This window comes from Castanea sativa, chromosome 7 (genome assembly GCF_040712315.1).
Source record: "Castanea sativa cultivar Marrone di Chiusa Pesio chromosome 7, ASM4071231v1".
Classification (NCBI taxonomy): Eukaryota; Viridiplantae; Streptophyta; class Magnoliopsida; order Fagales; family Fagaceae; genus Castanea; species Castanea sativa.
This window is the reverse complement of record NC_134019.1, coordinates 41,674,824-41,746,912: the sequence shown is the minus strand read 5'-3', so window position 1 is coordinate 41,746,912 and position 72,089 is coordinate 41,674,824. Positions and strand designations below refer to the sequence as shown.

At 35.1% G+C, this 72,089-nt stretch overlaps 5 protein-coding genes across 7 annotated transcripts in view; 2 read left to right on the top strand and 3 right to left on the bottom strand.

Moving 5' to 3' along the window:
- Positions 1-25,145: 25,145 nt before the first annotated feature.
- On the bottom strand, positions 25,146-29,550 carry LOC142643790 (rac-like GTP-binding protein 5). Its single transcript, XM_075818505.1, has 7 exons — positions 29,199-29,550; positions 27,881-27,968; positions 27,683-27,792; positions 27,522-27,585; positions 26,012-26,076; positions 25,745-25,810; positions 25,146-25,652 (listed from the first exon to the last, which is right to left on the bottom strand). The coding sequence occupies exons 1-7, from the start codon at positions 29,295-29,297 to the stop codon at positions 25,548-25,550; spliced, it is 597 nt and encodes a 198-aa protein (XP_075674620.1). The 5' UTR covers positions 29,298-29,550; the 3' UTR covers positions 25,146-25,547.
- Positions 29,551-37,243: 7,693 nt separating this feature from the next.
- On the bottom strand, positions 37,244-42,221 carry LOC142643667 (uncharacterized). Its single transcript, XM_075818369.1, has 11 exons — positions 42,011-42,221; positions 41,309-41,489; positions 40,761-40,835; positions 40,368-40,605; positions 40,161-40,285; positions 38,677-38,710; positions 38,543-38,589; positions 38,290-38,430; positions 38,127-38,191; positions 37,972-38,041; positions 37,244-37,874 (listed from the first exon to the last, which is right to left on the bottom strand). Exons 1-11 carry the CDS (start codon positions 42,111-42,113, stop codon positions 37,712-37,714), a joined length of 1,242 nt encoding a protein of 413 aa, XP_075674484.1. The 5' UTR covers positions 42,114-42,221; the 3' UTR covers positions 37,244-37,711.
- Positions 42,222-44,107: 1,886 nt separating this feature from the next.
- Positions 44,108-45,748, top strand: LOC142642751 (uncharacterized). Its single transcript, XM_075817167.1, has 4 exons — positions 44,108-44,319; positions 44,532-44,588; positions 45,220-45,343; positions 45,471-45,748. Exons 3-4 carry the CDS (start codon positions 45,266-45,268, stop codon positions 45,555-45,557), a joined length of 165 nt encoding a protein of 54 aa, XP_075673282.1. The 5' UTR covers positions 44,108-44,319; positions 44,532-44,588; positions 45,220-45,265; the 3' UTR covers positions 45,558-45,748.
- Positions 45,749-55,763: 10,015 nt separating this feature from the next.
- LOC142644477 (beta-galactosidase 13-like) lies at positions 55,764-60,771 on the top strand. Its single transcript, XM_075819081.1, has 19 exons — positions 55,764-55,943; positions 56,037-56,132; positions 56,222-56,334; positions 56,448-56,514; positions 56,601-56,693; positions 56,995-57,138; positions 57,306-57,400; positions 57,596-57,701; positions 58,001-58,085; positions 58,169-58,287; positions 58,377-58,544; positions 58,710-58,888; positions 59,028-59,137; positions 59,228-59,337; positions 59,416-59,523; positions 59,639-59,743; positions 59,891-60,036; positions 60,130-60,475; positions 60,588-60,771. Exons 1-19 carry the CDS (start codon positions 55,764-55,766, stop codon positions 60,717-60,719), a joined length of 2,502 nt encoding a protein of 833 aa, XP_075675196.1. The 3' UTR covers positions 60,720-60,771.
- Positions 60,772-67,235: 6,464 nt separating this feature from the next.
- LOC142643333 (E3 ubiquitin-protein ligase UPL3) overlaps positions 67,236-72,089 on the bottom strand; it is an 11,708-nt gene continuing 6,854 nt past the window's right edge. Inside the window, exons 10-18 of one of the 3 annotated variants that reach the window (XR_012845844.1) lie at positions 70,721-72,089; positions 70,381-70,605; positions 70,175-70,279; positions 68,651-68,731; positions 68,481-68,549; positions 68,260-68,388; positions 68,007-68,129; positions 67,656-67,852; positions 67,236-67,433 (exon numbers count right to left, since the gene is read on the bottom strand). The exon at positions 70,721-72,089 is cut by the window's right edge and continues 191 nt beyond it. Coding sequence is in view for 1 of the 3 variants with exons in the window: in XM_075817898.1 (XP_075674013.1) it covers positions 67,787-67,852; positions 68,007-68,129; positions 68,260-68,388; positions 68,481-68,549; positions 68,651-68,731; positions 70,175-70,279; positions 70,381-70,605; positions 70,721-72,089 (2,167 nt within the window). In the remaining 2 variants the exon portion in view is untranslated. Of the gene's footprint in view, positions 67,853-68,006; positions 68,130-68,259; positions 68,389-68,480; positions 68,550-68,650; positions 68,732-70,174; positions 70,280-70,380; positions 70,606-70,720 lie in introns of all 3 variants that reach the window. The other 2 variants (XR_012845843.1, XM_075817898.1) reach the window with 2 other exon arrangements.

Here is a 72,089-nt window from a genome sequence, read left to right as displayed (position 1 = left end):
CAGTTCCTTGTGTGTATCATTGTGACCTCGTTTTTGCTATCTAACATCATTAGAACCTAGATTTCAAGTCCACTCTCTACAAATTTTATTGTAAAAAGGTCTTTCAAGCCCATCCCCTTCTGACTGTGGGTTCGGGCTCAAATTGTGTCCTTACAATTGACGCTGTCTGTGGGGAATTTGTGATTCTAGGAGGTTTAGCATTATGGTAGGCTCAGTTCCACATTGTGCAGAGTTTGTGGGGTCCCAGCGTGAGGACCACTCCTTACATCATGAGGAGGATAGGGACCGAGAGGGTAGTGTGCATACAACGCACACTAGTAGGAGTTGTTCACGAAGTGAAAGTAGACTTCCCCATGAGGAAAATGCTAAGACCATGCAGAAGGAAATTGACCACCTAAAGAAGAAGTTACGCCGCAAAAGGCGAACACGAACTCCTTCCTTTTTCGATCCTTCTTCTGAAGGCTCTGGGGATGACAGTTACAGACCTAAGTCAAGAACTCCACCGGATGAGTCTTTCTGCTATACGGAGGACAATCTGCATGAACGAGAGGGTAAAAATTCTCTTTCAAGTTGCTTGGGAAATGATGCTATGGTTAAGGAATTACATCAAATCTCCAACTCACCCTTCACACGCAAGGTGGAAGAAGGGAAGCTTCCTCGGCGCTTCACACAGCCAGCTTTCACCATTTGCAATGGTCGAATAGATCCTGTGGAGCACGTGAGTCATTTCAATCAGAAGATGGTGGTGCATTCTAAGAATGAAACTTTGGTTTGATGGCTTGAAGGCAAGTTCTATAAACTCTTTCAAGGAACTTACTAGGGCATTTGGTTCTCATTTCATCACATGCAGTAAAGTTCCTCGGCCCTTGGATTTCTTATTATCCATGGCCATGAAAGAAGAAGAAACCCTGAAAACATACTCAGACAGATACTGAGAGATGTTCAATGAGATTGATGGGGACTTTGATGACGTGGCGATAAGAACCTTCAAGGTCAACCTACTTGCAAAGCACGACTTGAGGAAATCTTTGACCAAAAAGCTTGTAAGGAGTGTACGTCGGCTCATGGATTATATTGATAAGTATAAAAGGGTTGAAGAAAATCAACAGCAAGGGAAGGGGAAGGCGAAGGTTATCCCTCAGGAGATGAGGGATTTCAGGTCGGACAGATACAACAATAATAGGCCCCAAAGAGATTTTAATGGGCAAACTAGCCCTACCACCCCTCAAGGGGTTAATACTGTCTTTAGGGAACTAGTGCATCAGCTGTTGGAGAAAATCAAGAGTGAACCCATGAGGCACAATCAAAACCTTCATTGCCACTATCACCAAGAGAGGGGTCATACCACTGAAGATTGTCGAACTCTGTGGAACCATTTAGAGCAGTTGGTTAAGGAGGAAAGGTTAAAGCAATTCTTGTATCGACCTAATGGGCAGGAAAATCACTCAGGGGCAGTGAACCAGGGCAACATTTCATCAAAGCCTCCTTTGGGTACGATCAATGTTATTTTTGCTGCACCTGGAAGAACTAGCTCTCATCCTTCCAAGGTGATGTCTGTAGCTCGGACCCTGGCCGAGGATTCTAGGGATGAGCTGAAAAGGATTAAAGGGAATATCTTACCAATTTTAGGTTTCTCAGAAGAGGACAAGATTGGGACTATCCAACCACATAATGATACTTTGGTGGTTACGCTGAGGATAGGGGGCTACAATGTGAGGAGGGTAATGGTTGATCAGGGTAGTGGTGCAGATATCATGTACCCTGACTTGTTCAAAGGGCTAAACTTAAATCTTGAGGATCTTACGGCTTATGATTCGCCCTTAATAAGCTTTGAGGGGAAGGCTGTAGTACCAAAGGGGCAAATTAGGTTGCCTGTGCAGTCAAGGCCAGAAGTGGTAAACGTGGATTTCATTATGGTAGACAAGGAATTGCTTAGGAGTCAATCTGTGGCTAGACAGTGCATGGCAGCTACAATTCTGGATCAACCTGGGCCGGAGTCCTCGGCCTCGGCTGAGGGAGGGTCATAGCAATCAATGTCTCTGGCCACGCCTAAGGTACCATTGGTAGAAGAATCTGCGTGTGAAGAATTGGAGAAGGTTCTTATAGATGACGACCCTGAGAAATTCTTTCAGGTGGGGGTTCAGTTGCCACTTGAAGAGAAAGCAGAGCTAGTTATGTTTTTAAAGAAGAATGTGGATGTATTTGCATGGAATGCTTACGAGGCTCCTGGGTTGATCCGAGTTTCATTTGTCATCATTTGAATGTCGATCCAGCTGTAGTACCAAGGAGGCAACCACCTCGGTGATCATTTAAAAAGCATTCCGAGGCTGTCAAGGAAGAGGTGCTCAAACTCAAGAAGGTTGGTGCTATCAAAGAGGTGTTTTATCCTGAATGGTTGGCTCATACAGTGGTAGTAAAGAAGAAGAATGAGAAGTGGAGAGTATATGTGGACTTCACAGATTTGAACAAGGTTTGTCCTAAAGATTCTTTCCCAATGCCTCGGATAGATCAGTTGGTGGATGCTACTGTTGGGCATCCTCAAATGAGTTTTTTGAATGCTTTTCAAGGTTATCATCAAATACCTTTAGCTTTGGAGGACCAAGAGAAAACTACATTTGTGACTCCTACAGGAAATTACCATTATAAGGTAATGCCTTTCAGCTTGAAAAACGCAGGAGCTACCTATCAAAGGATGATGACTAGGATGTTTAAGTCACAGCTGGGAAAGACTATTGAAATATATGTGGACAACATGGTGGTGAAAAGTAAAGCGGTTTCCATGCATGTGGAGGATCTGAGTGATACTTTTTAGACGTTGAAGAGGTACAAGTTGCCACTTAATGCCTTTAAATGTTCTTTTGGTGTGGGATCAGGTAAATTTGTAGGTTACATGGTAACTCACCAGGGGATCGAAGTTAATCCGTCTCAGATCAGGACAATTAACAACTTCCATCCACCTCGGAATCCCAAAGAAGTACAGAGGCTAACAGGGATGACTGCTACCCTCAACCGATTTATTTCTCGGTTAGCAGATAGGTGTAGGCCTTTCTTCTAATTATTAAATAAGTGGAAGGGATTTGAATGGACCGAGGAATGTGCTTCGGCTTTTCAGCAACTTAAGGAATATCTTTCGCGACCACCCAGTATCTCTCGGCCAGAAATTGATGAAGTTCTGTTCGCATATATTATGGTGGCTAATCATGCCGTTAGTTTGGTTCTCATACAGTATGATAATGATGTGCAGAGGCCAGTTTATTACATGAGCAAGTCTCTACACGAGGCCGAGGTGCATTATTTACCATTAGAAAAGGCGATCATAGCAGTGGTGCATGCTACGCATAGGCTCCCCCATTACTTCCAATCTCATATAGTGGTCGTTTTGACTCAACTCCCTCTTAAGTCTATACTTTGGAGTGTTGATTACACAGGAAGGATTGCCCAATGGGGTACCATTCTGGGGGCTTTTGATATCGAATATATGCCTCGCACCTCTGTAAAGGGACAAGTCCTTGCAGATCTGGTGGTAGAATTCGCTGAGCCCTCATTAGAGGAGAATGTTAAGGGATTGGGCATGCGTGAAAAATTAGTTGGCATGATCTCTTGCAAAGAACCTTTGTTGTGGAAAGTATATGTTGACAGAGCAACGATTCAAAGAGGATTTGGTGTGGGGCTAGTTCTGGTGCCCCCTGAGGGAATTACTTTTGAGAAATCCTTAAGGTTGGGGTTCTTGGCCACCAACAATGAAGCAGAATATGAAGCTTTATTGGTAGGGATGGACATGGTTCGAAAAATAGGTGGAAAAATTGTACAAATGTTCTCGGATTCACAATTGGTGGTAGGCTAAATGGAAGGGAAGTTAGAAGCAAGAGATCCAAGAATGCAAAGCTACCTCACCCAGGTTAGGTATATATAATCCAAATTTGAGTCTTTCTCCTTATTACATGTATCCAGCAGTGGGAATACCCATGCTGACTCTTTGGCCACACTTGCGACATTCTCGACGCAAGGCCTACCTCGGGTCATCCTTATTGAGGATTTGTGTAAACCCACTGGGACCAGAAATTGTATAAACGCCTTTTTTCAAGACCATATTTGCTGTGTATACACCCAGAAGCAACGAAATTACTTTTGGAAGAGTTACATGAAGGAATTTGCAGAAGTCACACAGCATGAAGGTCTTTATCTCATAGAGCTATCACACAAGGATATTGGTGGCCTAATATGCAGAGAGAGGTACAGGATTATGCAAAGAGATGTGACCAATGTTAGAGATTTGCTCCTAACATCCATCAACCAGGGGGTGTCCTTAATCCTCTATCTAGTCCTTGGCCTTTTGCTCAATGAAGCTTGGACATTGTAGAGCATTTCCAAAAGGCAACTGTGAATAGGAGGTGGCTGCTTGTTAGAACAGATTATTTCACTAAATGGGTTAAAGTTGAGCCATTGTCAAATATCAGAGATGTGGAGGCGAAGAAGTTTGTTTGGAAAAACATTGTCACCAGGTTTAGAATCCCTCATACTCTCATTTCAGATAATGGCCTACAAATTGATAGTTAGGCCTTTAGAAGATATTGTTGTGATCTAGGCATCACGAATAGATATTCCACTCCAGCTTATCCTCAAGGGAATGGGCAGGTCGAGGCAGTCAATAAAGTGATAGTCAATGGGCTTAAGAAAAGGCTAGATGATGCTAAGGGGAGATGGGTGGAAGAATTGCCACATGTCTTGTGGACGTATCGAACTACACCTCGAAGGTCCACTAGAGAGACACCATTCTCTATGACTTATGGAGCTGAGGCTATAATACCTCTGAAAATTGGGTTTCCAACATTAAGGACAAGCTCTTTCACCCCAAGCAATAATGACAGTTTACTAAAAAAAAGCCTAGACCTAGTTGAGGAATTGCGGGAGAATGCCATGGTCCAACTAGCATACTATAAACACAAACTCAAGCAGGGGTATGATTCCCATGTGAATCTACGACCACTTGCACCTAAGATTTGGTATAGAGGAAAGTTTTGGGTACCACAAAGAACCCAGCATGGGGAAAACTGGGGCCTAACTAGGAAGGACATTATCGTATTACCACGGTGGTGGGAATAGGGGCTTACCATCTTAAAGATCTAGATGAACATGTTGTACAACGTCCCTAAAATGTAAATAACCTACGAAGGTATTACAATTAATGATAGGCGTTTCTGCCATAATATTCCTATTTACACCCTATTATGTTGTTTGCTATTTTTCCAAATATCAAACTAAAGCTTGGTCATGCCTAGTCCTCGGACCACATACCTTGTATAAATTGAAATTTTATTAAGTGTTGAACAGAACCTTAGTTATGTATGGTCTTCGAATATTCTACTTTGGAGAAATTAACAATTCAGTCCATTTTTCTAAATATCAAACTGAAGCTTAGTCAAGCCCGGTTCTCGAACCACATACCTTGTATAAATTGATATTTTATTAAGTGTTGAACAAAACCTTAGTTATGTCTAGTCCTCGGATCACCTACTTTTGAGAAATTAACACTTCAGTTCATTTTTCTAAATATCAAACTGAAGCTTGGTCATGCCTGGTCTTCGAACCACATACCTTGTATAAATTGATATTTTATTAAGTGTTGAACAGAACCTTAGTTATGTCCGGTCCTCAGATCATCTACTTTGGGGAAATCAACATTTCAGTACATTTTTCTAAATATCAAACATAACTTAGTCCATTAACACATACCCCGGACCACATACCTTGTATGAATTTATATTTTATTAAGTGTTGAATAGAACCTTAGTTATGCCGGGTCCTCCAATCATCAACTTTGGAAAAATTAACACTTTAGTCTATTTTTCTAAATATCAAATTGAACATTGGTCATGCCTTGTCCTCGGACCACATACCTGGTACAAATTGATATTTTATTAAGTGTTGAACAAAACTATAGTTATGCCTGGTTCTCAGACCACATACCCCGGACCACATACCTTGTATGAATTTATATTTTATTAAGTGTTGAGCAAAACCTTAGTTATGTCTGGTCCTCGGATCACCCAATTTGGGAAAATTACCACTTCAGTTCATTTTTCTAAATATCAAACTGAACCTTGGTCATGCCTTGTCCTCGACCACATACCATGTACAAATTGATATTTTATTAAGTGTTGAACAGAACCTTACTTATGTCTGGTCCTCGGATCACCTAGTTTGGGAAAATTAACACTTCAGTTCATTTTTCTACATATCAAACTGAATCTTGGTCATGCCTTGTCCTCGGACCACATACCTTCTACAAATTGATATTTTATTAAGTGTTGAACAAAACCTTAATTATGTCTGGTCCTCAGATCACCTACTTTTGGGGAATTAACACTTCACTTCCTTTTTCTAAATATCAAACTGAACCTTGGTCAAGCCTTGTCCTCAGAACACATACCTTGTATAAATTGATATTTTATTAAGTATTGAACAGAACCTTACTTATGTCTGGTCCTCGATCATCCACTTTGGAGAAATTAACACTTCAGTCCATTTTTCTAAATATCAAACTGAAACTTGGTCGTGCCCGGTCCTCGAACCACATACCTTGTATAAATTGATATTTTATTAAGTGTTGAACAGAACCTTAGTTATGTATGGTCCTCGGATCACCTACTTTTTGGGAATTAACACTTCACTTCCTTTTTCTAAATATCAAACTGAACCTTGGTCAAGCCTTGCTCTCGGACCACATACCTTGTACAAATTGATATTTTATTAAGTGTTGAACAGAACCTTAGTTAATTCTGGTCCTCGAATCACCAACTTTTGGGGAATTAACACTTCACTTCCTTTTTCTAAATATCAAACTGAACATTGGTCATACCTTGTCCTCGGACCACATACCTTGTACAAATTGATATTTTATTAAGTGTTGAACAAAACCTTACTTATGTCTGGTCCTCGGATCACCTAGTTTGGGAAAATTAACACTTCAGTTCATTTTTCTAAATATCAAACTGAATCTTGGTCATGCCTTGTCCTCGGACCACATACCTTGTACAAATTGATATTTTATTAAGTGTTGAACAGAACCTTAGTTATGTCTGGTCCTCAGATCACCTACTTTTGAGGAATTAACACTTCACTTCCTTTTTCTAAATATCAAATTGAACCTTGGTCAAGCCTTGTCCTCAGAACACATACCTTGTATAAATTGATATTTTATTAAGTATTGAACAGAACCTTACTTATGTCTGGTCCTCGATTATCCACTTTGGAGAAATTAACACTTCAGTCCATTTTTCTAAATATCAAACTAAAACTTGGTCATGCCCAGTCCTCGAACCACATACCTTGTATAAATTGATATTTTATTAAGTGTTGAACAGAACCTTAGTTATGTCTAGACTTCGGATCACTTCTAAATATCAAACTGAACCTTGGTCATGCCTTGTCCTCGGACCACATACCTTGTACAAATTGATATTTTATTAAGTGTTGAACAGAACCTTAGTTAATTCTGGTCCTTGGATCACCAACTTTTGGGGAATTAACACTTCACTTCCTTTTTCTAAACATCAAACTGAACCTTGGTCATGCCTTGTCCTCAGACCACATACGTTGTACAAATTGATATTTTATTAAGTGTTGAACAGAACCTTAGTTATGTCTAGTCCTCGGATCACCTACTTTTGGGGAATTGACACTTCACTTCCTTTTTCTAAATGTCAAATTGAACCTTGGTCATGCCTTGTCCTCAGACCACATACCTTGTACAAACTGATATTTTATTAAGTGTTGAATAGAACCTTAGTTATGTCTGGTCCCCGGATCACCTACTTTTGGGGAATTAACACTTCATCTCCTTTTTCTAAATATCAAACTGAACCTGGGTCAAGCCTTGTCCTCGGAACACATACCTTGTATAAATTGATATTTTATTAAGTATTAAACAGAACCTTACTTATGTCAAGTTCTCGGATCATCCACTTTGGAGAAATTTACACTTCAGCCCATTTTTCTAAATATCAAACTGAAGCTAGGTCATGCCCGGTCCTCAAACCACATACCTTGTATAAATTGATATTTTATCAAATGTTGAATAGAACCTTAGTTATATCTAGTTCTCGGATCACCTACTTTGGGAAAATTAACACTTGAGTTCATTTTTCTAAATATCAAACTGAAGCTTAGTCATGCCTGGTCCTGGAACCACATACCTTGTATAATTGATATTTTATTAAGTGTTGAACAGAACCTTGGTTATGTCTGGTCATCGGATCATCTACTTTGGGAAAATTAACACTTCAGTCCATTTTTCTAAATATCAAACATTACTTAGTCCATTAACACATCTGTTGGAACACATACCTTGTATAAATTTATATTTTATAAAGTGTTGAACAGAACCTTAGTTATGCCTGGTCCTTGGATCATCTACTTTGAGGAAATTAACACCTCAGTCCATTTTTCTAAATATCAAACTAAAGCTTGGTCATGCCTTGTCCTCGGACCACATACCTTGTATAAATTAATATTTTATTAAGTGTTGAACAGAACCTTAGTTATGTCTAGTTATCGGATCATCTACTTTGGGGAAATTAACACTTTAGTCAATTTTCCTAAGTATCAAAATGAAGCTTGGTCATGCCTGATCCTCAGACCGCATACCTTGTGTAAATTGATATTTTATTAAGTGTTGAACAGAAACTTAGTTATGTCTGGTTCTTAAGCCACATACCTTGTATAAATTGATATTTTATTAAGTATTGATCAGAACCTTAGTTATGTCTTGTCCTCGGATCACCTACTTTGGGAAAATTAACACTTCAGTCCATTTTTCTAAATATGAAACTGAACCTTGGTCATGCCTTGTCCTTGGACCACATACCTTGTATAAATTGATATTTTAATAATTGTTGAACAGAACCTTAGTTATGTCTGGTCCTCGGATCATCTGCTTTGGGAAAATTAACACCTCAGTCCATTTTTCTGAATATAAAACTGAAGCTTGGTCATGCCTGGTCCTCGGACCAAATACCTTATATAAATTTACATTTTATTAAGTGTTGAACAGAACCTTCGTTACGTTTGGTCCTTAGACCACATACCTTGTATAAATTGATATTTTGTTAAGTGTTGAATGGAACCTTAGTTATGTCTAGTCCTCGGATCACCTACTTTGAAAAAATTAACACTTCAGTTCATTTTTCTAAATATCAAACAAAACCTTGGTCATGCCTTGCCCTCGGACAACATACCTTGTATAAATTGATATTTTATTAAGTGTTGAACAGAACCTTAGTTATGTTTGGTCCTCAGATCACCAACTTTTGGGGAATTAACACTTCAGTTCATTTTTCTAAATATCAAACTGACCCTTGATCATGCCTTGTCCTCGGACCACATACCTTGCATAAATTGATATTTTAATAAGTGTTGAACAAAACCTTGGTTATGTCTGGTCCTCAGATCATCTACTTTGGAGAAATTAACACTTCAGTCCATTTTTCTAAATATCAAATAGAATCTTGGTTATGCCTTGTCCTCAGATCACATACCTTGTACAAATTGATATTTTATTAAGTGTTGAACAGAACCTTAATTATGTCTGGTCCTCGGATCACCCACTTTTGGGAAATTAACACTTCAGTTCATTTTTCTAAATATCAAACTGAACCTTCATCATGCCTTGTCCTCGGAGCACATACCTTGTATAAATTGACATTTTATTAAGTGTTGAACAGAACCTTAATTATATCTGGTCCTCAGATCACCAACTTTAGGGAAATTAACACTTCAGTCCATTTTTATAAATATTAAACTGAAGCTTAGTCATGTCTGGTCCTCGGACCACGTAACTTGTACAAATTGATATTTTATTAAGTGTTGAACAAAACCTTAGTTATGTCTGGTCCTTGAATCACCTACTTTGGAGAAATTAACACTTTAATTCATTTTTCTAAATATCAAAGTGCAAGTTGGTCATGCCTTGTTCTCAGACCACATACCTTGTATAAATCGATATTTTATTAAGTGTTAAACAGAACGTTTGTTATGTCTAGTCCTTGGATCACCTACTTTGGGGAAATTTACACTTGAGTTCATTTTTCTAAATACAAAACTGAAGCTTGGTCATGCCTAGTCCTCGGACCACATACCTTGTATAAATTGATATTTTATTAAGTGTTGAACAGAACCTTAGTTATGTCTGGTCCTCGGATCATCTACTTTGTGAAAATTAACACTTCAGTCCATTTTTCTAAATATCAAACATAACTTAGTCCATTAACACATACATTGGAACAAATACCTTGTATAAATTTATATTTTATTAAGGGCTGAACAGAACCTTAGTTATGCCTGGTTCTCGGATCATCTACTTTGGGGAAATTAACACCTTAGCCCATTTTTCTAAATATCAAACTGAAGCTTGGTCATGCCTGGTCCTGCCTGGTCCTCGGACCAAATACCTTGTATAAATTTACATTTTATTAAGTGTTGAACAGAACCTTAGTTATGTCTGGTTCTCAAACCACATACCTTGTATAAATTGATATTTTATTGTTTGTTGAACAGAACCTTAGTTATGTCTGGTCTTCGAATCACTTACTTTGGAAAAATTAACACTTCAGTTCATTTTTCTAGATATCAAACAGAACCTTGGTCATGCCTTGTCCTCGGACAACATACCTTGTATAAATTGATATTTTATTAAGTGTTAAAGAGAACCTTAGTTATGTCTGGTCTTTGGATTACCTACTTTTGGGGAATTAACACTTCAGTTCATTTTTCTAAATATCAAACTGACCCTTCGTCATGCCTTGTCCTCAGACCACATACCTTGTATAAATTGATATTCTAATAAGTGTTGAACTGAACCTTGGTTATGTCTGGTTTTCGAATCATCTACTTTGGGAAAATTTGCACTTCAGTCCATTTTTCTAAATATTAAACAAAACCTTGGTCATGCCTTGTCCTCGGACAACATACCTTGTATAAATTGATATTTTATTAAGTGTTGAACAGAACCTTAATTATGTTTGGTCCTCGAATTACCCACTTTTGGGGAATTAATACTTCAATTCATTTTTCTAAATATCAAACTGAATCTTGGTCATGCCTTGTCCTCGGAGCACATACCTTGAATAAATTTTTATTTTATTAAGTGTTGGATAGAACCTTAATTATGTCTGGCCCTCGAATGGCCAACTTTAGGAAAATTAACACTTTAGTCCATTTTTACAAATATTAAACTAAAGCTTACTCAAGCCTGGTCATCGGACCACATAACTTGTACAAATTGATATTTTATTAAGTGTTGAACAAAACCTTAGTTATGTCTGGTCCTTGGATCGCCTACTTTGGAGAAATCAACACTTTAGTTCATTTTTCTAAATATCAAACTGAAGGTTGGTCATGCCTTGTCCTCAGACCACATATCTTGTATAAATAGATATTTTATTAAGTGTTGAACAGAACGTTTATTATGTCTAGTTCTTGGATCACCTACTTTGGAGAAATTTACACTTGAGTTCATTTTTCTAAATACAAAATTGAAGCTTGGTCATGCCTGGTCCTCAAACCACATACCTTGTATAAATTGATTTTTTATTAAGTGTTGAACAGAACCTTAGTTATGTCTGGTCCTCGGATCATCTACTTTGTGGAAATTAATACTTCAGTCCATTTTTCTAAATATCAAACATAACTTTGTCCATTAACACATACGTTGGAATAAATACCTTGTATAAATTTATATTTTATTAAGGGCTGAACAGAACCTTAGTTATGTCTGGTTCTCGGATCATCTACTTTGGGGAAATTAACATCTTAGCCCATTTTTCTAAATATCAAACTGAAACTTGGTCATGCCTGGTCCTCGGACAAAATACCTTGTATAAATTTACATTTTATTAAGTGTTGAACAGAACCTTAGTTATGCCTAGTTCTCAGACCACATACCTTGCATAAATTGATATTTTATTAAGTGTTGAACAGAACCTTAGTTATGTCTGGTCCTCAAATCACCTACTTTGAGAAAATTAACACTTTAGTTCATTTTTCTAAATATCAAATAGAACCTTGGTCATGCCTTGTCCTCGAACAACATACCTTTTATAAATTGATATTTTATTAAGTGTTAAAAAGAACCTTAGTTATGTCTGGTTCTCGGATCACCTACTTTTGGGGAATTAACACTTCAGTTCATTTTTCTAAATATCAAACTAACCCTTGGTCATGCCTTGTCCTCGGACCACATACCTTGTATAAATTGATATTTTAATAGGTGTTGAACAGAACCTTGGTTATGTCTGGTCCTCGGATCATCTACTTTGGGGAAATTAACACTTCAGTCCATTTTTCTAAATATCAAACAGAACTTTGGTCATGCCTTGTCCTCGGACCACATACCTTGTATAAATTGATATTTTATTAAGTGTTGAACCCCAGTGACAACTACTTTAAATGCTGTTAATGCATATGCCGAATGGGCTCCCTTGCTTGATCTTGCAAAATATGGCATAATTCATGGGTATGATGTCTTCTCAGTTTGGCAAAGTTGGATTCAAATAGATGTTTTGGTATCTTACCCTCTTCTACATGCACAACAGTGTGGTTGCTTACTTTCTTCTCCTGAATTTCGTCTTCATGCTTGTGAGTTTTTCAAACTTGTATCGCCAAGGTATGCATTTCAGTTTTTCAATTGTATGTTTGAGGTTGTTGGTAATTGAAAACATGCAAATATTTTGCCCTGGTGAGAGTTTCCTTGACTATTGTGGTATTCTAATTCGTGACTTACAGGAAGAGACCTATTGATCATACACTACTGACTTGTGATCACTCAACTAATCCCTAAGAGACAGAAAAATATTCAGAGTCCAAAACTCATGAGCTATTGGATGGTGCAGAATTGAATGTTTCTCATATGCAAAAAGTAGTTACTTATTTTTAGTAAATCTCTGCACACACACACACACACACACACTCAAGAATTCTAGTTAGTTGTTGGATTTGGCATTTGTTGAATATCTCCTATATTGGACTATTCAAGCTAGGAGTTGTAAGTTGTAACAAGAGATAGTGAATATTGACAACCTAGAAAAATAGAGATGACTTTCTATTATATTTATTTGGTTCATTGTGAGGGAATTGTAAAAGGAGTGCAATTAGCATTTTACTGAGTTTGTTGTTTATTCTGAAGGCCAAGCAACTTGCAGAATTGTTGGATGAAGACCCTGCATTGATGGATAGGAGGCAGCAATGTGCAATGCGGCTTGCATTATACAAGTCTACAAGGGATGAGATTGATTTGGTCTCATGGTCCAGATGAGGTGAATTGGGAATGCGTGTTTAGAAAAATTTTGTAAAATCTATAATAGTACTAAGGGACATGCTAAGAATGAATAGACTATGGTTTTCTCTGCTGTGTTTTTTTTTTTTCAAATGTAGATGTGATATATTTTTATTCAAATTCTAGGTTTTTAGTTGATCGTGATTCTCTTAAATTTGATCATCTTTTGTTAGCTGTAACATTGATTTATAATGTAACATTAAAATTCTTGTATACATTGGCTCTGTGACTTATAAAAGCCTTGCACCTTGAGCTATTGGTGGTGTGAGGTTCTAGATTAACATCAACAACAACAATAATAAATAAAATAAAAAAGAGAGGATTTACTTTATGAGGGAAGGAAACAACTCTCAATTAGTTTAACAACTTTTCTGCTCTAGACCCAAGCTTTATCCTACCTCAACATTACATGGGAGAAGAATCATTTATAGCTCTTGGTAATTTCATTGGCTATGCAAAACATAATTGTCAAAAAAGTTAATTTTTTTTTTTCAAAAAATATTTTTAAATTTTCATAAAATCCGATAACTTTTTTTTTAATATTAAAAGTCAAGCCAAAAAAGAAAAAAACTCAAGTCAAGAGAATGCTTCAAAAATTGAAACGTGCACATGGACAGGATATAATGATCTTGGTTGAATATTGGATAATATATTTTCCATACATGATACAACCATAAAGATTGGAGGAATTTATTTTATTTTAAGATAGGTGACGGATGGAGTGAAGTGTAGACGTATTCTTTGCTATTAGATTGATGGTATCCGATTGATCATGTTTAAAGCATGTAGACGGTATATCTAGGTAACGTATCTGTGTGTATTATATAATCACCTATAGCTACGTACCTTATAAAATTGATGTCAAACTCATGTACACAAAGCAAGCCATGTTTGCAATCTAAATGAGCATGATGGGGGTGTAAAAGCAATTTCTTAGTGTTCTCTAGTTGTAGGGATGAATCGTTAGGCCCTCGATCCTTGAGAGGGGTGATTACATGTGTGGCACCCTCAATCCATGCCAACCATAGAGAAACTGATGGACATGAAGGAAGGAAGCATATCATGAGCTAAGCAACATTCATTAAGGAAATAGAAGACTATATTGCTTCACTCATTGTGGTGCATGCCAGTGTGATCTGATTGAAGCACCTTAAACTCCATACAGGTTTATTTGCATCCCATGATTCATGAAGCACGCGGGTGCAAGATGTCTAGGTCCTTCGGAAATGTCATTGATCCGCTTGAAGTAATAAATGGGATATCCTTGGAAGGTCTTCCGCCCACAAATGTAAATCCGGATGACTTGACATTTAGCTGTCAATGGATACTCTCAGTATTAAACAGAGCCATATTCAAAACTATTGCGGCTTTGGAGTCGCAATAGTGAAGCAATACCAACTGTGTGATGTTTTTATTGAAGCAATTAAGCATTTCTTTGCTGGGAGTGATCCAAGGTTCGAGACTGACAGGAGTTTTTCTCGAGACACACTTTGGTTATGTATTAACAATAATGGGCTACGATTGCTTCATCCTTTTATGCCATATGTTACGGACGAATTATGAAAGCGCTTTCCTTCATCAAGGGATCAGACAAACAATAGAGCTCTTGGAGCTTTGATTTTGATTGTTCCGTTCCCAACTGATGTGGGATTAGCTTTGCACGAATTTGACATTAAAAACATTTATTTATAGGGCACCTAAAACCCTACATGTGCTTGCATACTCGAACTATATGTGGGTGCAAGCACTCGCGACGAGTGGTTTTCTCGTGGGAAGTAGGCCTCGGCCTGGAGTGGACCGGGCGGAGGGTGAAAGTGGAGTCACTACCTAGATTAGGTCTAAGAACCATATGTATAGGGTAAGATCTATGATCGGCATACCCCCTTTAGATAACATGTCGGCATGTCGAAACCTTCGATTCCTTCTCATGAACATGAGATACGCGATACTCAAATTAATGCAAAACACTTTGGTTATGTGTGTAACATTTCAAATTAGACAAACAGAATATTGGAAACATCAACATATCTAACTGGAGGTATTTCACTTCTTAAGGTGTTTCCTACCTTACACAGCAGAGAACATTGTCCAACTAAAGCATAAGAATCCTATGTACCAACAAAGAACAACAGGGAAAAAATGAGCAAGTGATTTCGTATAAACTTAGCCAAAAGTAATGAACAATTCATCTTTAGATTTGCAAAAGGTGAACGTAAATAATCATCATTTGTCATACATTAACAACAACATTTTGTATTGCACACAATGTGTAGACATTAACAACAACGTCAAATGTTCATAGGTAGAAATTTTTGGAAATCATCATTGCTTAAATCTAAGAAGTTTGAAATATCTCTTTCATCATCTAACGCAGTAATTTCATTAATAGACTTCATGGCTCACTCTTGCGCCTTCCCCTTTAGATACTTCCTAGCTTTTTGGATTGCATGAAAATGGTCTAGTTGCCTTTGCATTTGATTGTTCTCTTGTTCAAGGCGAGCAAGTCTATTGGCAGGTTCATCTCTGGGTAACTGGGCTGAGCGTGCCTTAGGAACTCGTAACCCATGCTATCGACAATACACCTCCAACTCACACCTCTTCTCGTATAGGGTTGTCCATGGTAGTTCTTCCATGGTGACCTCCATTGTGGTAGTATCCGTACTTAGTTTTGTAGGTTTGCCGACCATGATGTGCCCGATGCTTCCAAGACTCTCGTACGTGTATATTGGCATATTAACGAAATGTCTCTTCTTTCCAACTCTTTTCCCTCCATAGTGGTCTCTGTATGTCTATAGTTGTTGATCAGCTGGAACTTGTAATAATTCGTTTGTTGAAGTAGATCCAAACTTGTTTCGCATTGTACGAGATGATGTTGAGGCGTTGCAACTCATAGCTTAGTCAATCTACGAAGTTAGTAGGGTAGAAATAAGATCATTATTATGGTGCCTTTATAACCTCATTTCATGGTCCAAGCATTATAATTTTAGTTATTCGGGCATGTCATGTCAATACAGGCTGGAAAACCACGATATGAACAGGATTTTAAATGTTCCCAATGTCACAGTGAGATTCTCTTGTTATGGGCAGTAGTTGCAGTGTACTGCCATGACTATTCAGTACTCTTGTGCTATTCACGTGAAGACTATCCAGCATTCCTGTGCTTCATCTGACATGACTTGATGAGACAATACCAAGCTGTGTTAAATGCATCATAAATGTTTCAAGGTTCCTCTACATCCTTGAAAACAATGCATTGCAAAAGGATGCATATCTGTGTATTGACGTGAGTGTGGATGATATGACTGGACAGGGTTCAACAATGCCGAGCTATTGAGCAGCACATGCAACACTGCGAACATCAATGTAGCAATGGTGGAAAGCTCACCCCCAAAATTGATACATAAACTTTTCACCGATGCTTTTCATCCTTGAAAACGGTGCATTGCAAAGGGTATGCATATCTGTATATTCACGTGAGTATGGATGGGTTGCATATCTGTGTATTCAAAGGGTTGTCCCGTATGACATTCAACTTATAAAATCTATTTTGTTTTACAATAATGATCAAAAATATTTTTAGCTCAATTCGCTACCTTCTTTTCTATGCAACCCATTTAACCCCAATGTTTTATTTTTATTTTCAAAAACACAGTGGCAGAGCCACATGCAATAATTAGATAGTAAGTTTTGTGAGTAAATAGTGGGACCCCTAATTTTTAGTTCAATTTCAAGAAAAAAAAAAGGCTCATATGTATAAAAGAAAAAAAAGTGAGATTTAAAATAAAATAAAAAGAAAGGAACTCGAGTCTTTGAAACTTGAGTTCTACCATAAAAAACTCATATACATATTAAAAAAAAAGCGAAATTTACAAAATTTAAAAAAAAAAGAAAAAAACAGAAAAGAAAAAAAGAAGGGAACTCGAGAGTATGAAACTCGAGTTTCACTATGAAATTTTTTTTCCTAGAAAGCAAGCGTCCTCTGTTTCAGGCAGAGAGGATGCTCTGTTTTTTGAGTGTTCACACTAGGAACTCGAGTTTTATACACTCGAGATCTATTAAAACTTGAGTCTATGAAACTCGAGTTTCACTGCTTTGTTTTTTTTTTTTTTTTTCAGAAACAACGCATCCTTTGTTTTAGGCAGAGAGGATGCTCTGTTTTTTGAGTGTTCACACTAGGAACTCGAGTTTTATAAACTCGAGTTTTACATAGAACTCGAGTCTATAAAACTCGAGTTTCACTGGATTTTTTTTTTTCCTTGGACATGCAAGCTAGCCAAATGCATCATAATCCACAAACACTCATTGAGAAGCTAAGAATGTAATCCATAAACACTCATTGAGAGGCAGAGAAGCTGAGAATGTAAATGCACTTAAATTACATCAAAAGTCGTTCTCAATAGACACCAAACTATAGAAATTGTTACGCTCTTTGCATAAACATAGTTTTACAATGTAAATGCACTTAAATCACAACAAAAGGCATTCTCAATATATCAACATTCTAAACATGTCCAACCACGCTTAATTTGCAGTTCTAACCATACTACTCAAATCACAATCTTCATAGAGGTACATTGGATAGAGAATTACAAGTACATTCAACAAAAACCAAAAAGTTAATTGTGCCGATACAATGTAGTCACTTTTCCTAAGATCAGCGGTCCACACAACAAAAAACGTTGTCCATGGAAGCATGCTTGAAAAACGTAGACTAATCACGTTAGGAGACAAGACAGTAAACATTAGGTAAACATTGAATGAACAACCCAATCCAGAACTTTTTGCCATCTGTTACCTACCTAGTTTGGAACATGGCCGCTTGTGGAAGCGCCATGGGATTGCGGACATTTTCTGCAATTATACCCGAAAGCATGACACAGTCCACATGTCTGCTTGGGTTGACCCTCTATCAAATCTGCGTCCTCCATCCGCCATCCCGGTTCTCGATCCTTATTCCTCACTCCATCCATCTCATTCCTTATTCTTGACTTCACTGATCGAACTTTGGCCCGCAACCATGCTGGATTGGGCAATCACTTTGGCCCCATGGGATCCCTCCACAATGACTATGACTTAGGAACCACAAATGCATGTGAGTAAGTGTGAAGGGCATAGTCCAAACTATAACATGGGTGAATATATGTGGTCGAATCAATCTATAGCGCATCACATACTCTAATTGCATGTGAACACGGGATGGAAATGTTTTGCCATTTCCCACAACTGCATGTTCTTTCCAGTAACCGAACTTCATAATTGTGGTTTCCCCCTCCAATGCTACACATGTTGAATGAAGTAACTACTTGATATACTCTATGTTCATTGCTAAATGCCTTGAGATAGTGTTTCTCAGATTTACGCCTATTTTCCAACCACGTGGAGAAGGCATATGTACTCCATTTCTTAACCTCCAACAAATCATAAGTATACTCCTTGTGCTGGTCATGGAAATATTCAACAAGTTTGGACCAAGTGAACTCAACCATTGCGGTAATAGGAAGGCCCCATGCACCTTTCATTACACCATTGAAACACTCTGATATATTGGTTATCGTTGCTCCAAAACGTCTCCCACCATCATGTGACTGGGTCCACATATCCACAGACTCACTCATTAGGTATATGTATGGAAGATAATCTTGATTCTTTTCCTTGCCATCCTTCCCCGTCACCTCTGGCCTCAATTTCCACCTGCTTAATGGACTCCATTATGGTATCAAATTTAACTACCTGAGTAGCATATCCCGCTTTCAACACCGCTGACTTTAGAGTCAAGTTCTGAAAATGTGTGTTGAAGTTGTTAGCAACATTTCGAAGGCAATATCTATGAAATACCCCTGTTCTTCCATCATCCCCTCTAGGCCAATTTGCAATGGCGTTTTTGATACCAAGATGTCGGTCAGAAATTATGCAAATGCCTTCGTCAAGTATCACGTGGCCATTCGTATCTCTAAGGCATTGTAAAAACCACCTCCAACTGGACCCTGACTTACAATCCACAATAGCAAAGGCGAGAGGGAATACCTTGTTGTAAGCATCGATTGCCATTGCGACCAACAACTTTCCTTGATATTTACCATACAAATGGGTCCCATCAATACTGATCACCGGCTTGCAATATTTGAATCCATCAATACACGGACTGAAAGACCAAAGCACATAATGCAACAATACAGTGTCATCTTCACCGGTGTCTATGGTACGAAAGAACACCTTGGTAGTCGGATCCTGATCAATATATGCCATTAACAAATTTTTCAACTTTTGGTAAGACTCTTCCCAATTCCCAAACATCTTTGCAATCACCTTTTGTTTCGCATCCCATACCTTGTAGTAAGAAGGCTTATGACCCTCATATTTCGACACTATCATAGATATGAGATGCTTAATTGGAGTAGTGTGATCCTTACATAACTTCTTAAGGATGTCTGATGCAATAAAATTACAAGTCATCATTCTACCATCATTTCGCACTACAATCAATATACACATGTGAGGACCCACATACACAGTGACCATCCATATTCCGTGGAGATCTGGCTTCATGACTGCGCAGACATACCACTTGCATGACTCATCCATGCATTTTGCGCAAAGTTTTTTCTTCGTCGACCTACTGACCATAAAATGTTTGTTTTCCTTGAGAGCACAAATTGTTAATGCGCGCTACACCTCCACTTTATTGGCAAAATTCAACCCTTTGCACAAATTCATCCCTTGTCTCCAAGTAGACATAAATGGTATCTTAATATGTGAAGGATCAACCATATTTTCTTAAGTATTTGCAGAAAATGACAAGGCAGGAGGTGTGTAGGCAGGGATTGTGTTCGTAATGTTTTGGACACTAATAACATTGTTTGCATTAGGTTCACTATCGTCCAATGTATCATCGTCACCAATGTCCCTCTCAAGGTCCCCAAAGTCCCCTCGTTCAATCATCTCTTCAAACTCATCTCTATCGACAAAATATTCACCGTTAATGGCAGTAATCTCATCAACATAGTCGTCGTCGTCATCATCGTCGTCGTCGTCGTCGTCGTCGTCGTCGTCATCATCATCTTCATCATCATCATCATCTTCATCATCATCATCATGAACATTATCCTCTACATGTGTAGAATACTCATATTGAACATTCGGAACTATAACCTGTAAACTTGTGGTTGTTTGTTGGAATTCTTTGATACCAACTTCTGCACACGGCTCCAACTGTATGTACAACTCAATACCATTTACTTCGGGTATTCTCTCCAACTTGTCAAACATCATCTTTACATGTTTGTCTGCTTTTATCGCCATATACTTGTAATTAATCTTGTTCTTGAAGACTTCATGTGGCATACGATATATAATTTGTACGTTGTGCACAGCAGGATTCACACACAATTCTTCCATAACTGTCTTCTTCAATTCATCAAGGGTCTTCAACCTACGATCAATTTGGGTGAACTCCATGTTTATACCCGGCCCCTCAAATGGCAATCCCTTGTCCGCATTGGCATTCTTAAGTGGACCACCGTGGTATAGGATTATATTAATTACAGTCATTGTGAACCTATTCGAGTCAAGTTACTATGTTAGTTAAAAAACATTTTAACTTGTCAAATTACACAAAGTAAAAATTCCAATTCATTCAAAGGGCATGAATTTCATTACACATTTCATAGCCAAATGATTTTTCCGTTATGCTAAGACTACCCATTTCATAACCAATACAACAACAAAAAAAGCCAAAATTATCTAATCATATTTTCTTACCTATTTCATACTCAATACAAAAAAAGTCATTTCATTACACGTTCAAAGGGCATAAATTTCATACCCATTTCATTACGATTCATCAAAAGGGCATGAGTAAGTCACTCATTTCATTACATACCCATTTCATACCCATTCATTACAATTCATTCACTACCCATTTCGTACCCAAAAAAATGATGAATAAAGTCAAAAAACTTGTAAAATCATGATAAAAATAAGAGCCTAGAAATGATGAATAAAATTTTGATAACAAAAACCATGCAAATAAATACTCAAAAAATTAACACTAACAAAAAAAAGTTCTATAATTCACAATATTGGTATCTTAACTAAGTTATGTTAACTATCTACAAAATAAATAGTCAAACTCTTTAACCCACACCCAACAACAACTAATAACCAACTACAATGACAATCAAATTAAAAAACCCTTACTTGAGATATGAATTTGTTGAGAGGGAAGAGTAGTGAAAGAGGCAATGTGGTGAGTTAGAGTGAGAGGCAATGTGGTGTGAGAGTTATGGGTGAGTGAGGCAGTGAGTTAGTGAGGCAAAGTGTATGGGTGAGAGAGTGGGTGCTGAGTGAAAATTTTTATGTGTTTGATGATGCGTGTATCTGTGTTTATAAAATTTTTCCCTGCAGAACTCGAGTCTATAAAACTCGAGTTCTATGCAAATTTTAATTAAATATCGAGTTTCTAATACTCGATATCTATGAGTATAAAAATGTTTTCCCGTAGCAAATCGAGTCTTAAAGACTCGATTTTTATTTTGTAAAAATTGAGTCTTTAAGACTCGAGATCTATGTGGCATTTTTTAATCCAAGTCAACAAGTGCAAAGCGAGTTTCTAAAACTCGAGTTTTATATAGATCTCGAGTTTCTAAAACTCGAGATGCTATTTTACTTAATCCTTTCAAACGTTGGCTACCTTACTATATACAACCCCCTCACATTGCTACTCTGCAAATTCCCTCAACCATTTTGGGTTGGGTTTTTTTCCTTAAAAGGTTGTTGACCATGTCCATGATTACGACAATAACAAAAAATAATATAACAAATTAAAGCACTTTTAGCCAAAAGCCTTGTAGCTGAATTGGCACCTCCCCATCTACAAAGTGCTTGGGGGTTTAGAAGGAAAAGGGTTTAAATTGCGGTATTAAGAGCATGTTGTAATTATTTTTCAAAAAAAAAAATTAAAGCACTTTTGCAACATGTTGTAATTATTTCTCAAAAAAAAATTGAAGGACTTTTAAAGAAAGGACAAAGGACTATATAACAAAAATTGGGTTTAGAAACCGTGGTTATGTCAAGTAATTTCACCAAATTGTAGAAATTTTTTTTAGATTTTTCTTAAAAATAGATATAATTTTTCTTCTCCTACAATCAGTGACAGCTCCAGGAATTTTTCTCAGGGTGTTCCTAAAAAAGTATAAATTGCACAATCTAATAAAAGAGATTGATCTTGGGCTTTTTTCCTAGGATCTATTGGGCATTTGTGCTTGCTATGTTATAATTTTTTTTTTTTTTTTTTTTTTGGCTTCTTTTGCTTGAAAGCCCTAATATATTGTTAAGTAGAACAAATTGTGGAGTAAAGTTTAATTTTAGTGTAATAAAAAAAAACTAAGGGTGCTCCCAAATTTTTTTTAAAGGGTAGACAAATATAAAATTTAAATTATTATATATAAAAACAAAAAATTCAGGTCAGGGTGGTCCTGTGACCACCCTAGCCTTCAAGTGCCACCGCCACTGCCTAAAATTTCAAAGTTGATAAAAATCATAGTTTTAATAAATAAATAAATAACTAGTCGCTAACTCGTGCAATGCATGAGAAAACTATTGGAAAATAAATTTAATCTGTCTTTTTGTTCTATTAAATTTAATCTTTCTTTTATTCTTTTAAAATAAGAGTTTAGACCTAATGATAAAAAGCAATCATCATGTAACGGACGCAATAGATTAACATTTATTGAAACTATAAAAATAAAAAAAGGTATAACATCATTTTGAATAGTAAATCTATAGTTTTATAATATCTTAAACTTTTTTTTTTCCTTAATGGCATAATGTGTTAGGATCACAAAAGAGTATGCGTAAAATCTAACTGTGAAAAGTGGTTCTTAGAGGGTCAAAAATGCATTAATTTTGTTTAATAAAAGCATAACTTTTATCACATTTTATAATAACTTTACAAATTTATAGCATTTATCTTGTAGTTAAGGTTGTATTAGAGGATTGGAGCTTTTCTTAATTGGATGTGTTTACAGTTAATATTTACATACTTTTGTTTCAATGGCAAATTAACTTTTTACAAAATTGACCAAAATGACATTTTACACTGGTCAAAGTTTGCATCAAATTTTTCAACGAAAAATAATAATAATCATAATAATAATAAATAAAGAATAATTTAAACAATTATTCTACATGAACTTTTCACTGAAGAGCCAATTTACATTCAACTTCCACCTAAAGCGCGCAACAAACCATTTACCAATTTTTAATTTCATTATTAGTTGTCTCAACTTCATATTGCTACTATACCAAACACCTGTTTAGATGTGTACTTAGAAGCGTAGCATCCCATAAAATCCTCTTGCCCAATTGACATTAAGCTAGAAAAGCAAACAGCCTCAAAAAACATGCAACTACTTCACACTCTTGGCTTTAGTGTTCTTGGAACCAAATGCTTACTAAACATCGGATTTTGCATATCAAATTGTTGCACTCTAAATTTTACATCAGAAAAAGTTGAAGTCTTTAACATATGGAAGCTTAAAGAATTAAATCTTATTAAATTGTCATCATAATGTCAAAATAATGATGGGAACACATTCATCGATATTTTTCTTTTAGACTGCACTGAGTTGGACCGGTTGGCGAAGTCTCTCAAATTTCTTTAGACAGGAACACACAAGAAAGGGGAAAACAAAGAAAACATGAACACCACAGAGGAGATAAGAAAATCAATGAGTAGGCACAAGCACCAAAAAAAGTGAGGAAAATCAATGAAAGAATACTCGCTCTATTGGTTTGCTTTTCTTTTATTTTCAAAACTGCAGGCTATTACATAATAAGGTATCAATCAGGAGTCCATCGCTGAGCGTTCTCTCTTTTAACAATTGCTTTCAAGCATATCTTAGAGGCCTTACTTTTTCTCCCTAGTTGTCCATGAGATTAATAAGAGGTAGAAATCAGTACATCTCAAATCTAAATCACTCATTTTGCAGAGAAAGTGATGCTAAAAATGAGTGATGTTAGCAATATGGAAGTACTTAGACAAATAAACAAACCATCGATTCTATTTGTCAAAGCAAGACTACTTTTCTTTGTCACAACACAAATTATTTATTGAGACTGACTTCTATTAGCAGCCTGTGGATACAAACCCACGTCCCAAAAGGAAAGATATTCGTGCTTAGCTCAAACAGTTCACTTGTTGAGAATCTAGGCTGTATTGAAGTTGACAAAAGCACCACAGACCATTTTGTTTTACAAATCCTTCAAAAGGAAAATGGGTGCAATGTTCTGTCCACCATAAAAATATTGACAGTCCCATCATATTCTTGACTTTCCATTTTATTATTGTTATTCCTTTCCAGTGTCACTTTTGGCAAGGAAATTGCTTCTGGCACTGTCATGCTCAACCAGATTCTCAGAATGCCGACCTTATAGATTTCTCCCAACAGGTGAATGAAAAAGGTTATGAAAGGAAGCGGACGGTGCTTGCCAACTTCTTTTGTATTCTATTGATGCTAAAAACACAGCTTTTTTCATGACCCTGTTCAAAACTTGCCAAGGTCTTATGCTGTGATCGATTTGAGTCCTATTTTATTATATATCAATCACAATAGGTCACCTTAAATATAAATTTGTGAAAAATTGCATCACAAGACTTATTTTTATTCTAAACCAAGGACCTAAGAGTCAAGAACCATAAGTGACTTCAAACGAACAATCCCCCAAACCCCCAAGGTGCACCATCAAAAGAAACATACAACATGAAAATGCTGGAATGAGCCTTTGATGAAGATCAGCTTGGTTCAGCTAAATCAGCTTTTGAAATGATTATATCTAATATATAATTCAATGCAAATCAATATACATATAGAAAGTTTCTTAAGATGTACTAAATCATGTTACAGAACATGAATATAATTGGTGTCTACAGAAGGAAACAATTTTGTTTTTAGAGTTAATACATAAGCAGAATATAGTCCCAAGTAACAGAAGAGTGCACTTTCACCAAGACAAGTGGATCATAAATATACAAATCAGCACACGGCTAAGAAACTGAAACAGACAACTTGATGCTTAAAAAAGAGCTCCCTACTTCTGTCAGTTGAGACTAAACCCCGGCTTGCTTCTTCCTCAAGGTGCTATATTGTAAGATATATGGTGACTGTGAGAGACTAATGCCATTTGTGATGATATCCTCCAGTAGTTATCCTTCTCACAATCACAATATAGAGCAGCCCCTTTGTCCCTTTCTCTTCTTTTTCTTCTTCTGCCTTGGTGGCTGGAGAACCACCTTTATGGCCGCATCAAAAACAGATTTGACATTCTGTATTTAACAGAATACAAAACCTGTTAACCATGAGGCTGCAGCATATGTCCCCCCACAGATTTAAAATGATGCGACTAAGAATTACATACCTGCTGTGTTTTTGAACTACATTCAATATAAATCGGAGCGCCAATCAGCTTTCTCAATTCCTCCCCCTTCAAAAACAACAACTAAGCCTTAGACCCAAAACCTCCCCCTTCAAGAAGTGTTATTAAAAAAGAAAAGGAAAAGATGTATACCAGATAAGTTGATGCCATGATCATGAGCACCAAATACAAAGAGTAACACAAGAAAGATAAATGGTAAATGACAACTCAAAAATTGTAGTCACAAGCACTGAAAATAGAAGCATATACCTGAGCTGTGGTGATGGGCACTGCACCAGGGTGGTCTATAAAGAACTGCTCATCATCCCGAAGATCTACAATAAGCAAATTTAGTTGTTATTAAAATTATAGACCCACAGGCTACTGAAACTTATTTTTGGATCCACTTGAGGGGTGTCAGGGTGAGGGACAGAAGACACAAGTATAAAGAAGACTACATAATCACTTGGGCATGCCATAGCTAGTCCAAAATAGTAAAAGAATGAACTGCAGAAAATTTACAATATACATAATTGAATATCCTCATGACAGTAGTTCCCAAGGTATAGCATAGACTTCAGTTTCATTCAAAACTTTAAAGTAGAAGCAATAAAGATATGCAGTGAAATAATATTCAAACAAAACAAATACGATAACTGGCAAGATTTTTAAAACCACCACCTTGGTTGACAAGCAACTCAGTATCATTAAAATTGATCAGTTCACCCATGAGACCAAATCCGGAAAACATGCTTGCACACATGTGTGTGCATGAAAGAGAGTGATATAGATTGTGTAACCATCCATAAGTTGAACCAAACTAGTTCACTATAAGAACTGGTTGAATGCATACCCTTGAATACTTATATCATGCGGGGAATAAGTTTTCAAAAAACATGCAGAATTTTCAAGATATTTTGCTAGAAACATTTTGGAGAAGATAGGGAAACTATATGCATAAAAGTTTCTAGAGGCCTTGACAACATCTATTTAATCACATGGTAATCTTTAGCAATCCTCACAAGTTTCTAATGCCCATAACAAACTATAACAAGGAAACAATATTAACAGGCTAGCAAAATTTAACCAAGTCCTAGTTAAATTTATGGTTAAGCTTTGAATAAATATGCTGAAGTTATCCCTGCTGAAACTGCTTCCAAAAAAATTTCCCCCTTTTTTCTTTCTAGTTGGTACTTCTGTAATCGCATACTTAAAGACAGCAGGCGGAAACTGTCTGCACAGAGATAAAAATATTTCAAAGCACTAACTATGAATATAAACTTAATCTCTTTTATCCAATCCATTATAATGACCTACGCCAAAAAGATGATGAATGGGTATTAGTGTCAAACATAGAAATTATAATTTGTGTTAGCCTTGAATGCGGAGGTCTTAAGAAATGCTATTCCGGTGGGCTTGGCATGCCAATTCTTATATCGCCAGATGCCTCACAAATGAGAATAGGTGTGATTGGGGGATAAGAAGTCATTACATAAGCAGCACTAGGCAATTCCTTACGTGCTTCAATAGTCAACAGATATAATAAAATAAGTTTTGCTTATTATGTGAGAAGAGGATCTCAGTCTCCAACAGAAGTAACAGGACTGACCCCAAGGACTAAAATATAAGCATTTGGAGAGTTAACCTTTCCAAAAATGTTAAAAGGGGAGGAGGGGGGGTGGAATAGAGAAGAACCGCTAACTACAAGCATTATAAGAATCATGTTCAAAAAAACTTAATAAAGTTAAACAAAGGGAAACAGTGAGTAGAAGAATCTAACCAAGTTTTGTTCCAACAAGTATAATTGGAACACCAGGTGCATAATGCCTCAATTCAGGAATCCACTGAGCATCAAAACAGAAAAGCACGAAGAATTTATCATACATCATTAGAAAGAGAAAGGGGAAAAGAAAGAACCCAAATAGTTAACACCAGTCTTACTTTCTTCGCAACATTTTCATAACTGGCCTTGCTTATGAGTGAGAATGCAAGCAAGAAGACATCAGCCCCACGATAGCTCAATGGTCTTAATCTATTATAATCTTCCTGGCCTGTTCCATAAATCTAAAACATCAGACCCAAGACAAGAAACTCTCAAAGACAAGGAGAAGAATGAAAAATAACAGGTCCCGAACTTACCAGCAGTATCCCACAAACCTAAATTTACAGTGCTCCCATCCACAACCACATTCGCACTGAAATTGTCAAATACAGTCGGCACATAATCCTGTTCCCAACACAATGTAAACAATTACAGAAAGTTACAGCCAATCCCTCTCAGAACCATTCTCACTTATCAACAGAACAACATCTGAAAAAAGGGTATTAGTGGAGAACATGATTACAATGACCATGTCAACTCAAACTTTTTGATTAGTATGTCAACTCAAACTTTGGATAAAAAAAAAATTCTTCAGGAAAGCTAGAATCATGCATCTAGAAATCTTAATCTCACAAATTATACAACTTAAGGTGCGGCCTTTCACTGACTCTGGAATAAAAATTCAATAGAGGCAAAAGAATAAACCAATAGAACACACTCTATTAGTAAAAGTAAAAAGCACAGAAACCCACCTATGAAAGCAAAGCATCATTCTTTAAGAATGAATGATCAAATCCCATTACCATAACAAACAAGATAAAGCCCCACTCTAGTCAATTAAAACAGGAATAGAAAAAAATCAAGAAAAGGCATCAGAGATTCAAAGTACACAGTAAAATATGTGATTCAAAATCACAATTTCTTTGCTACTCCTTTCCTCACTTTTTTAGAGAGTAAACAAAGGGCGTAAAGGAAAGATACTAAAGTTCTAGTCCTAAACTCAGTTTGCTCAGTCACAAGTTCAAAACCCCATATACTGTAGCACTTTCATAGTTTCACCTCAAAGATGGTGTACCATAAAAGCCTTAAATGGAAGAATCCAAACAAAAAGATCCCAACAAAGTATCCAATTTAACCAAACACAGAATTCAAAATTTCACATTCCTTTCTTTCTCTCATTTTCTCTCAGGGACCCCATAAGAAAAACCTTGTTCTAGTCCTCCACTCAGTTCAGGAAGAACATTGAAACTCCATTATAGCAAACCACAAAACACACTGATGGACCAAACAAAGCCCCAAAATTGCTCCTTCAGAACACAAAATTGGCATCAAAGTTGAAATCTTTTTCATTTCATTTCCCCAACTTCCTCGAAATCCAAATGGAGGGTTAAAAGAACAAAGCCAAGAAAAAACTACAAACAAAAAAAGAGTATGAAAACCCCATCAGAACCCATGTAAAGCAAGCATTTTTAGACAAGAATCAGCACCAAATCCCATTGACAAACAAAACCCAAGAAACAATTGAACTCTAAAGACACACTACACAAAGAAAAAACAAAACTTTGTTAGATTTTTTTTTTTAATTTCCCACATTTTCTCAGGAACCAAACAAACACCCAGAAACAAGGGACTAACCGTAGGGAAAGTGTTGCTGGTGTAGGAAATGAGCATGCAAGTCTTGCCAACGGCACCATCGCCAACTGTGACACACTTTATGAACCTAGAAGCACTCATTTTCTTTTCTTTCTTTCTTTTTTTTTTGGGTCTTGCTCTGTTTTCTTCAGCAGCTTAACTATAAGAACAAAACCCTTTTTCAGATTAACATTTTGTTGTCTCCAAACTCAGGCATTTGGAGAGACAGAGAGAGAGAGAGAGAGTCAGAAAACTAGAAAATGGGAAGCTGGGGCCTAAAGATACAGCTCTTGCCAGCTAGTGTGTTTTATGATACCTCAATTTTCCAATCTCTGGCCCTTCATTTTTTTTTTTTACTTTCTAACTTTTGCCCCCCACCAACAGGTGTGTCTTTTTTTACCCTTTGAATTTGAGGGGAAGTCAAAAGTGGATTAGGATCTGTTGCAAACTTGCAATACCTTAATTATCCCATTTTCCGCTCATAAATTTTTTTTTACCACTATCACATTTTAATTTAAACTATTTTATTTTATTTATTTCAATTTTTAATCTCAACCATTAATCAAGTGTAATTCTCTAAATATTACACTTAATCTCAATTCGTCAAAAGTGTCAAATTTTATAATAAAAAGTAAAACTTGGGTTCAATACTCCAAGACAATACAACTAAACATGTGTCAACATCTTATCAAGTTTAGTACTCCGAGGCTGGATAAAATTAATATCACGTGAGTTTTATATTTTATATGAATATAGTGTTTACACTTTACACGCTATAAAAAAGAGGTTATGTATATTCAATACATGAGATAATTATTTTTAATTCTTTTTTTTTTTTTTTGAGGATCTAATTATTGTTAATTCAAATATGGTATGTTGAAATCAAACGCATTCCTTTTTCTTTTCTTTTCTTTTTTTTTTTTTGCAATCGACAGTATAACTCTTCCTCGGGACCACTCAAACCTGGGTTCAAGAACCCCTTAAGCCTTTAAGGCTTGGGGAAGAACCAACTCGCCTAACATAAGCGGTGATTCAAACACATCCCTTTAGGCCAAAGATAATGTATTTTGTGTCCTATTCTTGATTTTTTTTTTTTTTTTTTTTGTGCCCAACTATTAATTTTAAGTTATATTATAAATTACACCATCTAATTTTAACATGTTCTATTTCCATTTAATTTTATAGTTAATTTTAGTATTATTCACTTTCTTAAACAAGCATCGTTTGAGTTAACTTAACGACGCAAATTGGACAAAAAGACTACACAAGAAATGAATAAAAGTTAAAGGACTGAAATATAAAAAAAAATTTAATTTAAAATTTGGTTAAAATTATAAAGTGGAATTTGTAGTTTAAATATAAATAAATATATATATATATATATATATATACACACACACACGCATTATGTTGTGTTAAGTATAATTTGAGTAATTATTAGGTGCTTATTTAGCTTTCTCCCCTCACATTCATGGTAGATCTCACTAATTAAATTCATAATAAAATTCAGTTCACCATAAATCTGAGAAAAAAGAACACTACATCATAGTACTCTTGAAGTACCTAATAATGTTTCATATAACTGTTCAAATTCTAAATAAAATTTAATTAATGTTACCCTAATTTTTATTTTGTGTGGAATTAATCAAGATCATACAAATGGTCTTCTTTGAACTCTTTATCCTTATGGGAATTAAATCAATATAGTTGATAAATCATGGATGAAATTGCATTGCAACAAATATTGCAAAGACTAAGATCAAAGTATGCCTCTTTAATTTTGGTAAAATAAAGAAAATGACAAATTATAACTTACCAACTTGTGGTTTGGTTGAGATTTAAATTACCTACCTGTGGTTTGAAATTTGATACTTTACCCACTTAAGATTTGACTGAAATTTAAGATGCTTACATATGGTTTGAAAGCATATAATGCAAATGTTTCATTGGATTATTTTTTACCTTATTTGATCTTGTTTTTTCTTTCTTTTTTTTGTGTTTTTGGAGAAAAGAGATGTAAAAATGGAGCAAAATTGCATATTTAACCCTGTTTTTAACTAAGGTAGATTACAAAACTTTAATTGAAATAACTTTAAATAAGTAAAGTGTCAAATGTCAAATGTCAAATCATAAGTAGACAATTTAAATTTCGGTCAAATCATAAGTGGATAAGTTGTAATTTACCTTAAAATTAAGTCACTCTCTTGGTGAAAAAAATCTTCGACGAAGGAGAAACCTATGGATTTTATGGAATTTGGAAATTCATTTTGTACCTATGTGACTGTAAAAAGGCCAAGTTCTGTTTACTGGTACTACCAAACGAAAGAATAAGGAAGCTGGGGCCAGCATATTATGAACAAAAAAGTCTTACTTGGTGTACTTCTGAAACGAACTTCCTACCTTCCTCGGTTCTTGGAGTTATCCAAAGTCGGAACTATGAATGAAGATTTATGGGAAATTACCTATTTCTTCTTTTCTATTATTAAATAATTAGTGAATTTAGTTATTTACTGTTTTATAATCAAAGAACTTAGAAGAATATTTTTACTTCCACAAACTGCAATCTATATATTAAACTTAGACCACATTTTGTTATAAAAAGAAAAGGTTCACTAAATGTGGCAACCATATGTATTTTGGATAATAGTAAATTTTAATAAAGAGTTCAAATTTGGTAAAGATGAGGTGTAAAACTTATATTTTACAGCATTCAATAAGTCATTATCACATCAACATTTTACTTAAAATTTAATACACCCTACCAGACCTAATAACATCTTAATAAACTTTCAATTTGGTTGGATTTACATATACCTAATAGTAAATTTTAATAAAATATTCTATATTTGTGTAAAATGCTACCATATATATTTTAGATAAAGACAAAGTTTAGCTACAAAACTGGTTATAGCTTAAACCTTACTCAATAAAATAAAAATTACTACATATTTTGAAAATATAACTGTTGAATTGCATTTTCTTTAAGCTCTTAATACACAAGTCAAATTTTGTGTCAATCGGATATTATTTACTATATGATCTACAAGCTTATCTTATAAAAAAAATAACAATAATCTATAAACTTATATTTTATACATTATTTTAAATTATAAAAACTTGTCATTTAAACAATTTATTGATGACAAAACTGTTGATCTTTAATTTTCTATAAATTTTGCAAGCATAGAAGATAGAAAAAGAAAATGTAATCTAATGGTAGATTTGTCAAAATTTACCTCCAATAAAAAGATAAATTTTGTAGCTAAATTTTGTCATTTAGGTAATAGTAAATTTTAATAAAATATAAAATATTTGTGGAACAAATATTTTGCTTCACCTTATTTTTATCCTAGTTTTGTAGAGGAATATGTACCTTAGGGGAGAAAAAAGATTCTCAAAAAAAAAAAAAAAATTTTGATATGAAAGTTGTCTTGATTGAATGACAGGCAACACAATAGTAAATCCACGCATCGAATTAAACTCATATTTCCAAGGAGAATTAAATCTTTTTTTTAAAAGCCAATGATGACAAACTAAATCTAGAGTAACCAAGTGATGCGGTAACAATTAGTCAAATATTATGCCAACCGAGCAAGATTAGGATCCTCTCCATTTCAAATGTATTCACTTTATAATTTACATTAAATACTGCATAAGTAAATATATATCTATTATTTTAAAATTTAAATGATATGTAATCATGTACATTATTAGACGTCAAAAATAAAAATAAAAATCTTAACCATGAAATGAATTATTTTATGTCACTTGAAATAACGCAAAATACTAGGACAAAACTCAGAAAATTAACAATGAAGAAGCATTAGTTATTGTTAATTGATTGAGTGACACCATAAACCTAATCACCTAAAAACCTGTATATTGTAAGATAAACATCACAGATTCACAGACAAACGCAAAACAGAAGAGTGTATCGCAAGAATTTATGTTGCTGGGCATAATGCATTATATTGTTGTGTTTATGTATCACATGTTGTTTGGCATTTGTGTAAGCTGGTTTTCAATGCTTGAAAAGCATATCTTAAATTGCATAATCAATGGTGTGTCCATTTGGTGAAAAGAATGGTGAAATAGGTACTAGCTAGGAGTGGTTAGCCTCTCCTTCTTCATGAAGCAAAGATACCATTGGTTGAGATGGATGAACTATGAAGGAACCTTGGCTTTCGAGGGAGCCACAAATGGAAGCATCTGATTGAAACTTAAAAGAGCAAGTTGAATGGTTGGAATTATGGCCCTTGTGTCTTCTTTTTTTTTTTTTTTTGAGTTTCATGACCCATCAAAGTCCAATGACCCTTGAACCACCTAGAAATCCTTCATGAAAATGAGCGGTTGTTAGAGTGGTTAATGGTCCATCCACCCACCTAATCAGAGCAATTGAAAGATTTACATCATCAAATCTAATATGACGTCTTAACAGAACTGCAAATTTTGCCAAATGGTTTCAACTTTCAACTTATATTTGAGAGCAGCCTGCTAGTGGTTGCTACAAGCCTTTGTCATCGCTGCTCATAAATTTAGCTAAATTAACCGACAAACGAAAACCGACAAATTATACTTTTTCATCCTAAATTTTTTACTCATTTCAAAGTTCTCCAAGTTATCAATTTAAGAGAATTGTCTAATTCAAAATTTCGGATATTAAATATGATAGAACTAGTGGCTTTTTTTATTTTCATTGCAAGTAATGAAGGTAAGTCTGTTATTGCTTCTAATTGTTGTCTCATTACCTCCCTTAATTATTAAGATGCTAATCATGCATATTGAAAGTTTAGTGTGGAAAAATTTATTTTCCCAAAAGAAAAAAACAAATGCAATCTATGAAAAGTCCAAAAGAAATGAACTTCAGTAAGAAGCAATTTAAAGAAAGTTGGTAAAAAGAAATAGAGGTACAAAATATAATACATGGAATTCTCTTCAAAACTGTTGGCATTATTTTTCATGGAATTACATATACAAATTGGCCAACTTTTTCATGATTTTGAAGGATTTGCAGTTCATATTACTATCATAGAAGTCAACTGCGCCAGCACATTGAAATTGCAAACGTAGTGACTACGTTCTCATGGCTAAATCAAAATTAGTTATCTATATAATTATAAAGTTGCTGTCATGACTAACAACCATGACCAAACAATTTTGTCCAGTTCCAAATATTGTATAATTATCCATCGAATAAAGACTTCAATCCAGTTATAATTTGCTTTGGTTTTTGAAGCTAAAACCTTTAGGTCCTTCGTATCTACGATTTTACTAAGAAACATGCTGTACTTTTGATACTTTTGTGTGGAAAAAAGAGTTCTAAATTTTTGTAACTCTTCTAATAATGCCAAGTGCCAACTATAAGATTAATTTAAGAAATAAAAAAAGTTTTAGGAGCACATCTAGAGGTCAATACTCAATACCAACTCCATGTGCATGGATGACCAACCCTCCCCCCTACTCCCTCTGGATTCCACATCTTTGTTTCTGCCACTTTAGATTAGATACATATATAGGTTCCTAATTTTTCTTTTCTTTTTTTTTCTTTTCTTTATTCTTCTTATCTTTTGCTAAATTAATTAAATATGAGAAACAGAGAAATATATTCATCAAAATTAAGTTTCATGTCAAAGAAATTCTTTTTTTTTTCACTAAGAATATTTCACTTTACATCCCACCAATCACGATACGTCATATGTCAGATTTTTTTTCTTTCAAAAAATGATTAATTTAGAAGAGAAAAAAAAAATTGTTTATCATATTGTGGTAAATGGAGTATAAAATAGAGCGCAATCATTAGGACAAAGAATTTTATTCACTCCAACTCTATCCAAAAGATTATTAGAAGTGAGTTCTATTAGCTTGCTTTATAAAGTCTCTTGTTCCTAGATTAAATGACTTGAATATAAATCTCGTTTTTCTATACTTACAAAAACAGAAAAACCTCGTTGGTTTCAAATCTATTATATTTATTTATCTAGACACTTAATAAATTCTCATTATTATAACTTCCTTTTATTTTTTTCAATGGAACAATACTCACAACTCACAAGGCCTAGATTGTTACTTATTGACCAACTACATAAATTTTATAATGTAGTAGATAAATTGATTCAGTTGTCCGAATTGGTATGTGTTATAGACTTATAGTCAACCGTATAATGCTCATAATAAGTCATAATACTTTGGTGGAATGGGATTTTGGATTTTAGTACCAGCATGTCATCATAATTCATAACATTGATGGGCTACCACATTCGACCTCATGGATTTGATTGTTCGATTTAATTTTCTGACAAATATTGAAGCCATCACACAGGCCTGCTCTAAAGTCCAAATACTTCTTGCAACAAGAAAGAACTCCCAATCTTTAGAAACATGGGACACCATTTATGGCATGGGAAGTTATTCCCCCCTATGTAGAACCATCTCATATAATAAATTGCAACTACCAGAGACTATTGAGTCTGTGTAGATATTAAAGTGACAATAGTGCATAATCAATTGCTTTGAATATATATATATATATATATATATATATATATATATATGTGTGTGTGTATGTGTGTTATGGTCTCATGGACGGATTCAGATCCTCTAGAGTTCTTAGGGTACTTTATCAGTAGAGTTCATTAAATCGTAACCACTCTTTAATGATTTAATGGTTTAGATTCTGCCATGTCAGCATTTCATTAATAATGTTCTTGAAATAATAAAATAATGTTGTAAACAAAACAATTAAGATGATTGTTAATGAAATGCTGACATGGCAAAATCTAGACCATTAAATCATTAAAGAGTGGTTAGGATTTAATGAACTCTACTTGGTAGAGTACCCTAGGAACTCTAGAGGATCTGAATCCCTCATGGACACATCTTAAACTTATTGAAATAGAAAAGGGGATCCAAAATACAACTGGAGTGAAAAGGAAGGTTTTTTTATTATTATATTCCTTTCTTTTAAATAAATAAAACCCACTTGATGAAGGCATGCAAAATAGTAGCCCATCCAAGCCCAACTTGTGCATAAAATGGTACCGGATCAAAATAAATTATAAACAATATCTACTCCATTTTTTTTTTTATAGAAATAGATCATCAGGAGTTTTATTGAATAGCAAACTTATTTATGGAGAATAAACTTTATCCAAACTAACAACGGAATAGGAAGACCTTGCTCTTTAAGCTAGAGTATGTGCTACAACATTGTCTTGCTATAAGTATAAGAGAAGAAGAAGCTCTGAAAAGAGCTAACATATTGCCGTGTCACAAAGAGTTCATTACAATTTACGAATCACCTTCAAGGGTGGACTCATGGAAGCCAATATCTTGGACAAACTGCATTACCCTTCTTGCTAACAACTCTAAAATAACTAATATCTACTCTGTCTTGATCATTTGATTCCTTATTAATTAGACCGAACATGCATTTATTTAAGTTTATGATCTAATTTATTTTTTAAGTTAACTTATTTACAGCTTTTTAAAGTCTCATTTTTTTACAAGTGCAATTCATTTTTCCTTAAAAAGCCTAATAAACCAATAAATTTATGTCCAACCCCCAATTATGTCCTAACCCAATTACATTCTACCTTTTTGTCACATGAACTAGATCTTATTTAAATATCTTCAGATCATTTTGTTTTGTTTTGCGTTTTCTCTAAATTTCAGATCAATTTCTTTCTTTCTTTCTTTCTTTCTAATTTGTCTTTTAAATTCCGATTGTTTTCCTACTCCTGAATTAAAATGAGAAATGGTCCCCCTCACTACGCATTAGAAATTGTCATCAGTTTTTCATTTTCAACTAAACACACCTGTTATTTCCTCACTTCTAGTCAAGGTATGAATTGCTATAATTCATATTTTCTTTACCAAAGTTCGGATAATGTACCACTTGTTTGATTTGCGAGCTTCAACTTAAGAAGGATGTGTAACTAATCTTACCTGCTACAAGTAGTTTTATAAGAAAAGGTTTACAAGTCGTTTACTGTCACAAAAAAACAAAACAAAATAAACAAGAAACAAAAAGAAGTCTTTACTACAACTTGTGGAGCAGGCAGTGTAACCTTCTTCTCTTTTTTCCAGAGGAATGTATGTAACAATTTGTAAAGTCTTTAATGTTACAACATACTTTGAACGTTAAGTTCACTTTGAAACATTAAATAGGTTCAACATCAAAGTGAATTCCTCACAAGATAGAATTTGACAATAAAAATCTGATAGGATTTTGTTAGCTAGACTCCAAATTTCTCAATCCCTCACTGGATTATGCACTTCATTGCAGGAGAGGTATCAGTATCACAATCAAACTGCAGTCCTAGAAGAAAAATAAAGGATCTTTCAGATTGAATGCTCAGGACAATGACCAAAGGCAGCAATTCACTGCTATATAGTTTGACCAGATTGCACCTTTTAGGAGCTGTGTGACAACCATAAAAAAACAAATGCTATTGTCCAATGCTACCTCCCCAAATTGGAACTTCAACATCCAAGACGTTAGGCTTAACATAGGACACTCACAATTCTTCATCTGAACTAACATAATCCAATTCAATCAACTTTCCTATATTCTGATTGGATTTGTCTAACACAACTTGCCCATGCTCAGTTTTCTTTCTTTTTGCATCCAGTTGTTGATTTCTCATTGCAGATGATTCTGCTTTCATGGTAGATGATTTCCTGAACAATGATGGTCAAACCTTCAATAACATGGAAAGCAAGCACCAATGGCTTGTATTAACAATGTCGATAAAAAAATATGTAATGCATGATTTACCTTTTCTCTGAGACATTAAGAGGTTTTGGCATTTTTGATTCTCTATTTGTATCTTTTGAACTCATTTTCCCTGCAATTAAAAGATAACATTATCTCATAAAGGAAATCTCATGGAATCACAATGAGCTTAAGGAAGAAGTCTTGAGATCTTAAACCTGTAACTTCAGTAAGAAACCTTATCCCTTGTGAGTGTGTATTTGTGGTCACTTTACCTGCATTACTGTTCATACAAGTATGATAAACAAACCCATTTATGTCAAGTGAAAAAATATGCAAATGTTTTCACATTTGAAACAATCCGTGCTATCTATGACAAACCTTAGTGCCTTTTTGAGTCCTTCCACAGACATCAATTTAACTGGTTTCATGGATTTTTTGAAGTTTGTTCTGTCAGCTAGAGGGTCAACCATGTAAATCCCTTCTGGCTTGAGCGGTTCCCTAAATGCAGTTCTAAGGTTCCTGTTAAAGAAACAAATAAGTTGAAGGCACCAATACAAAGAAGCAAGTATTTTCCAAAAAATATGCAACTCGTATACCCTAGCAAGTTGAATGATGTTAAACATTAACCTACCCTCCCTTGAGCTCCGTTCGCATTGTGGAATATTTCTCTGATGCTTTCTGTAGAAATAAAACCGATGGAAATTATTTACGGGAAACAAGATGGTCAGCTTAAAAAAAAAATTGAGCATTCACAGGTATGCTTACCGATTTATGAAATTTACAATAAACCCCTTTGCGTCTGAAACAACACAAAGACCCAAGATATCAGAAAATTCTGTGGGTAAGGGGATATGAAGAAATTCTTGGTAGAAAATACAATATATATCATAAAAGAATGCAATTAGAGCTGCTAGTGGGAAGACAAATAGCCAAGTTGCAACTAAGACAGTGCATTTGACAAAGAAAATGTATGCCATAAAAATGCTATGAAATGCCTTTATGACATTTTAAGCAACAAGCTCTGACAATGTTTCACGTCTAAAAGTTACAGAAGCACATTTATCTTTCTTTTGTTCATTTATCAACCTAGTCTCCACATGATTCTTTAAAGCACGTCACAAGATGATTCTCATCCATACCAGATTTTATTATTTTGCATTTCATCCAATCTATTCAAAGAAAACTGAAAACCAAAGAACTTTATCATTCAGGGAGAAACTAATGCCACTTATAATTCTGAGAAACTAGAGAGAGCACACATAATTATCCAAACAGGCTATGAGAAACTCTCCTCTCATGAGATATGAGATGCCATTTATAGCACGCATCTATTCTTGTAGGGATAACATATCAACACTATTTTTGATGGAAAGGTCACTCAACTCATCTAACATTCTCTTTATGTTTTATTGGTGACAAGTGCTTAAGAGAAGCTATTCCAGAACCAGCTCATCATGGCAGATGACACACCTCAGATTGAATATAAATTGTTTTGCTAAGTTTAATTTCATGCAAAGAAAAATTTAGTGTGATGTCTAGTCTGAAATTTTAATAATCACCAACTTGCTAAGGCACACGTTCAAGGAACTGATTTAAAGAAACCAATTCCATTACTATCATTAATTGGAGGAAAGCATACAAAATTTAATAGAAAATAAGAACGTAGGGCCAATTTAGTCCCTAGACAGCATACCTATCCATCTTATTGCTATTCTGAAGAACCAGTCTATTATCTTGGCTAACACAATCTATAAACCAAGATAACTGTATGCTTTTCACATGATTAAGTTTTTTTTTTTTCCCGGATTTATCTTATGCCCCTTCAATTCCAAGTTTCTGTTTTGGTTTGCTCTATAATTTTATGGAAACTAATTCAGGATAAGAACAAAAAGCATAAGTAAGACTATTGAATGAGAACAATAAGGTAAAACCATTTTGTTATTCCACAAAAATAATCAATAAGTCAATCAGCAAGAGAGGGCAATCAGTATGCATAATTCATGAAGCAATTGTACAACATTATTAATTGGCAGAGGGAAATCCCTTCCAACCCCCCCCCCCAAAAATTTTTTTTTTTTTTTTGAAATGATCCAAACTTCTGTGTTAAGGATAAGTTTTAACAGAGTATAAGGCGGCCGCACCAAAAACTGCAGATGACTTCACAAAACTCAGTCTCTTATGAACATAACAGCCAAAATTCAAAGGTAAGACCATATCAGTCCATTATGTAAGGAGTTCCTGTAACATACTTATTAATGACTAGTGTACAAGGCATCCCATCCTTCCTTTTTCCTTTGCAAACTCCACAATCAACTGAAGTACCAATCTTCAATATTTGACTAGGAGAGTACACGCTCAAAGAAAAACCTTTACCCTGCACCAACCAAAGGCCAATTGTGATATATTGTTTAAAACCTTGGCAAACACGACTCCCTTGAAACATGACAAGTCAATACCATTGCATCCTTGCGTACAGCACAATTGAAGAGTGCAAAGACTGTTCCAGCCTGCTCTTTGCAGTTCCTCTGATAAGCATCACCAAACAAGAAAAGAGAAACAGTATTTTCATCCAGACTCCCAACCTTCCATATACTATAGGTCTTCCCTGTAGAACTGGTCTTTGGAGTCCCCTTCTCACTCAGCACTCCAACAGTTGCCCAACAACCCGAAAGAGTGTCCCCAACCAATAAATTCCTACAGCATACCCAATATCTGAATTCACTACCAGCATTGCAATTTAAATCAAATCAAGCTCATGAGAAAAGAAAAACTGTTTTATAAAGCGAGAAAGTCCAGCAAAAATCCCAACCAGTATGCCTATGTATACAATTTGAAGTGCAAGTTAATACTTTATAGTCGGTAATCGAACAAAACGAATGTCTGAAAACCGCTCGCGGAGCTCTGCTGCACTGAACAATTGGTTCCTAAAGGAAGGAAAAAAACAAACATTAAACATAAAATGAATTGTAAAACTCCAAGATACTAATACAATAAACTTAAGATTTAACAATTACACTTTGTTTGGTTTCTCAAAAAACTGCAAATATAAAGTAAAATGTAACCTTGTACCCTATATGTCTCAAAGCTGCCTTAAATTCCAAAAAAAATGAAAGGCTGCTCTAAGCTTAACCAAAATACTACCTTACCCAAGTTTCACCATATTAAGCTAAGTTAGGTAATAACTCCTACATTCTTCAATCCCAAACAATTAAAATGAAATGCCTCAAAGACTCTAACCTCATTTTAAACAAACATGACAAATGAAATTATCAAAACTTCTTAAAATTTACATTTTTCTTTCAGCTGCCAAGCAAAGCTTTAGGAATTTAAAACAAAAACTCAAATGATCGACTATCATTCAGAATGCCTTAATTCTTCAAGTAGGAGTATAACTGACCTTATTCGCAAGCCCGAAAATTTCTCAACTTCAGCTTCATTGGAGGCCTTGGAGGCCTTCAATTTCGCAGCTTTGTGAACATGCACAGGCTCGTAATTAAGGCAGTCTTGCACAGCATTTCTAAAGACAGACATGTCTGCCGGCCCTTTTCGCCTTGACGATTCATCATCCGAAAGATACCCTGAAAATTTAAGGCCATTTGAGATATACCCACTTTTTTTTAACAAAAAAACACAGCAAACACATACCAAGCCACCCCTCCCCCACACAAAAAAGCCGCATAATAGAGAAAACCAAGGAACACCCAGATCAAATTTTCCACTAAACAAACTAGAAACCAACATCTCATAAGAAAATTAAGAAATTTTGCTACTGAAATGTTCAACAAAAACAAAAAATAAACAACAACATCAGGAAAAGCTGGGTTTTAGAGAAAAATGAGGAACACCCAGATGATTTACTATCAAATGAAGTGGGAAACTAACCAATCCATAAGAAATTAAGAAACACTGCTACTGAAATGTAAAAATCAACAAATAAATAATAGGGAAAAGTGCATATAAGAGAAAACTGAGGGACACCCAGATTGAATTTTCCGTCAGCAAAGTGGAAACTAACATTTGAATAAGAAAATTATAAGAAACTTTGCTACTGAAACTAATAAAACAACAATTTTTTTTTTTTTTTTAAATAGAGACTTGCCTGGTGAAGAAGTTTGAGGAGCTGAAGGAGAACCAGGAGGGGTTTCCAAAACTCTGTCTTGGAGTGAGAGAAGGAGATCCAGGTCGTCTTCTTGGTTCAACATTGATGCTCTCTCTCTCCCTCTAAAACTGTGCTAAAATCTCTGTGACGGGAGCAAAGAGGTTTTGGTGTGTGATATGGATTCCAAGAGATTTTGGTTTTTTTGTATGAGGAGGGAAAGTTAGAACTTTTTAGAGGGAAAAAATAAAATAAAGTAGAAGTTTCCTAGCGACGTCGTTTTAGAGAGAGATTCAATGCTCACTAGTGAAAAAAAAAATTATAAAAATAATAATAATAATAATACACTTTCTTTTTCTTTTTTTATTGAGAAATGATATGTCCACAATATTTTTACAACAAATCTTAAGTGGCAGGTTGTTACTGGTTGTTATTGTTGGGGCAAAAAAGTAATTTTAGTGTTAAGTTCAAATTTGAACCAATAATAACTAACCACCTATGATTTGTTGTGAAAATGTTGTAAAAATGTTGTGGACGTAGCACCTCTTTTTTTTATTAGGCCCTTCTATTTGGAGTGAAAATAGGAAGGATAGAAAACAAAAAGAGGGAAATAGACATTTTTTACTATTTATTTGGAGAGAAAACAAAGGGAGGATGGAAAACCGGGAGGAAAATCTGCCTCCTAGGCCCACAAATATTTTCCTCCCAAATTAGGAGGAAAATGGTGGGAGAAAACTTTAGGATGAGAGCTTTTACTAAAAGGCCCCCATCCCACCTGATGCTTCTGTTTTCTTTTCTGTTTTTTTTTTTTTTTTTCCTTCAATGTTACTTAACGCTGTTTTTTTTTTTTTTTTTTTCCTTCTTCAATGTTACTGAATGTTGTTTTTTTTCTTTTTTCAACATTATCTGAACATTTTTTTCCCAACGTGATCTAATTTAATTTTTACATTATAATAATAAAAATATATATATAAATTTATATATATGATGTGATAAATTTTATATTATGTAATGAGTATATATAAATCTATTTTTTACATATTATGTAATAAAGGTATAATAGTCAATTTATATAAATTATATTTTCCATCCTTTTACTTTTTCACCCCTCCAACCAAACACACAAGAGGGAAAATTAAATATTTTCCATCCTCCCACTTTTCCACTCCTCCAACTGAACAGATCCTTAAGGATCCATTTGGTTGACAGGTAGAAAATGAAAAAAATGAAAGGGTTGAAGAAATTTTAATTTTCCTCTTGGTTTGTAGTAGAAAAATTGAGAGAGAAAATCAAGGGGCCGTTTAGTAATGTTGTTTGTATTTTTTATAAATACGTGTGGGTGAAAAGTGCGTGAAAATACGTGTAATATTGTTTAAAAACTGAAAAATATTGCTTAAACTACCCTATCAAACAGCCCCTAAGTATGTACAAATTTACTCTTATATTCTTATTTCATAACTTTTTATAAATAATTTATAAAGGAAAAAAATTATTGTTCCTATAATAAATATAAAAAAAAAGTGACCAAACTTTCAACAAATACAAGAGTAAAAAAATAAAAGAATAACATCATTTATGTTCTGTTTAGAAATTTAAAATATGAGAGAAGGAGAGTAAAGGGAGGAAGGGTAATTCAATTGTCTTGTTTAGAATTTTTTAAAGAAGGAGGGGAAGGGGTTAAGAAGGGTTTCAACTACATTTAACCCTTTATTTATAATTCCCCAAATTAGAGAGATTTGGAGGGAGGATAGATGAGATAAATTATGGGTAAATTGTAAAATACACCCCTAATGTTTAGGAGTGATTGAATTTTATACCAAGCGTTTGGTTCCGTTAGCAAATCACCTCCGATTAGTTTTTGCTATTAACTGTCATGCCATCTTGCTGATGTGTTCTTTTTTGCCAAATAAGCCCCAAAATGACACAATTTCAATAGCAATGAAGTGATAACCTGACACGTACAAAACGGTGCCATTTGCCCAAAGAGAAAACAAAAAAGCAAAAAAAATAATTCTGCATTTTCCCCACCAAACAGAAAATTTCAGGGACTGTAGTAATATTGTTCTAGTAAAATTATTATTATTTTTTGAAAATACATGCGAGGAAAGTGCTTAAAAATATATGTAATATATTTTAAAAACTAAAAACATATATTTAAAAATAGGCCCTCAAAATCCTAAATCCTAAACCTGCGAACCCAGACCACCACATCGGCTCTGCAATCAGCTCCTTGCATAGTGAACTCAGACGGCTCCAGGTCAGCTCCAAGGCGGCAGCAGCGGCGGCGACAGAAACAGCCAAGCCAATAGTTAGTAAGTTTATTTCTCTTCTCTATGGCTCTCTTTCTCTCTCTCTCTCTCTCTCTCTCTCTCTCTCTCTCTTTTTGGATTTTTCTTGCCATTGCCGGATTGGAATTTTGGGTTTCTTACACTAGTCCAAAAGGAAAAGTTTATCATAAAAACATGCATTAATGTACAAGAAGATGGACTGCTCTGATTGATTCCTTTTGATTTTCTGCATGCAGGGTTGGTCTCATTCCAACAAGTGACGGTAGCTGGGTCACTGCTGTAAGGGCATTAAGGTAACTGCCAATACTCTGTATATGGTTCCATTCAATCACTTGTTTTTGTTTTGTTTTGTGGTCCAAAATGTCTTCAGCTTCCAGGAAATGTTTAAGACTGCATTACTTCCAATTTTTGTTATTTACTTTTCAAACTGTTTAAAATTTCTAAGTATCCTTTCATCGCATTGTTTCTTGTTGCTGTTTCGTTTTGTAGTTTGAAACATCCCAAATGTCCAGGAAATGTTTCAAATTCTGAACAACCTCAGTGTTAAAATTTCCCCGAGATTCTTTCTTATACAAGGCATGTGGACTAGAATTTTAAAGTTTCAAAGAGTTACCCATAAAACTATTTATTCTCTCTCCAATTCAAGGAAAGGAATTGATGGGTCAGAGAGGAATAAAAAATAGGTCCCTTTTCCTTTTCTTTATCATTATTCATCTAAACCAAACACTGGATTTACTTTCCATTCTCTTCAAACCAAACATAACCTGAGTTACTGTAGTATGAACTGGGCCAAGCCTAACCTACCTTTTCTAAAGGTTTTGGGCTTCATTGATATAAGCAAGCTTTGTTTCCAAATCTACTAATCTCTGGTCCAAAAACAAAATTTTATTTTTAAAAGCTCTGTTTTACCGATCAAAAATTCAGGCAACAAAAGGCAGAGCATTTCAAGGGTTAGGTTTTGGATTTGAACATGGAAGTGAAGAATCTGCTCAAGGACAAGAAATTCTGGATCGCTTCTTTTCTCATTGCCTGGGCTGCTGCTCTCCAAGTAAGCTAAATTCTTATACATCACCCAACCTACACTGTTGGAGTACACTCAATTCTGTATTATATAATACTACATTCATTCAATTTTGTGATAGAATTTGGGGGAACTTTTGTGGGTTTTGGTGCAGGGGCACATGATATGGTTGCAGAGGCAAGACTCATTCAAGCAGAAGTTTGGTAATATTGATCAAAACAGTAGTGATGCTGAAGAATGAGTCACTTTGATATTAGATTAGCTTTAAGCAGAGCTACATTTTGGGGGCAAAGTTTTTAAGTCAAAAAGCTTGTGTCTTTTTTGGAGAATACATGTGAAACTGATCACAAATTTTACTGTCTTTATGTATAAAAAATAATTTTAAAAAAAAAACCCATTTCTTAATATTTGAATATTGTATAGTTTTTGCTCTGATTGGCCTGGTTACTTGCTAGTATGTTGGTTGAAGATATTAGTGTTGTGGGCTTGGATCTAATATTATGGGTGGCACCACGGATATACACTAAGTTTTTAGCAATGGGAATTGGGAAAGATAACTTGAAGCATTTTAAATGGTACTTTGCTTAATGTAGATGCTGTACAATGCTTTTGATATTGAAGAGATAAAGTGGTTATGTGTTGGAAAGAAACTTGTAAGAACTTGCATAACTCCTTGACTGAAAGGCTGAATTTAGAATCCTTAAGATGGAGTTTGGTTGTTTTATAGGACAGTTTGTAATGTACAGGGTTAGATGAAGATTCTAAGTTCAGTGAGACACCATGTTGAATCCATACATAATTTTTGCGTAAATGAGTAGCATAAACAAATGCAAATTTGATAGCAAATACATCTATCAGTTAAAGTTATAAAACTAGTTGAAGTTGTTTGTAAGTAATACCACTCTTGCTAATACGTTATATATGTAGCTTTGGGTAGCTTATATCTTGTGACCATTGAGATTTTCTTCACACCAATTGTATGATAGATATGGAAGAGAAATGGAAAGACAGTAAATATGGGACATTTTATCCTGGTACATCTGCAGCTTCTAACATGCAGGCATCAATAAATAATGGCATAGGATGAAGGCCATTTTATGATGTTATAACAAAACAATGGCATAGGATGAAGTGTCAAATAAAATAATAAAGAAATTAGTGCATATATGATTTCCGTTAGTGGTAGAAAAGGACCTCATTCTGCTACTCAATTCTCCATCATAGATCAGAATCCAGTCTTGTTACTACACGCATCTAATGTCTTCACTTGAAATTATTACACTGAAAAGGTAGAATCCATAACATTTACATGAGTTAGATGAAATGCTGGTGTAGAAACAAATGTTTGCTATTGCTTTCTACTAGACTAAACAGGAACTCATTTTGCTACTCAATTTTCCATCAAAGATCAGATTGCATCCTAATGTCTTCACTTGATATTATGTCCCCATGAATACAATGGTTTAGTTTTGAGAATATGAGGGTTATAATTTGGAAGCTAATTGATTTTAAGGTGAGCTAAGTTGTGAGAGTGACCAGGATGTGAGCATTTTGGTCATTTTTCTGTGGTTGTCTCTTTCTTTTTCTTGGAATATTCTTAAAATCTTCAATAGAATTTCTCAATGATGCTTGATGTATCATTTCAATTGTGGAGATGTATGGTATTATTACGAGCTTCATTTCCCTTCATTCTTTTGATGGATTTGCATATCTTGTACTAATTGCTCTTGGAAGTGAAGATGTTTGATTGTTATCACTAGGGCATAATTACATGTCCAAATCTATGAACCTTGTAATGTTGTTGTTGTTTGTATTTTCTATGTTTCTTCCCTTAACATAGCAATTCTGCTTCAAGACGATGGCCTCAAGATGAAATTAGATCTGGTGTACAATTGCACTAATGTGAGAAAGAAAAGTTCAAAAGAGAAGTGCACCTTTGGACTTTCAATCTCAACTCTTGAAAGGTAATTGGACGGTGCAATAGCCCTAGCTCTAGATCTCAATTCTTATCACCCTTAGGTGGGGTAAGATGGGATTTGAAAAAAATGAGCTACATTGTAGGGTGAGTACTAGATGCGTGCATGCACGAGGATAGGATTTGGAAGACTTGCTTTTGCTAAACACAAAGGCTAGGTAGAAGGAGAGGTTTTGGTTCAAAATGAATGCTTGTACAAGTTACTAATTTTTTTTTTTTTTTTTTTTAAAAAACAATTCTCGCTTTTCTAAGTTTCTTCTAGTAAACTGTCTGTTAAATTTGCATTGCAATGTTATGTAAAAATCTATTCCCATGTCCATAGTCAGACCTTCATTCATCATCAAGGAAAATGATTAACGCTTCATTTGTTTCGATGGAAAATATTGTGTAAAAATAATTTTTGTTTCGATGGAAAATATTGTGTAAAAATAATTTTTCGTGTTTTCTAGTGTTTGGTAACATTTGAAAAAATGAGTCAAAGGAAAATTATGTTAACTGTATGGCTTATTTTTAGAGATTGTTTCTACTAATTATTTTTGGAGAACAACTCTATCTTACAATAAGCTAAATAAAGGAAGTTGAAAAATTGTTTTTCAACTGGCAATAACAGTCCAACTTGCTGGAATTGTATATCCTGTAAAATTATAATTCTCTAATCATCATCTGTTGCTTTTGGCTACACCAGGGAAAGCATGTCAAATGAAAATTAAAGGATTTTGGATATGTTCCTTAATTATGGCTTATGCTATGTAACTTTATTTTTTTATTTTTCTATTAATTTATGCAGTCTTTTTTAAGTGTGTTTCATATGTCTAGTAGAAATGCAACATGATTCTATTATGAAATTTCAATCAAACACCATCCATTTGATCATAAGAAACTTGAACTTGCCTTTCACTTCGACATCTTTCAGTGCTTTTTTGAAAATTCCTGGGACAATATTTGCCAACCTAACTGCTTCATTGATTACCTGCGAAAGTGACAAAACAAATTTACTAATAAAAGAGACACTAGAAATCCTAAACCTTGATATATATATATATATATTTCAGGCTTAATCCAACTCACCATGGGTAAATGTTATCAATTTATACTCTTGCCATGTAATTTCACCGTCTTCCTTATCTCGGCTTCTAAGAATGGTCTCATGCTCTTTCTACAATGCAATTAAGAAAATAATTAATTACAACTTTTTGCTATTAATTTTTTTTTTTTTTTCCGGGGGATAATTAACATGCTTTATATTATTATTATGTAACACAAACCACTAATTCTGCTAGCACTTCAGGATGGTCAGAAATGAACTTAATAAGTAATGTCATGGCCGAGGAAGTAGTTTCGTGAGTAGCAAAAAGAAGCATATATAAAGACCAAGTCCATAGCGATTGCTTCATTTAAAATTTTTTCCTCCTTCCTCACTTCCTCAAGTAATTAAAGGTCTAAGAAATCTTGGTGAGGTATTGTAGATTTCTTCCTCTCTTCGAAAATATCCTTAATCACCTTTGTAGGATTCTTACGTCCCTGATTCATTTCAGTAAAATTTGTTAAGTTGCTTCATTTAGTTTCCTTGGAGCAATATATGCTGAGATAGTATAATGATAAAACTTTGAAGAAATAAGTAGAAACTATAATATTATTTGGTACTATAAAAGAAAAGAAAGTGTATGATACATACTTTTTGTTTGTATGTCTCCTGCCTACTTAATTTTGACAATAAATATAAAAGATATTATTTTGTTTAGGGTAAATTTCATTAACATATCTTGAAGTTTTGACTAATGCCAACTAGGTCCAAGACTTTTCAAAACTAGCCAGTTTGGTGCCTAAAGCCAACTTAGTCCATAAATAATTAGTTATTTTTTCTCAACTGTTAGAGACTAAACTGACTTTAGGGACTAAATTGGTTAATTTTAAAAAGTCTTAGACTTGGTTGACATTAACCCAAACCTCGAAGGGTGTAAATGGAATTTACTCTTTTATTTAATATATGAATAGTTAAGATTAGATAGGTATATATGTATTTTGTATTTCTTGTCTCAAATTTGAAAGGACAATTCAGAAAGACGGTTATATTTATGTTGCGTCATTAGAGTACTATATTTTTATGATAAAAAGAGATTAGCATTTTAGTGGAATATCCATGGGATTATATCCCAATAGTCAATTCTAAAGTCAATATTCAGTATGGCTTGTAAAATATTTTCAAACTCTCACACAACTGTTTACAAAATTATTTTGAAGATCATTGTTGCTAGGATAAGACCCTATCTAGATAGGCTGATTTCTCCTTTGCAAGCGGCTTTTGTACCGGGCCAAAAGGGGTTGGATAATGCCATTATTGTTCAAGAACTTCTCCATACGCTGAGCTTAAAGAAAGGTAAAGTGGGATATATGACAATAAAAATTGATCTTGAGAAAGCTTATGATAGGCTTGAGTGGAGTTTTGTTAGAGATACCCTTGCTTTGTTTAACATTCCTCCTTTATTGAGTAAAGTGATCTTGAGCTGCATCTCGACGACCAGTGTTGAGGTGCTTATTAATGGAGGTAGCTTAGAATCCTTCAATCCGTCTAGAGGAATTAGACAAGGTGATACATTATCGCCATATTTATTCATCATGTATATGGAGGTGTTGGGCTTCTTCATTAAAGACAAGTGTGATGCCGGTCTTTGGGACCCAGTCAAAACATCAAGGGGAGGCTTGGCAGTGTCCCACCTTTTCTTTGTGGATGACTTGGTGCTTTTCGCAAAAGCTGACATGAAAAATTGCACTAATGTCTTGGATGCACTTGAGGGTTTTTGTGGTATTTCTGGGCAAAAGATTAAGAAGGAGAAATCTAGAGTTCATTTCTCCCCCAATGTGGATGGCAACAAGAGAGAAGAGCTTTGCGAGGTGCTGGGTATTCGGTCAACACCTAAGTTGGGTAAATACCTTGGCTTTCCTCTTAAGCAGTCGGGGTCCAGTAGCAGGGACTTTGATTTCATTGTGGAGAGAGTGCAAGCTAAGCTTGCGAGTTGGAAAGGGCATCTTCTATCCTTTGCTGGGAAAGTAGTTCTCGCTCAATCCGTGCTTACCACAATCCCGACTTATATCATGCAAAATACCATGCTCCCCAACCATACTTTGGAAGCTCTTGATAGAGTGACCAGAAATTTCATTTGGGGTTCCACTCAAGACAAGAAAAGTCCACATGGTTGGATGGAATAGAGTGACTAAGCCAAAGAAAGAAGGAGGGCTTGGGTTGCAAGCCGCCAAGCCATAAAATTTATCTTTACTTGCGTAGTTAAATTAGAGGTTTAGAAAAGAGAAGGATAAAGATTGGGCTAAAGTGTTACGTATTAAGTATAATAACCCTAAGAGATGTGGTTCCAATGTGTGGGCTGGTATGAAGCGTGGTGGGCATGTCTTCATGCAAGGAGTTAAATGGAAGGTGGGTTCTAATAGCACTCTGAATTTTTGGAATGATAGGTGGTTAACAGTGGGTAACTTAAGGGGCATGATTGAACGTCCCTTTAGAAGAGATGAAGAGCAGCTCTCAGTGAAGGATTTGAGGAGTGAAGGAAGAGGGGATTTCAGTAGATGTTCTTTTGAACTTCCTAACAATATGATCAACCTTATTAAAGTTGTTCCTGTCACTTTAAATCATCTAGGAGAGGATCGGCTTGTGTGGGCTTCTTCTCCTTCAGGTGAGTTTGAGCAGAAGAATGCTTATAGAATTGCTAGAAGTGACTATGAGCCAGCCAACGCCTTTGAAGGAAAATGGATTTGGAAGATGGATTCAATGCTGAAAATTAAAACTTTCTTTTGGAAATGTTTCCTGCAGAGCATGCCCGTGGGAAAGGTTCTACATGAAAGAGGTATTGTGCAGAATGGTCAATGTAGGGTCTGCAATAATGATAGGGAAACGATCTTGCATGTGCTAAGGGACTGTGTGTTTACCAAGCATACTTGGGGAAAGCTAGGCATAGTTGATTATGACCAAAAGCTTTTTCAATGGGAACCTGCATGAGTGGCTCGAGAAGAATGTGAGGAGAGCTTCCTTTAGGACTGATGGTATACCCTGGCGTATTGTTTTCCCCATGGCTGTGTGGAAGCTATGGTTGCACAGGAATAACATGATCTTCAAGGAGAAACCGGCCGATCAGGTTGAGTATAAAGGTGTAATCCATGCTGCTCAAGAATACATGTACTGAGTGGGGAAGGCAAGTAGGAGGACCATCCAAACCGTGGTTCAAGTTAGGTGGAGAAGGCTGGGGGCTGGCTAGGTCAAATTAAGTGCAGATGGTTCAGCTTTGGGCAACCTGGGGAGAGCTAGTGGAGGTGGGCTGATTCGAGATTCAAATGGAGGGTGGATTAGGGGATTCACGCGCAACATTGGTATTGCATCCAGTGTAGAAGCAAAGCTTTGGGCTTTGAGGGATGGGTTATCTTTGTGTATTTCTCTTAATATTATGGCTTTAGAAATAGAAGTTGATGCTAAGGTGATTCTGGATTAGATGAACAGAGAGCGTTGCAATAATCTAAACCATTCTCCTTTTATAATGGATTGTAGGGCTCTTATCAACCAAGTGCCTCAGGTGAGGATGATGCACTGCTTCGCAAAGCTAACAAGTGTGCGGATGCACTAGCGCGTAAAGGGCCTGGTATTTAGCAAGATTTTGTTGTGTTTGAAAGTCCGCCTGTGGACATTTCTATACTTTTGTATTATGACCAAATTGGCATGTATTGTGAGATGATTCGTCCTCAAACAGTTGGTTTTCTCAGTTAGTTTTAATGCAATTCTATTATTTACCAAAACAAAAAAATACTCACACAACCATATTTGATAACACAAACAATGGACTTTGACTTAATTAGTAATAATGCTCTCTCTCTCTCTCTCTCTCTCTCTCAAGTTAACAAGGCATTTCAAATAATTGGGATTAAAAGATTTCGTATCCATGTAGACTTTTATGCTAAGTTTGGATGTTGGAAAAAGGAGGGGAAGTAGAGTAGAGTAGAAGGAGGGGGAGTAATTAAATTGCCTTGTTTGGATATTTTTTAAGGAAGGAGGGAGAGGGAGTTGGAGGGCTTTGAAGTAGTTTGAACTACTTCTAACCCCTCATTTTTAATTCCCCTAAATTGGAGAGATTTGGAGGGAGAGTGAAGCATAAAAATGCTTGACCAAACGAATTACCAAATTTGCCCTTACAATATTAACAAAATTATAAATGAAAAGACTAATTATTCTCTTCCCCTTTACTTAATTTTAGAAACATCCAAACAAGGTAGAGGATAACCATTCCCCTCCACTCTCTTCTCCACTACTCTCATTCCCTCTACTCTCCTCTATTCTCCTCTCTCTCAAAACTTCCAAACATAACATTAGTTTAAGGGTGGGGGAAGGGGTAGATGGGTAATTTCCATCTAACTACTTCTCATCCCCGTTTGCTCTCCAATTTGGGGGCTAAAAATGGTGGGTGCAAGGAGAAAACAATCAAGCCCTACCATTTTCTCTCCTCAAAATCACTCCAAACAAACACCTTTCCCACCTAAATCCTATTCTCTCTCCTTTGTTTCCAACCCTCCACCATCTACCCTAATTATACGAACCCTTAAAGTTTTGATTTGTTTTTATTTTGGTTCTTTACATTTTAAAATTTTCATTTTGACAATTTGATCCTTTATGTTTGATTCTTTTTTCTACTTGTTTTTTATGTTTCAAAATTTTCATTTTCATGAAGAGCCAAATAGAATTCTGAATCAAACTTAAACTACAAATAAAAAACTCAATCAAACATAAAGGTCTAAAATGAAAAGTTTGAAAAGTAAAGAGTAATATGAAAACGGAATAACATTAAGGTCCCAAATAAAACTTTTGAAGTGTAAAGAGCCAAAACGAAAACAACCCAAACTTTTAGGACTAGGAGTGTACTTTATTCTAAAAAATTGGTATACTCTCTCTCTCTCTCTCTCTCTCTCTCTCTCTCTATATATATATATATATTCAAAAAACTGTTTTTGAGTTGCATCTTTCTATTTTTTTCAACAAAAAAAAAAAGAGTCGCATCTTTCTAAGTCAAATTTGTATTTTCGACTATTTTTAGAATGCTTGTGGAGGGACAAGAATCCAAAACAATTAATAAAATAGGTAAGGGAAATTTCAAGCAGGTGAACTTTGTGAAGTGTCCTTAAAAAGAGCTTGCATAACTTATAAAGAGGTTGAACTATTACAGTTAATAAGAGCGCCAAGGACTCCGACCTAACCTCGAAGGGTCGAGAATCAAGGGTGAAGGGAGCATAGCAAAACCTGAGGGAGGAAAAGAACAACTTGGCATTGAACAAGAGAGGGAAGAAGAAGGAAGGACAAAGCAGCCATCCCCTCCGCATCAAATGTACTGCAACCACTTAGCTAGCCGCATTAACGGGGAAATGACCATGAATTGTGCCCACACAGCTCATACTTTGGCGTAAAACCTACTAGTAAAGCCTTGATGGGACAAGTATCAAGGAAATGTGATCTAAACTCTCCAAATGTAGAGCTCAGATGTATTGTGGCTAACTATATAAAGCCAAGAAACACTTGGATTAAAGGAGAGAAAAAAGTTGGAGAGAAAAGAGAGAATACAAATGTAACAACATCCTCGGACTGAACCAAACCCAAGGATAAACACTTAGCTATTTCAAGGCTCTTTCATATTTAATGTATTCGTATTATCCCATAATCTAGTCTAATTACCATTAATTATCATAAAATGGGTACTTAGAGGATGATCTTTCATCCCACTTCTAAAAATTCATTGTGTGAGTAAAAATTAATACGATAACGACTATAGCTACGCTTTTTGCCCGCCTCAATGCTTTTTAAAAATTGTTGCCAGACAAATCCAATTTCTTTTTTTTCTTTTTTTTTGTTTCAAAATTTTAATTTTCATGAACAGCCAAATAGAATTTTGAATTAAACTTAAACAACAAAATAAAAAACTCAATCAAACATAAAGGGCTAAAATGAAAAGTTTGAAACGTAAAGAGTAATATGAAAACGGAATAATATTAAGGTCCCAAATAAAACTTTTGAAGTGTAAAAAGCCAAAATGAAAACAACCCAAGCTTTTAGGACTAGGAGTGTACTTTAGTCTAAAAAATTGGTAAAATCTCTCTCTCTCTCTCTCTCTCTCTCTCTCTCTCTCTCTCTCTCTCTCTCTCTATTTTTTTTTATTCAAAAAACAGTTTTTGAGTTGCATCTTTCTATTTTTCTCAACCAAAAAATAAATAAAAATTTATTTTTAGAATGCTTTTTAAAAATTGCTGCCAAACAAATCCAATTTCCTTTTTTAGCCTCTCTCCGGCATAATGTGAGCTGTGTAAAAGCTTAAAATAATAATTTTTAGATCTTAAGTATGAAAATTCTAAATCTAAATTAAAACGTGCTTAATTTTTCTTTTAAATCAATAGTAAAAAATAATAATAATAAAAATTGAACTCTGATTCTCCTCATAAAATAGAGTTAGCAATAAAATTGAGGTACATACTCTTGCTCATATGCTTAACATATTAAAATTTGCTCTTTTTCTTTCAATGCATATATTTAAAGATCCAACCGCATAGACCAAAAGCCATGTAATGATTTTAATGTAATTTTGAAATCTTATTTATCCATTTTGATACTTTAATTTTATAAAACCTTCTCATAAGCACCTCTCGTACCTTATATGGTAGCTAGCCTCTAAGGAAAACCACAGGTTGTAAGAGAGGGAAGTCCCATGAGACCGTCAAATGTAATATTTTACAATACTTTTTTAATAATTTTTTCTATAATTGTTGACAAGTTCTCTTGTAGCTTGTGCATAGTAAAAAAGGTGGCAATAACATGTTGTGAAAGTAATGTTGTTTCAGTCACAACTAAACTAACCATACCAGCACTTGTAATCATTAACATTACTTTAATATGATACAGCAAAAGGTGCCAACAAGGGAAAAAAATAAAAACAAGAGATAAAAAAACCATAAAATCCATGACTCAACCGCCAATTCCGAGTGCTTGTTATGTTTATAAGGTCCTCCTCCTATTCCCACGAATCTGGTCCTCTTTCAATTCCCACAAAAAAAGACTCCTAAGAATAGCAACAGGACAGTAAAAAATTATGTAACTAAAAGTTGGAGGAAAAAAAATGTTAAGGAAACAGGCATGCACACAACTCTACCAAGCAATGACCACCAAGAGATCAAAACTGAAATTTTCAAAATGGCAATTCCGAGCATTTCTCTAACTCCTTATATTTTACCATTTCATCACCCCCTATATCTCTGCCTTTCCATGAAATTTATGTTTCAGCTACCGGGTAGCTCCTTGTAAAAGAAGGAGGCTTCCCTATTGGCTCATAAGCAATTTTATTTTTATTTTTTATTTCACTGTATTCATTGGAACTTCAATTCATTTGTCACCAAGCTTGAAACTGCGTTTTAGTTCTATTCAAGGACAAGAAACTTACAATGGCGGTGCCAAGCCGCATACTTCTGCTATCCATTCTTTCACTTTTGGCCTCCGCCGTGGTTGGCCATGATGGGAAGCAGCAACATGGTGTGACATATGATGGGAGATCTTTAATCATCAATGGAAAGAGAGAGCTTCTCTTTTCGGGATCAATTCATTACCCTCGTAGCACCCCAGAGGTAACTTGGATTACAAGTTATTGAGCTTATCTTGTTTTGGGGTTTGTTTTCAATGAATGAAAAAACTAATGGTTGTGTTGAACGGGGTTTTAGATGTGGCCAGACCTTCTCTTAAAGGCTAAACAAGGGGGTTTGAATGTGATTCAAACTTATGTGTTTTGGAACATTCACGAGCCTGAGAAAGGGAAGGTAAACATAAATTATTGCAGACATATTGTTTTTGAATTCATATGTTAGAATCATGACTTGCCTGTAGTCTAACTCTTCAATGATGTCAGTTCAATTTTGAAGGAAATTATGATTTGGTGAAATTTATCAAGATGATTGAGGAGCATGGAATGTATGTAACCCTCAGGGTTGGGCCATTCATCCAAGCAGAATGGAACCACGGGTATAATATAATTATAATCTGATGTTCTCATCTTCTTCCTCTTGTATGATTTTCTGGCTACAATGTCACTTAATTCTCTCTAAAATTTTAGTTGTTTTCAATGTAAACATCAGAGGACTTCCATACTGGCTAAGGGAGATCCCTGACATAACATTCCGCTCTGATAACCCACCATTTAAGGTAATCAATTTTGCACCACCTTGTCCTTGGGAGGTCTAGTGCACAAGTCATGGAGCTCTACTGACTGGAATTTTCACATTTTGCAGTACTACATGAAAAGATATGTGAAGATGATTGTCAAGATGATGAAAGAGGAGAAACTATTTGCTTCACAAGGAGGCCCCATCATCTTAACACAGGTTTGGTTCCACTCTAAAAATTTTGTTTCAGCCAAATTTTACCTTCAAACCAATCTAGAGGAAAATTCCTCTTACCCACTATGTGACAATTCAAACTACACTTGTACTTTTAATCACATGACCTATTTAAATAGTCATGTGCTTTAATACACATGGATGGTTTTATGAATCGTTAGATAATGGATTGGAGGAGATTCCATGAAACCCGTTTAGAGGAAAACTTTGTCCTTTTCTTTATCCTTGTAAGAGATCTTATCAATTATCATCTTTTTAATTCGATTTTTTATCATGTATGAGACAGATTGAAAATGAATACAACCATATCCAACTTGCATATAAAGAGTTGGGAGACAGATATGTTCAATGGGCAGCAAAAACGGCAGTGTCACTGAAAACTGGAGTTCCATGGATCATGTGCAAGCAAAAGGATGCTCCTGATCCAGTGGTGAGTCTGAAAAATCTTTCATGGGATTAATCTCTGTGATCTGAAGAGACACTATTAAGTTAGCTTTGAAATTTTAGTACTCTAAGAAAAATAAGCAAAGAACAAAAAACTAAAATTCAACGAGTCTTTCTAATCTTAAGACTGAAAGCACATGCTTTGACATGCAGATCAATACATGCAATGGAAGGCACTGCGGAGACACTTACACAGGCCCAAACAAACCCTACAAACCTTCTTTATGGACTGAGAACTGGACTGCCCAGTGAGTATACGCCTCTCAGCTCTGTGGCTGTCAATGAACCATTAGTTAGACTCTCACATAAAACACTTAGCTGCTACTCAATAAGAAAAGACTGATTTTTATATGCTACTGCTACATTACACATGAAATGGTTTTTTTTTTTTTTGGCTTTTTGGTAATGCTAATTGATTTTGAATTGTTACTTTGTAATTACAGGTACAGAGTATTTGGTGACCCTCCATCTCAAAGAGCAGCTGAAGATATTGCATACTCAGTTGCCCGCTTCTTCTCAAGGAATGGAACTCTGGTCAACTACTATATGGTAGGAAGATACCCGACCTTCTCATTTTTCTTAAGTGAATCAATTAATTTACATGAAGTGCTTTTCTCCTTGATGCAAATTGTTAGATTATTAGTTAGATTAATTAACTGTAGGCCTTATGGCTCAGTCCCAATAGTATTACTTATGCAACATTCCTGTTTCTTGTACACCACTCCTAGTATGTGCCTAAGTGTTGGCTTATACGTGTACAGTTAATATACAGAAATATAGAATTTCTTTCCACACTCTATATGTCTCTTTTTTTCTGAACACATATCACCTGACTTCAATGTTTGCAGTACCATGGTGGGACAAACTTTGGCAGAACAAGCGCAGTCTTTACAACAACTCGCTACTATGATGAAGCTCCTCTTGATGAATATGGTAAATATTTCTAATATCTCTCTCTAATGACTAAATAAAAAAAAGGTTGCTCAAATATATGGGCCTGTAAATGTCTAATGCAGGTTTGCAGAGGGAACCCAAATGGGGTCACCTTAAGGATGTGCACAAGGCTCTAAATCTATGCAAAAAGGCTCTACTTTGGGGTAATCCTGGTAACCAAATTTTGGGCAAGGATACAGATGTAAGCATCTGAGTAGACTAATTAATGTATCATTAATGTCATCCCACCAGTATTCAGTAATATGTTTAAGCTATTATTCTACCGTGCAGGCTCAATTCTATGAAAAGCCTGGAACCAATATCTGTGCTGCATTTTTGACCAACACCAACAGTAGGGTGCCAGCAACTGTTAGTTTCAGGGGTCAGTCATACTACCTGCCACCACGTTCCATTAGCATCCTCCCTGATTGCAAGACTGTAGTCCTCAACACTCAAACAGTAACTCCTCATCTCATACTTGCCTCTATTTATATCATAGTGGGTGGGGGGAAATGAAAAAAAAAAAAAAAACCTTTTGCTCCTGCTTTTTGTTTCTTGGTTTGGGTACTGATACCATTTGGATGTTGAGGAGTGTCTAAGGATTCTACTTTTACGCAAAAACAGGTTGTAGCACAACATAATGCAAGGAACTTCAAGAAATCAAAGGTTGCAAGCAATCTTAAATGGGAAAAATCCTCAGAACCCATCCCAACCGTTGAGCAACTGCCAATTGATTCCAAGAATCCAAAGGAGCTCTATAGCTTGCTGAAGGATACGTCAGATTATGCATGGTACACCACTAAGTAAGTAAATGTTACACGCCGTTGCAAGTCAAATACAAATCGAGTTGAGAACTTGAGACCTTGATAATAAGAATTTTTAACTATTGAAGCTAACAGTGTTGAGCCTAAACCTGACATGTTTTCTATATTCTGATTGCAGAATAGAATTGGATCCTCATGACTTCAACTCGAGGGAAGATATTAACCCAGTACTTCGTGTTGCAAGTCTTGGTCATGCCTTGCATGCATTTGTGAATGGCGAATATGTTGGTGAGCACACACAATCCAGCACATACATTCCTGTTACATATAGAAGTGTTGAGTATGTTATATATAGCTAATTGTGATTATGGTTTTCAGGATCTGCACATGGGAGCCATGACGAAAAGAGCTTTGTGTTTGGGCATGGTGTGGATTTCAAGCCCGGGGTTAACTATATAACATTGCTTTGCATGACAGTGGGACTCCCAGTAAGTAGCTATTAGCTTTTTATTGTTTAAGTGTTGGATTGAACAAGAGGGCTTACAAGCTGTTCTTTACCAATGAAGGATAGTGGAGCCTACATGGAGCACAGGTTTGCTGGTCCTCGTGCTGTAACTATCTTAGGTTTGAACACTGGAACACTTGATCTGACAGCCAATGGTTGGGGACATAAGGTGTGCCAATGAACCTTAATCGCACTCATTCAAGAAATTTGGAAAAGAATGAGCTTGTTTATAGTAAAATGACTAGCTGACAGGTGATGCAATTGAATTGTTGCGCATTTTGCAGGTTGGTCTACAAGGAGAAAAGTTTCGCGTGTACACTCAGGCAGGATCACACAGGGTACAATGGAGCAATGTCGATGAAAAACAAACGGCTCTTACATGGTACAAGGTAATGCTAGGAGAATCACTTTCTACTGACACTCTTGGTATCAAATTCTAAATCATGGTTTTATTCAGCAGTCAGCAATGGGACTATTGCAAATTGGAAATTGCATGTGGTACTTCAAATGCGTAATATACTTTTTTCTTATTGCAGACATATTTTGATGCTCCTGAAGGGCATGACCCAATTGCAATCAGGATGAATGGTATGGGCAAGGGAATGATTTGGGTTAACGGTAAGAGCATTGGCCGTTACTGGATGTCCTACCTCTCTCCTCTTGGAAAGCCTTCTCAATCAGAGTAAGTAGATCTGCTAGTAAATAACACATAGAGGATGATAAAAATCTTACTGAAAAAAGAAATCTTTAACTCGAACTTGCAAATTTTTTTTAGGTACCATATCCCAAGAGCCTTCGTAAAGCCAACACAAAATCTCCTTGTTGTATTGGAGGAGGAGAAAGGGAACCCTGAAAAAATTGATATCTTGATTGTCAATAGAGATACAGTCTGTAGCATCATAACTGAGCATCATCCACCTCATGTGAAGTCATGGGAAAGGAAGGACAGCCATATTAGACCTGTAGTGGTTGATGTGAAGCCAGCAGCTCATCTCAAGTGTCCAAACAACAGAGATATTGTATCTGTGGAGTTTGCAAGCTTTGGTGATCCTTATGGTTCTTGTGGAAGCTTTGCTATGGGCAAATGCCATGCTGCTATTTCCAAGGAGATTGTTGAACAGGTAAAATATTGTTACCAACATGTTACCTTGTCACACCAAAAAAAAAAAAACTGCAGTGTTTCTTTGGTAACAAATAGAGATGCTAATTCATATGTTGTTTTGGCTTTGGCAGCATTGCTTGGGAAAAACTAGCTGTTCAGTTCCAATGCACCCAGACGTTTTCTTCAAAAACAATGATGCTTGTCCAGGTGTTGAAAAGAAACTTGCTATAGAAGTGAGGTGCGGCCGCAGCAAGAACCATTAGAGAATATCAGAGAGTCATGAGTGTCTGTGATAATGGGTTTGAAATGGTGTTAAAAGCTTGTAACAGTTTCAATGGCAAAGTAGACTAAGAGTTATTGAAATTCAAATTTATTCTTTTTAACAAGTAAATGAGGCTTGTAAGTTCAAGATTATAACCAATTTTTTTGTGTTCTCCATTCATATCTTTACAAGATAAATTAGAATATAACTCTTCAATTGGAGATGCAAGTTTCTCTTAAGGTTCTCCAAGCAATATTGCCATTTTTTTGAAATGCTTACAACTTTTTTTAACCTCATGAAAGTATGTAAAACCCTAGCAATCTCATGATAAAGAACTTGGAAAGAAGTAGAATGTTTAAGGGCCTATATGGAACCAAAATCAATTAAAAACTACGAAATAAAAAAAGGACAGAGGCCTAGTAAATAAAACAAGGGACTCATTGCATCCTTTAATTTTCCAGTTCCCAAATAATATCATTCTAATTTGCCACGAAATTAAGTAAGGTAAACTTGTGTTGGAGAACTTGAAAATCAGTTGAGTGTATGATGAAAAAATTCATCAACTTATCTACAAACGGCACTACTTATTAGAATTGATTCACTTGAAATTGAGATCATTTTCCCTTTATATTCACACTTGTCGCAAACTCACACAATGTGTAGGAAAATGTAATTTCATTTTATAAGAATATAATGTAAAATCTGTATGTTAAATAGTGCATATTTAAGAGTGTTTTATATTTTTATGTACTGAAACATATAATGTATTTTATATTCAACAACAATACATAGTGGTGTGCGTGTGTGTGTGAAAAATGTAATTTAATAAAAATATTTAAATTGTATAATTATAATATTGTTTTATACAAATAGAGAAGAAAAAAAATGTACTCTCTCATTTCATGGAACACATGTAACATGTTACATTAAGTTTAAATTTGATATAAGTCTAGAATTGTAGCTTTTTTTTCCTTTCCAAATATAAGTATAATGTGTATATTATTACAACTTGAATTTTAAGGTAATCTTTTGAATATTTATCATATTTATTGCTTTTTAGAGCTTTGATTTAAAATTTCTAATGTCTATTTTGTTTGTATTTTTCAGCTCGAAACTAAATAGTTTGTCCCAAATAAAATATCATATTTTTCAACCCAAAAATTAAAAGATTTTTTTTTTAGCACAAAACTAAAAAAGAAAATTTACAAAAATAATCAATGTAAGGTCCCATTAGTCCAAAATAGACCAAAGTGGACTATATGGACCAAATAAACCAAATTGGCCTGATATGGACCAACATATACCAAAGTAGACCAAAATGCTACGATAAGAGCACCAGTATTAGGTGTTGCCAAAATTTGGTATTTGGCACACTAAACACCAAAAAACCTCCCACATTAGATGTTCTAAATGATAAAAAAATTTAGCATTGATGAACAGTACAATTTCATATTTAGAACTATATTGACATAAAATCTTATATGAACAATACAATTAAATATTTTTTTGTTTGTTAATTTTTTAATATAGATGAGGTTTGTTTTAAATTTATTTAATGTGACATAGTCTTAAAATAGAAGATGTGATATAAAGTGTATTGCAAAATGGTGTGTTAAAATAGATAAAGTAACTTTTTCTTGTATCAAATACTAAAATTTTTAGAAGAGATGATGCTGGTGCTCTAATTTTTGATGTGTCAAATACTAAAATTTTTAGAAGAGCTGATGCTAGTGCTCTAATGTGGCTAAAAAAGTATAGTAACAATAAATACCATGTTTCAACTTTTAGATATTATATAAACTTGTAATGCTTGTATGTAGTAAAATTTGTGCTAATTATAATATCATTAAAATAAATTTAGGAATTTGTTTATTATATTGTTGATGTGAAACTAACCAATCATGTCACTTTGTAAATTTTTTAGTTAGTAAGTGATATTGATTAAATGTTCTTGTTCTTTTTACTGTTAAAAAGTTAAATGAAAATATTCATAAGATGTATTATTTAAAATATCTTATTTTTTAATCAATATTAATTTAAAAATGCTTAAATGACTTCATGTATTAATAGATTTAGACAAAATAATTAGATTAAAATTTTTAGTTATTTATTAATAGATCTTACAATTGAAATGATATGCTAATAAATGTAATAAAAATAAATAAATACTACATTTTAACTTTTGTATATTATATATGTAAGATCCCCGATTTGTTCCCATAGCCCAAAAGAAAAGTCTGTGGCCCCAAAAGTTCAAAACAATGAATTTGTAGAGAGAGTGGGCTTGAAGCTGAACTCTCAATGAGTTAGGTTGACAAAAATCACAGTAAGTTAATTGTTATTAGAAAGCATAAATAAACAGTATGGGCAAGGAAAATCCTCATTGGCAAAGTTTGAGGAAGGTTGTTATATATTTTTCTTAAACTTCAACCACAATTACAATTCTTGAATGTACAGTGATTTCTCTTTCTCTATAGACTAGTTGATCCCCCTGTAATGGAGTTTTTCTTCCTTATATTCCCCTTCTTCACTCTATCTCAGCCCTTCACATGTAGATCAGATTGCTAGCTTTGATACTTGTCCTATCAGCACCTTCCCGTAGTCTTTATGGGTAGCTATAAGGCTGAATGTTCCTGTTCAGGTATCACCTCCACATTAATGTGACCAATGAGTTAGCTGCAAAGCATTCAATGCGATGGCAGCAGCTTTCTTCTCAGATATTTCTCAGCTCTCTTTTGTCTTATCCCCTCCTGATGTTTATCCCTGCCAGTATGATCCTCAAGTGCCTTTTTCTTGATGAAAGATCGGAGTTATGACCTTTACTCTATTTAGCTGAGGAGGTACTTTTCCTCGAACAATACTTCCAGTTCCTCGTGACCGAATTTCTTCTACGGACCACTATCCTGTATGTCTCCGTCATTATTACCTATCCTCTGATTACTTGATATCCTTAGACACAGCCCATGGCCCAATACCCATATTCGAGTCCCTTATCTGTACAATATAGATATGGGTGTTTCACAAAAATAAGGAGAGCTTTAAATTTTTTTTCTTCACAAAAAATATATATATTCATTAAATCTAAAGAAGCAGCATGCATTGATATTGCAATGTCCATTAAAGCATAAAGAATTAACATAATATGACAGCTGGACTATCTAATAAGAAAGACTAGGTTTAGTGCACTTGAGATATCCAATCATCCTCAATTTCCTTTCCACCATAGTTAAAAGAAAACAATTGTGAAAAATTATTTTTAAAAAATGGTGAAACTTATGTATAATATACAGTTTCTTCTTTCTTCTCCTTTTTTTTTTTTAATTAATATATTGTTAGTTAGATGCTATAACTTAGGTTCCTTAATTCATGGCCCCGTTAAACACCCCCTCCTACCAACTAAAAGAAAAACCTCCACAATTACTTTTATATTAAATTATACTTATATAAATAATTAAAATTTGGCCCCAATATTTAAATTTTTGTCCAAAAGGCCATAAATATAAATAAATAAAGAAGAACAGGAAGGAGAAGAAATGATCAGTCATTCATTAGCCTATGATGTATGGCCCTTCTAAAAAAAATTATAATAAATAAACAACAACTACAGCAACAAACTTTTAGCATAAAGGACTTTTATAAATTTTTCTGCAGCCTTTGTGTTTTATACCAATAAAATTCTTTTATAAACAAAAAATATTTTTCCTAATCTGCAAAATTAAGGGTAAAGTAATAAATAAATGGTAAAGGGTTCTCAAATTTTATATATTAAAAAATAGATAGTTTCTTGATTTTAGACATATATTAGTTTTTTTTACATTATTTTTAATTGAATTATGTCAATGGTTGGTAAGGATTAAAAAATCAACAACCAACCAAGTTGTTCATACAGTGGTTGTATGTGTGCTTCTTTTTATTTTTATTGCAATTACAATACAAACATTTTCAGCCTTGAAATATTATCAAAAGTAGGTTTCACAACAAAAAGAATAAGATTTCCTAAAGCACTTGTACATTTAAAGAGAAATAATTTAGAAATTTAATACAAAATCAATTATAGATAATTTCCAAGATTTAAAAGCACACCAAGTCACATTTTAATAAATGATTGGTTTGAAATGAATTCAAAAACAATTATTTCACATTTTTTAAATATTTTGTTAATACTAACTCTTCCTAATTTATCCCAAGACTTAATATTTATTTGATCTAACAACCAGAAACTAAAACTAACAGATCAATTGGGCATTCAGGTTGATTCAATTCCCATTTCTTATGGATAGGCTATCCTTCTTGTGGTTTTGGATTTCACTAGGAGAACCAGAAATATAGTGATTATTTTTTTTACTATGGTCAAATCTGTATGTTAGTTTTTATGGTATAATCTGGAAACTCTTTAGAAGTCACAATGAGACAAGGCAGCGACAAAGTAATGAAAGATGAGAGGCCTGGCCATATGGTTAGTCCCTAGGAGGAAAGTATAACATGTTCATTTTGCCCGAACAGATTCACCCGTGCAATTTCCTTCAGGAATGTCAAATATGAAAGATGCATTGTAAAGAGTCGATTATGAATTTATGATAGTTTTTCTGTTGAAAGAATTGGCAGGCAAGTTTGGAAATTAACATCTAAGCCTATCTCCCATTCAGGGGTCTCGATGAAAAATTATGCACTTTTATGTTTTGATGGAAATTTTGTTTAGTAAGATAACCTCCACCATTACCCAAATGCACGAGTATTCACACCAAAGACCAAACAGCTATCTACAGCCCATGTGCTACATCAAAAAAAAAATTTTAGCATTTTGCTATAGTGAACTCTACCTTTAGCTAAACATTAAATCTAATTTTTTCTCTCTTCCTTCAATCACTCTCTCTCTCTCTCTCTCTCTCTCTCTCTCTCTCTCTCCTTGTAGATCATGGTTCACAGCGGTAGTTCCTGGTTCACGAAGGTGCTTCCGATCTGGTTTCGGTGGCGGTGGCCCAATCGGGTTCCTGGTGGTTGGGTTGTGTTCCAAACTATTGTTGAGTTGTGGTGGCTGGTTATTTTTTCCTTTACTTGTGATGCTAGCTGGCGTTGATGTGGGTTTGCAAGGTTGAGAAGAGAGAAGTATGGTTTGCTAGGTCAAGAAGAGAGAGGGGTGGTTTGCTAAGTTGCTTTGCTTTTGAGAAGAGGGGCGGAATGGAAGATAGAGAAAGAGAGTGAAATAAATAAATAAAGAGAAGTAAAAAATAAGAGATGAGATATGTGGTGAGTTGTAAAATGGTAGGTTGAAATAGATAAAACTTGTTTTTTTAGTTGCTAAAAATTTTAAGAGACCAGATTTGATTTCCAGCCGAGAAAAGAAAGAAGAACCACAGATTCCAACCGGAAAAAATACAAAACAACATAGGCACCAACTGCAACACAAAATAACCACCAGCTACATTTCATGATCCAGACACTTCTTTCCCTCAGATTTTAAAACTAATCAACTTGGATCTCACAATGCATAATTATTATTGCAGAAGCAAAATGAAGACTCATAAACATAGGCCTCGGAGATCATTTCAAAACCGAATAACCTCTGAAGTAACTCATACACTTAATAAAAAAAAAAACCTAGGAACCCAAAAATTTTGTTTTCTTTTGCTACGAGAAGGATTTAACTAAACAGAGCTTATAGGCCAAGTCCCAAACTGACCTTCGAAGTACTTTACCATCTACATATCTTATGCACTTCTAGACTCACATCTTCACTTGGTCTTTATATATTTTTTAAAAAGTAAAGGTTCATTCTTAGTTACTTCTATCATGCATTATTTCCAAATACCAGACCACAGTATTCTATTGTCTTCTAGCACTCATGACTGGTGGTTGATATAGCAGTGTCTAGACCAAGATAGTAATAACATGCATAGTGAAATGGCTAATTGTATTAAAAGAGTAGCTAAAGGAGTTACTAGGAGAATCTAAGAGATGCAAGTGACCAAGGAAAGAGACTTCTTAACTACATTTTGGCCTGACAACAATAGGTTTCTATACAAGCCATCAAAACACTCACCTTAGCAGCCACTGCAGCACTTCAGAAGAATATGACATCCTAATTGTAATCCCTTCAAGAAACCAACCCACTTGGAATTAATCATTATTTTTTTTCCAAGATTTTTGGATATGGAAACACGAAGAAACTAAGTCAATACAACCAACAACAAGAGTAAGCAGACAAGGGGAACACTCATGATATAAAAGAAAGTATGGAGACTTATGATTCAAAAAACATAAGGCATACGATTTATAAGAAGTAAATTAGTCTACATGTCATGTGAAGGATAGTTAATAATAATAACCATAAATTTTTGTTTCTCTTATTGTTTCATGAGGACTGCATGCTGGAATTCTAACCCACAGGACATGGTCTAATTCCCCCATAATTTGTTAGACAGGTATGTTCCATAGCAATAATTCCCCACGTGAATGGACCAGTATTACTTCATATGGGTCAAAAGGATCAACAAAACAATAAAATAAATAACTGAAAAGAAATAAAATACTTCAATTATTTATTTATTTTCCCCTTTCAACATTTCATACCATACATGTATATTCTACGACCAATGAGTTGAACAGTAAAAAAACAAAATCCTATTTTTTATTTACAAGCCCTAGCAGCTGAAAAGTGCTCTCCAATTTCCTTTACAGCTTCCTGAAAATGAGGCGATCCAACCTGAAAACAGTTCTGCTATAGTTTATGCCACCAATAAACATTGTTGATGAAGTAAAAGAAGGATAAAAGAATGATGGAATGCACTGATGCGGCAGTTTGCAGAAAGATTGGGGGATTCCGAGAAGAAAAATGTAAGCAGTACATGGCAATAGAGCATAAATGGAAGACCTAACCAAAAAGGCCCTGGAAACAAAATTCTGAGTATACAGCCTCCATGAGTTGATAGGAACTGACCTCGATCATGCACTAGTTTAGAAAGGCACCTAAAAAGAAGCCATTATTTGTCTTTCAACATCAATTATCGCAGGCAAGAGAATCAATGCTGTGACACAATATACATAGGTCGATTGGTTAGGCCCAAGAATTCATGACAAATCGAAAGATCCCTGCCCTTCACTGATTGCATAAACTAATTTCTTGTACATTACATCCTGTTTAAAAAGTAAATCAACCATCAGTTATAAAAATGTAATAGTAATTACATAAGAATAAAAGAAAAATCATTAGCAAAAAAAAAAATTGAACTTTACATAACAATCAACAATTTTAATTCATTAAATTTGCCTATTTAACAGAATCAAATACCTTTGTGGAGTATGGAGGAAGTTTCAAGTAGTTTGCACATGTCATGACACTTGGTAAGTCATCATCTGCTGATTCTGAAAGCCCAGTACCATTAGATGCTGTGTTAGCTGCGGTTGAAGAATGCTGCACACAAGACATGCAAGCATTAATGATAAGAACATGTGTGGGTGACATACACATCAATGTCAAAAAAAAATGTCAAATCGGAACGCATCAAAGACATCATTTAAATCTAAACCAACTATGGCAATACCTTTCTCACAATCGTCAGTTTTGGATTCAGTACAGCCAGACCACCAGGTGGAAGCCTAGGTGCACCAGTAACAAACTGGCAGAAGGCCCGCTGCTGCTCTGGTGTGAATTCTCCCATAATCTCCAGTAACTAACATCATTATAAACAACACAATAAGGATCATAAAATAACTAAAGTAATTTCCATAGGATTGACTTCTAAATCTAGAAAGAGAAGCATACATTAACTATTGCCGGGCTCTTGGCAGTGTATCCATGATCAAATTTTATATGATCAGCAAGTGTCTCAGCCTGCATAAGTTAGAAAACAATGTATAACCATGAGGTCTATGATCCACAATAAAAGGTTCCAGTCATGCCTTGTGATGCAGAAATGTACAAGAGAAATTTACCTCCCATAACTCTCTGCGACCACAAAGCAAGTAGTCCAATTCATGTGGAGTAAATATTTGTAGAGACGAGATGTCAAACACCTGATCGAGATGTCGCATAAGAACAGTTTTAAAGTCAGCATAAGAATAAGTTTTGAAACTCAAATAGAGAAGAAGAGAAGAAGCATATCCAGAATCAAGAAATAAATCAGAAGATAGGGTGAAGCATGTTATAATCAAAACACTAATATTGAAAAAGAGAAAATTCAGAAAATTTACAGAATGGACTACAACAGGCCTGATGAACAAAAGAGCTTATAATTTGTTCTTTATTTTTTGGGTAGCAAAAGAGCTTATAATTTTGTTTCTTTTACTCGTATACTTGGATATTAGTGTCTCCATATGCTTGTTCCTAAATCTCTTTCCCTTTGAGTCACTTGCATCTCTGCTCACAGGCTCCCTACCACCATTATCAATCTCAATTTTTTGGTAAAAGTCACCGAAATTTTTCCTCCTAGTTTACACCGCAACCAAGACATAACCCCAGCCAAATTTTAACCACCCCCTTGCCACTTTCACTAATGCTTAATTCAAATATAAAACCAAGAAGTATGTTCTAACACCCAGCAATGAGAATGATCATTTCATGACCATCACCTAAGCCTTGACCAACACAATCTTCACCTAAAGTCATGCTACCACAGAAAATTCCAACTCAAATTTTCTGGAAACAAGCAGAGAAGGAAGAGAGAGAACATAGAGCAAAGGGAGGAGGAACTTATTAGAAGGAAGAAATAGAAACAGACATCACAATCACAAATTATCCTCAAAGTTTCTTTGTAACACTGGGCTGTAGGTTAGCAGGACCCTTCAAAATTTGATCTAATGACAAGATTCAGTATATATATAAATATAAAAAGCCTTCTCCTCTCTTTTAACTAAGAAGTAAAAAAGTCATTTTCAAAACACAGGACAACTGACAAAGTACCATTTGAGTCCACAAAATGCCTGTTTACAATTACAAAAATAGCTAAATAAATGCAGGTAAATTTTCAAACTGTAGGAACTACTGGAGATGATGGGTTCAACACCCTTGCCCATAGACTAAGAAACAATTTGGAAACCCCTCAAATCTTAATCCACTTTCTAATATTATTCTGTACTTGAATATATTATATTACCTAGAATCATCAAAGTCACATATGTTTGAACATCATGCATATTCCCATTTTAAGACACCACATATTTTTAACAGTTGTATAAATGATTCTGATTATCACATGGTCCAAGCCCTTCATAAGTAAAGGATATCAACTTCCATGGCAGATTAACTTTTTGCAATACACCCTTGACTGATGTAGTATAAATAAATCCCAAACAAGTCCATGATTTTTTTTTTTTTTTTGTGATAGGTAAGAAAAAGTTTAGTTAAAGCAGGTCTACTTTATGCTAGAAGAGCATAAAGCAAATAAGTCCACAAAAAAATAAGAACACATAGCAATCTTTAGATTACTAACCAAAAAAAGATGAGAAGAGGTACTTAACCTGATTGAAACCTGCTCTAAATGCTTCCATTTGCCGCATTATTCCAGCCTTAACAGTCGCATCAACTACCAATGATATATACTCCTCCAAGTTATAAATATCAACCTAGAAATTGGCATGTGTCAGGCCAATCCTCAATAAAACAAAAGCAATGAAAAATGACAACTAAAACATATATACATAATCAAGGTATGTAAGTTGCATACATTTTCATCTCCAGGTTTCAAAATGTAGTCTGGATAACCAGGAAGTGTAAAATCCAAGCAGAGATCTTCAATTGAAGTGCCACGAAGACGTAAATCCGCAACTGCCTCACTACTATCACCACTAGTCAATTCTAGATTTTGTTTCCGGCAAACAAGGACATGCAATTCTTGCAAATGCTTGCCTAACTCAGCATCATAAGTAAGAATATCATGCAAATCAAGTTCCTGCAATGGATCAGAAGTTTGAATGTCTTGTCAAAACTGAGGTATATCGTAACACAGCAGCATGTAAATTTTAACCAAGAAAAGGTCAGTATGTTTCATAATGCAATAGGCTTACTTGACCAAGCACGAGCTTGTAAAATGCTGTTGATAGTGGCAGGTCCAGTAGCCGTCCATCTTGAAGAGCTTTGGCCATCACACGTCCTACCAACCGGAAATACTCAATGGCTTTTGAAAACTGACTACCATCAGCAGCATCGGCATTTGGAGGCCAAGGACGGGGAAACAACCCAAGAGGAGCGTTGACAAGATCTCCATCAGCACTATTGGTTTTCCCATTTTTATGTTGATCTCCATCAATTTCCATTGAATGCTTCTCTGAGGAAGAATTTGTTCTCCACATTCCAAGTCCAGCTTTTTGTAGGTCATGACTTAAAAGTGTGTAGAATTCAAGGGTGGGACCCAATCCAGTGCCAACTTCACCAAAATATTCTACCTCAAGCACAGCCTTTTGGCTAGAATACATCTCCATTACTTTAGCAGCAGAATCCAAAATACGGTTTCTCGAGACACGGACCTTCTGGCGCTGCAATCTCCCAACCCTCACCTCTCTTTCATTTGCTGATCCATGACCATCAGCACCTTGCTGCTGCTGGAGACGATACAAAGCCCGAGATAACCCAAAAGCAGTTGAATAGAAGTACTGTCGCCGGGTCTCAAAAGGAAACAAGAAGGGACATGCTTTTGTCAACTGGTAGCACCATGAAGGAAGACTACCACTGCACAGTGCAAGTGCATCTTGAATTTGTCGAGCTAATTTGGGAGTAAGCTTGCTGTTAACAAATTCCTCAGAAGGAACCCTAGCACCAGTCGTGCTCAGCTCATCCAGATTCAAGATTTTCCCCTCAGCAAAACTGTCAGAAACTATCTGGGCTCTTAAACGAGGTGCAAGCTGGTTCAAACCCTCTAATACACGCAAAAGTGCCATTATATTATAAGTGGGATTAGTTTTTTCCAGATCACAAGGAAGTTCTCCCTGCAAGATACTATCTAGAAGGGACATTCGATGCAATTGGGCATCAGAGTTAGAACCAGAGGTAGAACCAGGCTTGGTAGATTTTAATGTAGTATGAGAACTTGAACCTCCAACAGAAGCCCTATCAGTTTGGCTTTCTGACCTCTGATAGGTAATAGTGTAAATGTCACTCCACAGCCTGCTTCCATCACTAGATATGAGATCACTGCCAGCATACCTGTCATCATCATCCTCATCCAATACAAGCTGCCGCTGAACAGCTTGATAAATAGTCAAATGCCTATTAAGCTGCTTCCCACCTGCAGTAAAGATTAATTTTGGAGGATCATTGGAGCTTCCATATAGAGGGCGTCCTTGCCTATCTCTGCCTCCCCTAAGACCTCTACCATTAGCAGATCCAAGACCAGCCATGGCAGCAGCAGCAAATGACATAGCACCCCTTGAACCATAA

Excerpts from the sequence above, each read along its gene's own strand:
- LOC142642751 (XM_075817167.1), top strand. The coding sequence starts at position 45,266 with ATGGAAGTGAAGAATCTGCTCAAGGACAAGAAATTCTGGATCGCTTCT. Across the intron at positions 45,344-45,470 it reads CCTGGGCTGCTGCTCTCCAA|GGGCACATGATATGGTTGCA; the intron begins GTAAGCTAAATT and ends GTTTTGGTGCAG.
- LOC142643667 (XM_075818369.1), bottom strand. The coding sequence starts at position 42,113 with ATGTTGAACCAAGAAGACGACCTGGATCTCCTTCTCTCACTCCAAGAC. Across the intron at positions 41,490-42,010 it reads TCCTCAAACTTCTTCACCAG|GGTATCTTTCGGATGATGAA; the intron begins GCAAGTCTCTAT and ends TTAAATTTTCAG. Across the intron at positions 38,431-38,542 it reads CGAACGGAGCTCAAGGGAGG|GAACCTTAGAACTGCATTTA; the intron begins GTAGGTTAATGT and ends TTTCTTTAACAG.
- LOC142643790 (XM_075818505.1), bottom strand. The coding sequence starts at position 29,297 with ATGAGTGCTTCTAGGTTCATAAAGTGTGTCACAGTTGGCGATGGTGCC. Across the intron at positions 27,793-27,880 it reads AGGTTTGTGGGATACTGCTG|GCCAGGAAGATTATAATAGA; the intron begins GTAAGTTCGGGA and ends TTTATGGAACAG. Across the intron at positions 27,586-27,682 it reads ATGAAAATGTTGCGAAGAAA|TGGATTCCTGAATTGAGGCA; the intron begins GTAAGACTGGTG and ends TTTGATGCTCAG.
- LOC142644477 (XM_075819081.1), top strand. The coding sequence starts at position 55,764 with ATGGCGGTGCCAAGCCGCATACTTCTGCTATCCATTCTTTCACTTTTG. Across the intron at positions 60,037-60,129 it reads GGAAAGCCTTCTCAATCAGA|GTACCATATCCCAAGAGCCT; the intron begins GTAAGTAGATCT and ends AATTTTTTTTAG. Across the intron at positions 60,476-60,587 it reads CCAAGGAGATTGTTGAACAG|CATTGCTTGGGAAAAACTAG; the intron begins GTAAAATATTGT and ends TGGCTTTGGCAG.